At 41.4% G+C, this 72,089-nt stretch overlaps 3 protein-coding genes across 6 annotated transcripts; 1 reads left to right on the top strand and 2 right to left on the bottom strand.

The window, feature by feature from the left end:
* The first annotated feature begins 34,878 nt into the window (after window positions 1–34,878).
* f3a (coagulation factor III, tissue factor a) lies at window positions 34,879–45,970 on the top strand. Of its 3 annotated transcripts, none has more exons than XM_014157344.2 (6): window positions 34,879–35,265; window positions 35,527–35,659; window positions 36,290–36,483; window positions 36,747–36,931; window positions 38,288–38,462; window positions 44,615–45,970. In XM_014157344.2, exons 1-6 carry the CDS (start codon window positions 35,205–35,207, stop codon window positions 44,758–44,760), a joined length of 894 nt encoding a protein of 297 aa, XP_014012819.1. In that variant the 5' UTR covers window positions 34,879–35,204; the 3' UTR covers window positions 44,761–45,970. The 3 variants fall into 3 exon arrangements, with proteins under 3 accessions (XP_014012819.1, XP_014012820.1, XP_014012821.1); XM_014157345.2 differs by having other exon boundaries at window positions 34,881–35,265; window positions 35,551–35,659; XM_014157346.2 differs by having other exon boundaries at window positions 34,882–35,213; window positions 35,551–35,659.
* A 250-nt stretch (window positions 45,971–46,220) lies between these two features.
* Window positions 46,221–52,962, bottom strand: acp5b (acid phosphatase 5b, tartrate resistant). 2 transcript variants are annotated; one of them, XM_014157343.2, is made up of 6 exons: window positions 52,391–52,853; window positions 52,007–52,197; window positions 50,975–51,102; window positions 47,641–47,832; window positions 46,807–46,954; window positions 46,221–46,665 (listed from the first exon to the last, which is right to left on the bottom strand). In XM_014157343.2, exons 1-6 carry the CDS (start codon window positions 52,461–52,463, stop codon window positions 46,426–46,428), a joined length of 972 nt encoding a protein of 323 aa, XP_014012818.1. In that variant the 5' UTR covers window positions 52,464–52,853; the 3' UTR covers window positions 46,221–46,425. The 2 variants fall into 2 exon arrangements, with proteins under 2 accessions (XP_014012818.1, XP_045558066.1); XM_045702110.1 differs by lacking the exon at window positions 47,641–47,832 and having other exon boundaries at window positions 52,391–52,962.
* A 3,024-nt stretch (window positions 52,963–55,986) lies between these two features.
* LOC106578486 (ATP-binding cassette sub-family D member 3-like) lies at window positions 55,987–69,372 on the bottom strand. Its single transcript, XM_014157342.2, has 21 exons — window positions 69,123–69,372; window positions 68,301–68,551; window positions 66,842–66,878; window positions 66,640–66,741; window positions 65,828–65,916; window positions 64,822–64,891; window positions 64,159–64,256; window positions 63,920–64,043; window positions 63,651–63,707; window positions 63,416–63,558; window positions 63,192–63,261; window positions 62,977–63,046; window positions 62,585–62,774; window positions 62,201–62,365; window positions 61,983–62,046; window positions 61,584–61,661; window positions 61,328–61,393; window positions 60,965–61,174; window positions 60,681–60,785; window positions 60,397–60,453; window positions 55,987–57,553 (listed from the first exon to the last, which is right to left on the bottom strand). The coding sequence occupies exons 2-21, from the start codon at window positions 68,408–68,410 to the stop codon at window positions 57,476–57,478; spliced, it is 1,983 nt and encodes a 660-aa protein (XP_014012817.1). The 5' UTR covers window positions 68,411–68,551; window positions 69,123–69,372; the 3' UTR covers window positions 55,987–57,475.
* Window positions 69,373–72,089: the final 2,717 nt, after the last annotated feature.

Below are 72,089 nucleotides of genomic sequence, written 5' to 3'. Positions count from 1 at the left end.
TGTTGCAGGATACTCTGGACTGCACACTGTTGCCGGATACTCTGGACTGCACACTGTTGCCGGATACTCTGGACTGCACACTGTTGCCGGATACTCTGGACTGCACACTGTTGCCGGATACTCTGGACTGCACACTGTTGCCGGATACTCTGGACTGGACACTGTTGCCGGATACTCTGGACTGGACACTGTTGCCGGATACTCTGGACTGGACACTGTTGCCGGATACTCTGGACTGGACACTGTTGCCGGATACTCTGGACTGGGCACTGTTGCCGGATACTCTGGACTGGGCACTGTTGCCCGATACTCTGGACTGGGCACTGTTGCCGGATACTCTGGACTGGGCACTGTTGCCGGATACTCTGGACGGGGCACTGTTGCCGGATCCTCTGGACGGGGCACTGTTGTCGGATCCTCTGGACGGGGCACTGTTGTCGGATCCTCTGGACGGGGCACGTTGTCGGATCCTCTGGACGGGGCACTGTCTCCGAACTCTCGAGGCTGGACTGACGCACTGGAAGCCTGATGCGTGGGGCTGGTAGAGGAGATACCAGGCGGGAGACACGCACCCTAGGGCTAGTGCGGGAAGCAGGAACCGGCCGAGAGGAACTACTATTACGCACTGGAAGCCTGATGCGTGGTGCTGGTACTGGACGTGCCAGTTTGGGGACACGCACCTCAGGGCTAGTGCGGGAACAGGACGTACTGGACTAGGCTGACACACTGGAAGCTTGATGCGTGGTGCTGGCTTAGGATGTGCCAGATTGGAGACACGCACCTCAGGGCTAGTGCGTGGAGCGGGAAACACTGGACCGTAGAGGCTTACTGGCGGTCTCGAGCACAGAACTGGCATCGCCCTTACTGGCTGGATGCCCACTTCCCCCTGGCAAATGCGGGGCGCTGGTACTGCGCGTACCGGCCTGAAAATACCCGGCCTCGTCACAGCACCCATCACCCCGAAGCACGGGACCTGTCCAGTCACTGATTGTTTGGGAAAGGTACGGGGATTTGGCCTGGGGCTCAATCCTCGCCCAGCCAAACTACCCGTGTGCCCCCCCCCCAAAAAAAAATATTGGGGCTGCCTCTCAGGCTCCCTTAACTCCTCCATAGCCCTGGAAATTCTTATCCTCATCTCTGCCCATGTCTCCCGATATTCCACCTGTTGCCGCTCCTTCCTCCGCTGCTTGGTCCATGTTTGGTGGGAGATTCTGTCATACATGTCGTAAGGAGAGGACCAAAACGCAGCAGGGACATGTATACTCATCTTCTTTATTGACGGGAAAAGAAGGAAAAAATACAAACAAACACGTATACAAAAATAACAAAACGATGAACAACAAAATAACAGTCTTGAAGGCAACACAGCAATCCAAGAACAATCTCCCACAAACACTTAACCAAACACATACCCATATATAGGACTCTCAATCAGAGGCAACTAGAAAACACCTGCCTCCAATTGAGAGTCCAACCCCAATAAACTAGACATTGAAATACAAAAGACTAGAGACCACATAGAAATACAAACATAGAACATAACCCCAAAAACCCGGAACTAACTAAACCAACACCCTACTGAATAGATCACCACCCTGAACCACATAAACAAAATACCCTCTGCCACGTCCTGACCAAACTACAATAACAAATAACCCTTATACTGGTCAGGACGTGACATTACTCAAAATAATCTCCCACAAACCCAGGTGGAAAAAACAACTACTAAATATGATCCCCAATTAGAGACAACGATGACCAGCTGCCTCTAATTGGAGATAATACCCCCCCAAAAAACCATAGAAATACAGAAACTAGAACTACCCAACATAGAAAATATAAACTAGACAAAACCCCCTGTCACGCCCTGACCTACTCTACCATAGAAAATAAAAGCTTTCTATGGTCAGGACATGACAGGGAGAGTCATTGTGCCGTGATGTGTTGCTTTATATGCTTTTTTAAACCAGGTTTGCAGTAAGAGATGGAAGTGAGTTCCATGCAATAATGTCTCTATATAATACTGTACGCTTTCTTGAAATTGTTCTGTATTTGGGGACTGTGAAAAGACCTCTGGTGTCATGTCTGGTGGGGTAAGTGTGTGTGTCAGAGCTGTGTGTAAGTTGACTTTGCAAACAATTTGGAATTTTCAACACAAATAATTCAACAATTAATGTTTCTTATAAAAAGACAGACTGGCATTTATAGTATTTATATTAGCCCTCTGATTACAATGAAGAGCAAGATGTGCTGCTCTGTTCTGGACCAGCTGCAGCTTAACTAGGTCTTTCTTTGCAGCACTTGACCACATGACTGGGCAATAATCAAGATAAGACAAAAATAGAGTCTGCACACTGCAGTGTGGTGTCAAAATAGCAGAGCATCTCTTTATTATGGATAGAGCTCTCCCCATCTATACAACCCCATCTATCCTCTTCTATACAACCCCATCTATCCCCATCTATACAACCCCATCCATCCCCATCTATACAACCCCATCTATACAACCCTATCTATCCCCATCTATACAACCCCATCTATCCTCTTCTATACAACCCCATCTATCCCCATCTATACAACCCCATCTATCCCCATCTATACAACCCCATCTATACAACCCTATCTATCCCCATCTATACAACCCCATCTATCCTCTTCTATACAACCCCATCTATCCCCATCTATACAACCCCATCTATACAACCCCATCTATACAACCCCATCTATACAACCCTATCTATCCCCATCTATACAACCCCATCCATCCCCATCTATACAACCCCATCTATCCCCATCTATACAACCCCATCTATCCCCATCTATACAACCCTATCTATCCCCATCTATACAACCCCATCCATCCCCATCTATACAACCCCATCTATCCTCATCTACACAACCCCATCTATCCCCATCTATACAACCCCATATATCCTCATCTATACAACCCCATCTATCCCCATCTATACAACCCCATCTATCCCCATCTTTACAACCATTGAATCTATATGTTTGACCATGACCGTTTACAATCTAAGGTAAGACCAAGTCATTTATTCTCTTCAACTTGTTCAACAGCCACCATTCATTACCAGGTTACGCTGAGGTCTGGAGCTTGTGGAAGGATTTGTACCAAATACAATGCTTCTAGTTTTAAAGATGTTCAGAACCAGGTTATTATTGGCTACCCATTCCAAAACAGAATGCAACTCATTATTAAGGGTTTCAGTGACTTCATTAGCTATGGTACATGTATATGGTTGAATCATCAGCATAGATGGACACACAGGCTTTGTTTAATGCCAGTGGCAGATCATCGGTAAAAATAGAAAAGAGTGGAGGGCCTGGAAAGCTGCCTTGCGATACACCACACCCGACATGTTTGACATTAGAGAGCCTTCCATTGAAGAAGACCCTCTGAGTTATATTAGATAGATACAGTAGCTCTGAATCCATGATATGGCAAAGGTTGAAAAGCTATAAAACATATGTTTTCTCAACAACAGATTATGGTCAGTAATATCAAAGGCTGCACTGAAATCTAACAGTACAGCTCCCACAATCTTTGTATTATCAATTTCTTTCAACCAATCATCAGTAATTTGTGTCAGTGCAGTACATGTTGAGTGCCCTTTATGAGGAAAGACTGTATGCTGATAGACTGTTGTCAATTTGTTTGCAGAGAAATAGCAATGTATTTGGTCAAACACATTTTTTCCAACAGTTTGCTGTGAGCTGGCAACAAGCTGATAGGTCTGCTGTTAGAACCAGTGAAGGCCGCTTTACCACTCTTGGGTAGAGGAATGACTTTGGCTTCCCTCCAGGCCTGAGGACAAACCTTCCTCTAGACTCAGATTAAAGATATGACAGATAGGAGTGGCCATAGAATCAGCTCCCATCCTCAGTTGATTTCCATCTAAATGGGCAATTCCAGGAGGCTTGTCATTTTCCAGGAGGCTTGTCAGTAATTCTGTGTAGTGTATGGTAAATATGAACAGTAATGAAAACTATTTCAGTTAATACATTATTTAATCAATTCACCTTGCCTTGCCACTGTCAGTATAAAGAAAGAAAATAACACTAGTCATGCTCTGAGTGTATAAAAAACATTTATGTCAGTCTCAATGAAAGACCATACTATGTTTATAATGACACAGTGTTTTATGGAGTTGTTCATGGATCTATGACATCTCAACTAAGCTTGTGTATGTATTTCCATCATAGTTGTTTAGACATCTGGTGATATTAGTAACAAGAATATCAATTTAGGGAACATTTAAGGCTGGTTTCCCAGACACAGATTAAGCCTAGTCCTGGATTAAAAAGCATTCTCAATAGAGATTCTCCATTGAAAGCGCCTTTTAGTCGGGAGGAGGCTTGATTTGTGTCTGGGAAACCGCCCCTTAGATTCCTCATTTATATCTAGAAGATTATATATATTTTCCCTTCAGCTAAGTGAGGCACCTCACAGCTGGTTGCAGAACTCTCAACCTCTTGTCTTCCTAAGAGAGCTATAGATAATAATGCTGTGCTTCATTTAGCTAACCAACTATGGAGCATTTTTGATTTCCCAGATGAGCAAAGGGATGCATCAACAGAGTGGGCGTCCTTAGCTCTGAGGAATTGTGAAAAGTTTCCTTGGGGCTGTGTGTGAGACAGACAGTATCTCCTCATATAAGCCTGGTTGGATAATCTTGCTACAGTTTTATCTACATTTGCTTTCAGTGTTGTAATTTCTACATTTCTCTCCTTTTCTTTTTAAAACCAGAGGGTATCATATCTCGAAAGAGAAAGAAAATAAGAGTAGGTCGGTTGGGGTGACTGTTTGAAAAGTGGGCGTTTCTTTATGAAATATCTCACATGCTTGTGGTTAGATAACTGGTTTTATCATGTTTTAGATGTCATAAAGAGCAGACAGTCTGTGCAGAACTGAATAATATCATACGGTAGTCTGTCCTGTTCAGTTAATTGACACACTTTACATGGTGTTTATGACTCAGAACCACAGCCATCCTGCATAATCCCTAAACCATTAAACCTGAGCAATAGAACTGTACTAAAACTCATCTAGCAAAGATGATGTTGAAAGAAATCGATGAATCTCTTTCTAAAAATGTAGTTACTGTACCAAATTAATGCTGTTGATTATTATATGTGTTAATGCATTTCGGGCTCAAATATGCTACTGTTATAAAATCTTTCAATCAGCCTAGTATCTTAAATTAAAACCATTGTGTCCTTACTTTGCGTCTATGGACAGTTAACTAAACATCCTACTTCCCGGAGTATTGTGCTCTTGTGGTAGGAGAACATGATTTGTGGTTGTTTTCGTCCCCCGGTCTATGATGTAAAACATGCTGTTGTGAACCACAGACGCATTCAGAATAATTTACTGTGTGACTGTGGTCTTGTCACAATGCAGTAGGGGGTCAGCTAAGGTCAGCTAAGGACAATCAGACATCCCTTACGGAGTGTGTTTCTTTTACACAACATTACTGTTCACAAACACCCACACACACGTACCGTGGTTGGGGAAACTCCTAAACCTGATCAGATTGTACAGTAAGTGCAGCATGCCTAGATTATATCCTTTATTACCACCTCTGTACACACCTTTTCTATTTATATACTGTTCATACTGTCTGTACACACCATTATAATATATATTACACACCTCCTCCTCCATGCTTCATGGTGGGAACCACACATGCGGAAATAATCCGTTCACCTAGTCTGCGTCTCACGAAGACACTGTGGTTGGAACAAAAAATCTCTAATTTAGACTCATCAGACCAAAGGACAGATTTCCACCAATCTAATGTCAATTTTGTCACGTCTGCTACCGGATCATCACCCGGATCGTCAGTTCTTGTTCGCCCAGCCTGTCCAGGATTTTTTTTTTTTTTTTTTTTTATTGGTGACGTCGGGGTGGATTCCGCCGCCGATGGAACCGGGGGTGCCTAAGCCAGCTTGTCGGGCATTCAAGCCCTGGCTGGCTCGAGAGGTTTCCTTGCGTCAGTTGGCTCGGCGGCTTCCCATCCCACATCACACTTCACCGGATCTTCGGGCTCCCTCCCTGCAGCGGGATCGACAGGCGTCTTACCTCAGCCGGATCGTCGGTCTTCCATGCCTCAGCCGGCTCGCCAGCCTTTCACGCTCCTGCCGGTTCGTTGGGCTTCCACACCCCAACCGGCTTGCCCAGCGCCCATGACTCGGCCAGTTCGCCCAGGTGGGACGCCGGGTGGCGCCCCTAGAGGGGGGGTACTGTAAGGTCTGCTCCCGCTTTTCCCCCCCGGTGCTTGAGGGCGCCAGGCTGCCCTGCATCACACACTCCTATCATCCATCACGCACACCTGCCTTCCCTCGTCACGCGCATCAGCGATATTGGACTCACCTGGACTCACTCATCACCTGTTATTACCTCCATTATATTTGTCAGTTCCTCAGCTCTGTTACCTGCTTCTGCATTGATTGTCTTTTGTTTGTGTTATTAGTTTGCTGACGCTGTTCCTGTCTCGTTCCATGTCTGTTCTTTATTAAATGTTTTACACCCCGTACCTGCTTCGTCTCTTCAGCATCATCCCATGTGACACATTGGTCGTGTTTCTTGGCCCAAGCAAGTTTCTTCTTATTATTGGTGTCCTTTAGTAGTGGTTTCTTTGCAGCAATTCAACCATGAAGGCCTGATTCATGCAGTTTCTTCTGAATAGTTGATGTTGAGTGTGTCTGTTACTTGAACTCTGTGAAGCATTTATTTGGGCTGCAATTTCTGAGGCTGGTAACTCTAATGAACGTATCCTCTGCAGCAGAGGAAACTCTGGGTCTTCCTTTCCTGTGGCGATCCTCAGGAGAGCTAGTTTCATCATAGCGCTTGAAGAAACTTTCAAAGTTCTTGACATTTTCCGCATTGACTGACCTTCATGTCTTAAAGTAATGATAGATTGTTGTTGCTCTTTGCTTATCTGAGTTGTTCTTGCCATAATATGGACTTGGTCTTTCACCAAATACAGCTATCTTCTGTATACCACCCCTAACTTGTCACAACACAACTGATTGGCTCAAACGCATTAAGAAAGAAAGAAATTCCACAAATTAACTTTTAACAAGGCACACCTGTTAATTGAAAGGCATTCCAGGTGACTACCTCATGTAGCTGGCTGAGAGAATGCCAAGAGTATGCAAAGCTGTCATCAAGGCAAAGGGTGGCTACTTTGAAGAAATTCAAATATAAAATATATTTTGATTTGTTCAACACTTTTGGTTACTACATGATTACATATGTGTTATTTCATGATTTTGATGTCTTCACTATTATTCTACATCAAGGCGGTGACCCGATCCTGTAGGTTCATGCTCTACAACATTCACAGAGTACGACCCTGCCTCACACAGGAAGCGGCGCAGGTCCTAATCCAGGCACTTGTCATCTCCCGTCTGGATTACTGCAACTCGCTGTTGGCTGGGCTCCCTGCCTGTGCCATTAAACCCCTACAACTCATCCAGAACGCCGCAGCCCGTTTGGTGTTCAACCTTCCCAAGTTCTCTCACGTCACCCCGCTCCTCCGCTCTCTCCACTGGCTTCCAGTTGAAGCTCGCATCCGCTACAAGACCATGGTGCTTGCCTACGGAGCTGTGAGGGGAACGGCACCTCCGTACCTTCAGGCTCTGATCAGGCCCTACACCCAAACAAGGGCACTGCGTTCATCCACCTCTGGGCTGCTCGCCTTCCTACCTCTGAGGAAGCACAGTTCCCGCTCAGCCCAGTCAAAACTGTTCGCTGCTCTGGCACCCCAATGGTGGAACAAGCTCCCTCACGACGCCAGGACAGCGGAGTCAATCACCACCTTCCGGAGACACCTGAAACCCCACCTCTTTAAGGAATACCTAGGATAGGATAAAGTAATCCTTCTAACCCCCCCCTCACCCTTAAAATATTTAGATGCACTATTGTAAAGTGGTTGTTCCACTGGATATCATAAGGTGAATGCACCAATTTGTAAGTCGCTCTGGATAAGAGCGTCTGCTAAATGACTTAAATGTAAATGTAATGTAAATGGTGTCCAGCAATCTTTAAGTCATACCACAGATTCTCAATTGGAATGAGGTCTGGGCTTTGACTAGGCCATTCCAAGACATTTCAATGTTTTCCCTTAAACCACTCGAGTGGGGTCATTGTCCTGCTGGAAGGTGAACCTCTGTCCCAGTCTCAAATCTCTGGAAGACTGAAACAGATTTCCCTCAAGAATTTCCCTGTATTTAGCACCATCCACCATTCCCTCAATTCTGACCAGTTTCCCTGTCCTTGCCGATGAAAAACATCCCCACAGCATGATGCTGCCATGCTTCACTGTGGGGATGGTGTTCTCGAGTTGATGAGAGGTGTTGGGTTTGTGCTAGACATAGCGTTTTCCTTGATGGCCAAAAAGCTACATTTTAGTCTCATCTGACCAGAGTACCTTCTTCCATATTTTGGGGAGTCTCCCACATGCCAGTTGGCAAACACCAAACGTGTTTGCTTATTTTTTCTTTAAGCAATGACTTTTTTCTGGCCACTCTTCCGTAAAGCCCAGCTCTGTGGAGTGTACAGCTTAAAGTTGCCCTATGGACAGATACTCCAATCTCCGCTGTGGAGCTTTGCAGCTCCTTCAGGGTTATCTTTGGTCTCTTTGTTGCCTCTTTGATTAATGCCCTCCTTGCCTCGTCCGTGCGTTTTGGTGGGCGACCCTCTCTTGGCAGGTTTGTTGTAGTGCCATATTCTTTCCATTTTTTAATAATGGATTTAATGATGCTCCGTGGGATGTTCAAAGTTTCGAATATTTTCTTATAGCCCAACCCTGATCTGTACTTCTCGACAACTTTTTCCCTGACCTGTTTGGAGAGCTCTTTGTACTTAGTGGTGCCCCTTGCTTAGTGGTGTGGCAGACTCTTGGGCCTTTCAGAACAGGTGTATTTATACTGAGATCATGTGACAGATCATGTGACACTTAGATTGCACACAGGTGGACTTTATTTAATTAATTTTGTGACTTCTGATGGTAATTGGTTGCACCAGATCTTATTTATGGGCTTCATAGCAAAGGGGGTGAATACATATGCACGCATCACTTTTCCATTTAAAATTTTACTTCACCAATTTGGAATATTTTGTATATGTCCATTATATGAAATCGAAATAAAAATCCATAAAAATGACATGTTGTAATGCAACAAAATAGTAAATAATGCCAAGGGTGTGAATACTTTTGCAAGGCACTGTATATATACTACATGACCAAAAGTATGTGGACACCTGCTCGTTGACATCTCATTCCAGAATCATGGGTATTAACATAACATTGCTATTATAAAAGCCTCCACTCTTCTGGGAAGGCTTTTAGACTAGATGTTGGAACATTGCTGCCGGGACTTGCTTCCATTCAGCCACAAGAGCATTAGTAAGGTCGGACACTGATTTTGGGCAATTAGGCCTGGCTTGCTGTTGGCGTTCCAATTCATCCCAAAGGTGTTCGATGGGGTTGAGGTCAGGGCTCTGTGCAGGCCTGTCAAGTTCTTCCACACCGATCTTGACAAACCATTTCTGTATGGCTCTCGCTTTGTGCATGGGGGCATTGTCATGCTGAAACAGGAAATAGTCTTTACCAAACTGTTGCCATAAAGTTGGAAGCACAGAATCGTCTACAATGTCATTGTATGCTGTAGAGTTAAGATTTCCCTTCAATGAAACTAAGGGCCTAGCCCGAACCATGAAAAACGCACCAGACCATTACTCCTCCTCCACCAAACCGTACAGTTGGCACTATGCATTCGGTCAGGTAACGTTCTCCTGGCATCCGCCAAACCCAGATACGTCCATCGGACTGCCAGATGGTGAAGCGTGATTCAACACTCCAGAGAACGCGTTTCCACTGCTCCAGAGTCCAATGGCGGCGAGCTTTAAACCACTCCAGCCGGCGCTTGGCATTGTGCATGGTCATTTTAGGCTTGTGTGCAGATGCTCGGCCATAGAAACCCATTTCATGAAGCTCCCAATGAACAGTTCTTGTGCAGAAGTTGCTTACAGAGGCAGTTTGGAACTCGGTAGGGAGTGCTGCAACAGAGGACAGAAGATTTTTATGCGCTATGCGCTTCTCGTTTTGTAAGCTTGTGTGGCCTACCACTTCGAGGCTGAGCCATTGTAGCTCCTATATGTTTCCACTTCACAATAACAGCACTTACAGTTGACTGGGATATCTCTAGCAGGGCAGAAATTTGACGAACTGACTTGTTGGAAAGGTGGATCCTATGACGGTGCCACGTTGAAAATCACTGAGCTATTCGGTATCGGCCATTCTACTGTCAATGTTTGTCTATGGAGATTGCATGGCTGTGTGCTCGACTTTATACACCTGTCAGCAACGGGTGTGGCTGAAATAGCCGAATCCACTAATTTGAAAGGGTGTCCACATACTTTTGTATAAATATATTTTCCAGACTTCGACATTGATCGTTCTGATATTTCTTCATTTCTTTCTTATAACTTTTTGGATCACTATATATATATCACTATATATCACTATATATTATTACTGCACTGTTGGAGCTAGAAACATTAAGCTTAAGCAGGGGCGTGGCTGTCTCTGTGAATTCCCAATCGGTGAATATGATCGTTGAGACTATAGAGTAGGAGTGCATGTTTCCCCACACCCATTGACTCTTGTTTGACATTATTCATCGTTCTGGTGGTGGCATGCTTTTTATCACAACACTAGTTTTGCTCTGGAACAATGTTCTAAAAGTTGAGATGAGGCACAGTTTCCATGTGTTGTTGTCAGATGAAAGCTTAATAGCAGTATATTGTTTGCATCGTTTTTCTTCCATATCTGCATTTGTCACCTCTGAAATTACTCATTTGGCCATTCAGTTGTTGAAACAATTTCTCAATTTGAAATCATGTTCTTCATATCCTGTAGTAATCTAGTAAGCTACATCAAGATATCAGATGTCATTGTCTGGACAGCCACATGATTGCATAAAAAAACGTACCATTTTGTCTGCATTTAGACCAAACAGCATTCCACATCTCGTGTTCCCGCGTCCATTATTTCCCGGATAATCCAAGTCCATGGCAGGGAATAAGTAAATACAAACTCTAATGTTTATTTTTCCTGTTAAAGACATAAATTACACTCAAATAATGTAGGTCCTTAGGGAAAGACATGTAAGCCATTTGCAAATATTTGCACTCCAGTTGGATGATGTAAAGTCTGAAAGGAGAAGGCAGAGAAGGTAACAGCAAGACTCAGACAGCTTGCTTCATATATTTTCAGCCAAACTGTGGAACAACTTTTGGTCTATTAGCAAACCACATGTTCTTTTTTTTTAGAAAAACTCCTTTGCTGTTCCAGAAATGTTTATCCATCTGTAAAATAGGTGTTTTTCTAATGCTAGCCACTGTATGAATCACTTATGTTTGATTAGGAGTGGTTGATTTTACAGTGGGGCAGAGAATAAGTAGACTGTAACTTGTATATTAGCTTATAAAATAACCATTTACTCATTTACGGTAGGCCTACTACTGCTGTCTGACCATTTATGTTCATACAGTAATCCCCCATTGGAATCATATCATGTTCTTGCAATTATTCAGCTAAGATATTTAACTTAAAAAGGTCAATAAACATACACTAGACAGACTAAAGGGATCAGCTTTCCATTAAAAATGCACTCAGTATTTTCCTGCTCGCCATCACAGTTATTTGTGAGATGATATCTGTGCAGAAGCTGAAAGTACTTTAGCCAGTTAAATTACCATCAGTACCCTTGGTCTTGTAGTATCTGGGCAGCAGGCCACCTGGCAGATGTGGTGCATCCATCTGCTCTCCACTCGCGTACTCCCTTTAGGTAAAATACACAGTATGACTTCATAGTGAGATAGAATGGCTAAGAACCTCAGTCAGTGGTAAAATAGGTTTCCTATTTTACCACTGTAGGAGAGAGACGAAATCGGAAGGTTCTTCTTAGTCATGATCCACAGTGTGAAATTAAATCCACTTCTTTCCCATAGCATACACATCATGACTTCATAGTGAGTTAGATTGGCCAGAAACATCATACTGACCAGAAAGCCCCAGTCTGGAAATGGAATATCCTGCCACTGTACAGGGGAGACAGATGGAGAGAGTCAGTGGAATCAGAAGTGTCTTCTTAGTCATGAGATTTTATCTAGAACCTAAAACGGTTCTTCAGCTGTCCACACAGGAGAACCCTTAGAAGAACCCTTTTTGGTTCCAGGTAGAATCCTTTTGGCTTTCATGCAAAACTCTTTCCACAGAGGGTTCTACATGGAACCAAAAAGTGTTCTAGCTATAACCGAAAAGGGTTCTCCAATGGGGACAGCCGAAGAACTCTTTTGGAACCCTTTCTTCTAAGATTGTAGAATGAAATGACTGTTACAGTAGCTGCTATACCACAAACAGTGTTGTTCATGAGTCAGTAGGGTCAAAGTTAATCTATAGTATAATCTAATGTATCACTTCTTATTTTTGGCCAGACTTGTGATGAATGTAGCAGAATGTGGGAATATGATTTTTCATGGGTTTTTACATAATGCATGTACTTTAGTAGAGAGTTGGATTGTCTAATTGATGCAGAGGGATTACCCGGCATTGATTGAGGCCTATTCCAATGAAATGCTTTGGGGGAGTTGTTTATCAGACTGATACTGTTCTCCTCTCCCAGGCTGACTGCATCTGTATGAAATGAAGTGGGAATAATCTAGAACCACAAAGATCCCTGGGAACAGAATTTAGACGGATTCCCAGAATTCAAGGGTCTAGGACAGTATATCACACAGACAGGAAACAAACACTAAGAATTTGAATTCGAATGTTAGCTAAAGCCTCGTAGTGACTGCATCATGTCATACTAATACAGCAACGGTTACCTCATACTTTTTGGGAATCTACTCATTCCTGGGGGGGGGACAGTTGATTACAGTGTTCTTTCAGGACAAGACACACCACAAACATTAGCTGTGTGCATACATCAAACATCTGCTGTGTGCAGCGGGTGGCTGTCCTATCGCCTCTTAACACAGGACATGGGCCTTCATTTTCTTTCCATTTTCCGATGATTCCACATGATGAATCACCACCATTCATCGACACCCAGCAGGTGATCTACTGTGCACGGCCACGCACAGCCGACGTTCATTATGGTGTGTCCAGTCGTTTAGACGGCTTCTGATCTACTTTGTGACTCCTACAATCCACTATCACTCATTTTTAGCCACCATGAGGGCTACTGTACTGTCATGTCTACAGGAGTCTCAACTCCCTATCTGATTCCTCAATCACTCATCTGTTATTCTAGAGGGGAGCAGCCAGGAATCTGCAGCACTGACGAGCAGACAGCATGTCATAACACGCCTGTACAGGTGGGCCGCCGCAAACCCAACCCGTGTCCTTCCCATACCTCTATGGTGCCTCCGACTGCTATTTAATCTCCGCTAACCAACCAAGACTTCAAATTCCTAAGCAGGCAGGGGCGACACGCGGGGACCTGCAAAGAACCCGTGGAAAAATACTGTCTTTACCACACATAGGCATGCTTGAATTGTGTGAAAGAATTTGCATCTTTTGGTTAAACTGCTGTAACAAACTGGTGTAAAAGTTTGGGTTACTAAGTTTAAAACTGTACAGTGAAACAACAAAAATAAAGACTACATTTTGAAACCATATGGACACAGTATCAACACTGAAATTAGTACAAATTCAATCTCTCTGTGCCAAAGCCTTTTCTACACAGTCATCTGTTCCGATCCGCTGGGCTTTGAACTTCCATTTGGATGTTTGTTTTGTCCCTGAGTAGTAAAAGACCATTAGCTCCTCTGATTGCTGTTTCACAGCAACTTGATGGCAGGCAGGCCATTTAGTCTGCCTGGGGCTTTGTTTTTTCCAAGGCATATTCTCATGGCTAGAACGGTAAGGGGTGAAAAAGGACAACTCTAACTTTGCTGAACTTTGACAGATTTTTTGTGCAAAAACAAATGTGCTTATTAATTGATTAATACTTCCTATCACTTATTCAATGTATTGTTTGTTTACGGGCGGTGGGGATTAGTATTTTATATCAGACTTCCTGTGAAAACCTAATTAGCTTTTATCAACTTAATCCTTCCTATTGGCTTACTGTACTGTATTGTTCGGATACGGGCAGTAAGACTTAGATTAGTCTTTTAGTAACAAACAGCAGCATACAGAATTTTGCAGGATGCTGTTTTGACTGAATGGGCAGTGGGTCAGTGTTGTTGCTGGGAAACAATGTCTGTTCTGACAGCTCAGAATGCTGGAAATGCGGTAGGAATTGTTGGCACATCTCGATGTGGATATTGTTTGAACATTGCCATTGTGACACACTAATGTTTGTGCTGGTGTGGATGTATCACCTTTAGGCAAGAGAGAGCACAAATTAATTGGAGTGTTTAAGGTACTCTTTACTTTTCACATTGTGTTGTTACGTGTTAATAACATTTAGACTACGTTACCCAGCAGGCTATGCGGGGGGCAGGTGGTTGAAGAATGCCTTGCATGGCTAAACATGGAGTTTTCTAGCTGAAGTATATGTTCATTAAAAGTAGTTCAACCTACGCCCCGGTTTGTCATTATATAGGGAACAAACATAACATGGTGTCAGATTGGTAGTCGCTATGACGAGACAGAGAAAAGAAAGGAGTAACTCTGCAAAGTTACTCGACGAAAATTGAACATTCTACCACAAGTCAAGTGACGTGAGTAGTCGAAGATGCTAGCTTGCAAGAGCGAGGGCAACGAGCCGCAGCAGCGAGAGTGACAGCAGCTAGAGTGAGGCTGCATTGGAATCTGTTGACGAGCAAGTTGATGAGCAACATACTGAAGTAAGAGAAATGGACACTGTTCCTGTTCTCCGTCATGGATAGGTCCTCCTAAGTCCTCCTACTCCTATGCAGTTAACAGGCAATCTAGCTGACAATTGGAAACGTTTTAAGCAGAGATTCAATATCTACCTAGCAGCCAGTGGAGCAGGGGGAGATGATGACAAATTGAAAGCTTCCATTTTTCTGCATGTTATTGGAGAGGATGCATTGGGCATTTACAATAGCTTTCAGCAAGACGAGGCAAACTTGACATTGACTGTGCTAATGGCTAAATTTGAGGAGTACTTTGTACCAAGCCAGAACATCATGCTTGATAGATACAAGTTTTTCTCTCATGAACAGAAACAGGGAGTCCGTTTTGACCAGTATTTGGCTGAGCTGAACACACTGAGCAAAACGTGTGAATTTTGAAATCTGAAAGACTCACTAGTGAAAGACAGGATAGTCTGTGGCATACTTGATAATGGACTCAAGGAAAGATTGCTGCGTGAGCAAGATTTAACTTTAGATAAAGCAGTGAATATATGTAGAGCAGCTGAAACTACCAGAGTACAAGCTAAAGAGCTGCACAGGGATGAGACGTCAGTGTATGCAATAAAAAGAGAGGAGCACCACACACAACGCCTTACAAAACAAAAACAAGCAAAAGCAAGATATCAAAACACTACATGTGGAAAATGAGGATTTATCCACAAGCCAAAACATTGCCCTACATATGGAAAATCATGTAACAACTGTGGGAAAAATAATCATTTATAAAAATGCTGCAAAGCTGAGGCTACAAAGAAAAAGGTTCACACAGTCAAGGAGGAGATTGAAGAATTCTTTGTTGATTCTGTGGAAATATGCAATGCAGTAAATGCTGAGTGGATTGTGCCATTGACTGTGAATTAAACTATAATACCATTCAAGCTTGATACTGGAGCACAGGTAAACCTGTTGTCGCTGGATGACTACAAAACACTGAAGGTGAAGAGCAAAATACACCCGGTGAAAATTAAGGTTACTGGTTATACTGGGGAGAACGTACCAGTCAAAGGTAGCACAAAGGAAAACAGTTCAGAGCACAGCTGCTGATTGTGGAACAGAGTGTATAGCCTATTTTAGGAATCAATGCATGTGAAAAGCTCCATTTGTTGAAAAGAGTGTATGTAGTGACATCACAGACTGAAAATGACCAAGAATCACTACTGGCTGAGTATGAGGACGTGTTTGTGGGTCTTGGATGTTACCCAGGAGAACACAAAATATGTTCTGATGACAAAATTACTCCAGTTGTGCATGCATGCAGAAAAGTTTCATTTGCACTGAGGTCAAAGCTCAAGGAGGAACTCGGACGCATGGAAAAGATGGACGTCATTTAAAAAATGGATGAACCTACAGACTGGGTACGCTCACTGGTTATTGTCGTGAAAAAGAACGGTGATCTCAGGATATGTCTAGACTCGAGAGATCTCAACAAAGCAATCAAGAGAGAGCATTTCAAGTTGCCAACCAGAGAAGAAATAATGTTGCCGTTTGCTGGAGCAAAGTGGTTCAGTAAGCTTGGATGCCTCATCAGGATTCTGGCAAATGAAGCTAGATGATGCAAGCTCAAGGCTATGCACATTCAACACACCTGAGGGCAGGTACAGATTTCTTCGTCTACCATATGGGATTCTCTCAGCGCCAGAGGTCTACCACAAGACAATCCACATGATCTTCGAGCACATTACAGGAGTGGAGACTATGATGGATGACATGACCGTCTGGGGGTCCACAAAAGAAGAACACAACGCGAGAGTGAGACAAGTGCTGGACCTGACACGGAAAGTTAACCTAAAACTAAACAAGGACAAATGCGAGTTTGGTGTGAAAACACTTACCTTCGTGGGAGACGTACTTTCAGAGGATGGAGTCAAACCAGACCCGAGGAAAACATCAGCGCCCAAAGAACACATGGAGCGCCCAAAGAACAAGGACAATGTGAAACATTTCATGGGCATGATCACCTACCTTGCAAAGTTCATACCTCAACTGTCAGCACAGTCTGCTCCACTCAGATGTCTTCTGGAACAGAAAAATGAATGGGAATGGTCCCATGAATAGGAAAACTGCTTCAAAATCCTAAAGAAGACAATCACAGAAGAGCCAGTGCTCAGGTTCTATGATCCAGAGAAAAGTACAAGGATTTCTGCAGACGCATCACAGTTTGGCCTGGGAGCAGTTCTTCTGCAACAGCATGATGAAACATGGCAACCCGTCGCTTATACTTCCAGAGCCTTGACAGGCGCAGAGACAAGGTATGCACAAATAGAGAAAGAACTACTGGCGAGCACATACGCTTGCAAAAGGTTTCACCAATACGTCTACGGACGAGACTTCGAAGTAGAAACCGACCACAAACCATTGGTGTCAATCATGTCTAAGCCACTGAATGATTGTCCAATGAGAATCCAGAGAATGTTGATCAGACTGCAAAAGTATGACGTGAAGGTGATCTATACCCCGGGAAAGTTCATGTTCGCTGCCGACACTCTTTCTCGAGCAGTCGACAAGAAAGAGAGCTTCGACACAGAAAAACACTGAGATTCAGGCCTACGTCGACATGATCGTAGCATCACTTCCTGTGTCTTCTGAGAGAATGGAGCAGATCAAAAGAGAGACCGCAGCTGACCAAACAATGACAGATTTGAAAGAAACAACACCGATAGGATGGCCCGCAAACAACTGTCCAAGGAGAATACAGGATTACTGGATGTGCTCACTGTTGTGGATGACATAGTGTTCAAAGCCAACAAGATTGTCATTCCCATAACACTACGCAAAGAAATGCTACAGAAAATACACAAGGTCCACTTGGGTGAGGAAAAATGCAAACGACAAGCACGAGAAGTAATGTACTGGCCAAGAATGAACCAGGAAATCAGCCAGACCACTGCTTCATGTGAACTGTGTTTGACCTACAGGCCAAAGCAGCAAGCAGAGCTGCTAATGCCTCATCCAGTACCCAACAGACCCTACTACAAAGTTGGAGTTGACCTTTTTGACTGCAATGGCAAAAGTCACATTGTTGTTACCGGCTACTACTCAAACTACCCTGAAGTAGCAACACTGCCAACTACTTTTTTCCTAGGGAGTTTTTCCTAGCCACCGTGCTTCTTTCACATGCATTGCTTGCTGTTTGGGGTTTTAGGCTGGGTTTCTGTACAGCACTTTGAGATATCAGCTGATGTACGAAGGGCTATATAAATTAATTTGATTTGATTTGATTTGATACCTCCAGCAAAGCTGTAATCACCTACCTGAAATCAGTCTTTGCAAGACATGGGGTTGCGTCTGAACTGTACTCGGACAATGGCCCGCAGTTCTCAAGTTCCGAATTCCGATCGTTCGCTAACGACTGGGGATTCCGACACAACATCTCCAGCCCCAACTACCCAAGGTCCAACGGCTTAGCAGAGAGTTCAGTCAAAATTGTCAAAGGTCTGATGAAAAAGGCACACGATGGAAAGGAGGATTTCCTAAAAAATCTGATGATCTACCGCAGCGCACCGCTGCAGAACGGACTTTCACCTGCACAAATATTGATGGGACGTCGCATCAGAACCAACCTACCCATCCACGAGGACTTGCTAACACCCAGAGGTGCTCACAAAGTCAAACTCATGAAGAAAAAACAGAAAGACAAACAAAAACAGCGACACAACAAAAGTGCAAGACACTTACCTGACCTGAAACCTGGAGATCATGTACGACTCCGAGACATCACTACAGGAACTTGGATGCAGCAAGTGTGTGCAGAGAGAAGTTGCACCACGATCCTATGAGATCCAAACGGAGCATGGATCACAACTGAGACGAAACAGAGTGGATCTAAGGCTTCAGCCATTCACTCAAGGGACTGAGGATCATCAGGAGGATACTGCTGAAGCATCAAATGCCTTTAGAAATGGACAATTCAGTCAGAACACCCTTACTGACAACGAACGCTGTCCAACAGTTTCAGGAAGCATTTCAGCAGAACGACTAAAAAGGACTGTCAATAAGCCCCTGAAAGGCTTATTGAGAATTGCAACAAAAAAAAAGAAAGAGAAAAAAAAGGGGGAACCTGGACTGAATGTTTTGTTTATGTGAAAAGAAATAGAGCCACAATAGAGTATTGTTGGACAGATTATATTTAGTTGAAAAAATAATAATAATACATCAGAATATGTTTATTGCCTCAAGTGATGAGAGCAATGTAAAAAAAATTGGGGGGAAAGAAATGTGTGTTATTGAAAATTGCATGTTATGCAGGTTGAGTAAACAAATGTGATGTGACGTGTAGTTACATAGAAAAGTAGTTTTCTTTTAAAGGAAATAAGATATGTTGTTATGTGTTAATAACATTTAGACTACGTTACCCAGCAGGCTGTACGGGGGGCCAGGTGGTTGAAGAATGCCTTGCATGGCTAAACATGGAGTTTTCTAGCTGAAGTATATGTTCATTAAAAGTAGTTCAACCTACGCCCCGGTTTGTCATTATATAGGGAACAAACATAACACACATATTTTCCTTTAATTTTGTGTTTACCAGACCTATCAAGTAGCATTTCAATGTTTTTTTGTGTGTGTGTGTCTGTACTGCCTCAAATTTGTTAAAATAAGAAACTAATTCAATGTGAACTTGTGTGAACTTTGGGTTGGAGGAAAAGTGCACTTCTGTGTGTGGGCCTGCAGGAAACGTGATAACTATCTGTACAGAAACTGAAACTGGAAATGGGAAATCAGGTGCCTGGTAAGAAAATGGAAGAGAAGGTTCCACAGAAAATGTGATTCAACTGTCCCAGGAGGCCTCCCGAGTGGCGCAGCGGTCTATGGCAATGCATCGCAGTGCTAGAGGCATCACTACAGAAACGGGTTCGATCCCAGTTTGTGTCGCTGCCGGCCGCAACCGGGAGACCCATGAGGCAGTGCACAATTGGCCAAGTCTTGTCCGGGTTAGTGGAGGGTTTGGCTGGTCGGGATGTACTTGTCCCATCGCGCTCTAGCGACTCCTTGTGGCGGGCCGGGCTTATGTAAGCTGACTTTGGTCGCCAGCTGTACTGTGTTTCCTCCAACACATTGGTGCGGCTGGCTTCCAGGTTAAGCGAGCAGTGGTCAGGAAGCGGTGCGGCTTGGTGGCGTTGTGTTTTGGAGGACGCACGGCTTTCGACCTTCGCCTCTCCCAAGTCCGTATGGGAGTTGCAGCGATGAGACAAGACTGTAACTACCAATCGGATATCACAAAATTGAGGAGAAAAAGGGGTAAAAATAAATAAAAATAAAAATATTATCCCAAGGATGTTAATTATGCAATGGAAGCATGATATTTGCCCATGGGACTGCCACCATCACACCAAGTGTTCTTAGGAGTGGGGACAAAAGCCTCCTTTAGAGATGACTACACAATTCATTGCACAGCACACTCACAAAGACCTTCACCTTCAGTCTTGAATGACTACAGTTTGCACTTTCCAGGAGAAAACTGCTTTTAAATGTTCAGTAAATCAGATGTTTATGCATTCAACTTTGCTTCAGCTTTTTATGTTGATCAGACTACTGATCCTCTCCGTCAAAGTCCCAGAGAGAGGATTATGTTCTTTCAGATCTCACTTCAACACAGGATGGATGCAGAAACAGGGAGGGGAAGTTTGTACTAGAAACACTCAACAACAGCAATGCAACACTGTCATTAGTTATTTGAGAGAAAGGGTCAGTTTTGGGTCAGAAAACCCCAGGAATTTCATACAAACCCATAACCTTCCCAGAACACATTTTGTTATTACATTACCTGAAAACCTAATAGGAACCTTAGGGGAATGTTCTGTGTGGTGGTTGTTACAGATGTTGTGCACAACATTTTTGTGAATGTTAGGAGAACATTCCTAGGATATGTCATTTCAAACATTTTCTGAAAATATTATTTTCATGTTTTTAGGATGTTATCATCCTAATGTTAGATAAAATCATAACTAGAACTTAATGGGAATGGGAATGTTAACATCCCCCAAATGTTTAAATAGTCTCTCAATAATAAGTTAGTTGTTTAGCTGTGGTATAAAATGTCCAAATCAAACAAACAAGGAGAAGTCAGACAGCTACAGAGTATTGTTTTTAATCTACCACAGACTGAGTGAAAGGGGAGCAAAAACAAGACGAGGACATTTTATTCCAAATCGGAAAACAAATTAATCTTATCATGGGAAATGTACCACTGTACATCTGGATATCATGGACCTCCCGCAAAAAAACCCTAACCCCTTCACTGAGCCCTTCACAGCTACAGTATACCACTGTCCACACTCCCTTTCTTCCTCTCTCTCTGTCCCTGTATCTCTCCCCTTCTCTCTGTCTCACTCACTATCACTCTCTCTCCCCCTCTCTGTCTCTCTCTTTTTTCCCATTTTTATTTTCTTTCTCTCTCTCTCTTCACTCTCCCATTGTCTTTATCTATCATAATTATATAAATAAATACTTATTTCCCTCATTAAAATGCTAATCATTTTATAACATTTTTGACATGCGTTTTTCTGGATTCTTTTGTTGTTATTCAGTCTCTCACTGTTCAAATAAACCTACCATTAAAATTCTAGACTGATCATTTCTTTGTCAGTGGGCAAACGTACAAAATCAGCAGGGGATCAAATACTTTTTTCCCTCACTGTAGGAGACAGAACGTGTCTCCTTCCTGAGCGGTATGACAGCTGCGTGGTCCGATGATGTTTGTACTTGCGTACTACAGATGAACGTGGTACTTTCAGGCATTTGGAAATTGCTCCCAAGGATGAACCAGACTTGTGGAGGTCTACAATAAAACCAAACTGAGATCTTGGCTGATTTTGTTTTATTTTCCCATGATGTCAAGCAAAGAGGCGCTGAGTTTGAAGGTAGGCCTTGAAATACATCCACAGGTACACCTCCAATTGACTCAAATGATGTCAATTAGCCTATCAGAAGCTTCTAAAGCCGTGACATTTTTATTTATTTTTCCAAGCTGTTTAAAGGCAAAGTCAACTTAGTGTATGTACACTTCTGACCCACTGGAATTGTGATACAGTGAATTATAAGTGAAATAATCTGTCTGTAAACAATTGATGGAAAAATTACTTGTGTCATGCGCAAAGTAGATGCCCTAACAAACTTGCCAAAACTTGAGTTTGTTGACAAGAAATTTGTGGAGTGGTTGAAAAACAAGTTTTAATGACTCCAACCTAAGTGTAAGTACACCGACTTCAACTGTAAATCTGAAAACCAGGTTTCAGCAATATTGTCATTTGAGTTTCACAGTCAGCGTAGAACTTGTAACTACTGTATACAGTGTAATTCATGGAGACATTTATGGGAGATGGAACAGCTTGTTCCTGAGAAACAGATGTGAAATTACAATTAACCATTTGACACTATCTGACTTATTCTTTACCTAGACTAGTGAGATTTTTGTCCTTTAGCACTTTTCCCAGCCAAACAATTAATCATCCGATATGTTTCCACCCTAGTTTACGGGATGAGATATAAGGTTAAATTCCATCGAATACAACCCGCATTGCAGTAGTCACCCAGTATCTGATGGTTAGAAGGAAACCACAGAATGATGATGAATAATGTTTACGATAGAAATAGTGACAAATTGAGCTGTGTGTGAAAGAAGAACTTTATCTTTGGCATTAAATCATTTGCCACTCCTGTGAACTGAGCTACCTTTTGTTCATCTCTAATTCCCCATGACTATACAAAACCTTCAGAGCAGTCTCTCTATGAAACAACAAATTCCTCTCCTCTGGCTAAGGCCTAATCTGCAGTACTGTGCCCCTATTCAACCCCTGAACGGCTTCCTTTAAAGTGTGGCAGTATACCCGGTCCCTTAAATAAAAAACATCTGGCAGGGTAGGAATGTAAACTAAATGTTATCAGTCACCTGTGCTGGCTTGATGATAAACGAATCATGTCAATTGAGTCCTTTGTGACCTCTTATTGACTCTACAAACCACCAAACAAACATGCCAACTCTGGCCCTGCTCACATCAGAGCTCATAGGATCCTGATCAAGAGGGGTAATTGTGATAATTAGGAATAGGAATGTACTGCATGCAAATCTGTGGGTGTTTAGTGTAATCATTGAAAGTGTTTGTTTGTTTTTTTGTTGCGTGTTTAACTTGCTTGTTCACTTAACTCTGAACGTTTTGTGGTTGATCATTAATAAATATAAATGTTGAAAATCAACTTACAGTGTCATACTTAATATGATAGATACAGTGCCTTCCGAAAGTATTCACACCCCTTAACTTTTTCCACATTTTGTTGTGTTACAGCCTGAATTTAAAATGTCTTGAATTTAGATTTTCTGTCACTGGCCTACACACAATACCCCATCATGTCAAAGTGGAATTCTGCTTTTAGATTTTTTAAATTCTAATTAATGCAAAATGAAAAGCTGAAATTTCTTGAGTCAATAAGTATTCAACCCCTTTGTTATGGCAAGCCTAAATAAGTTCAGGTATCAACATTTGCTTAACAAGTCAGATATTAACCTGCATGGACTCACTCTGTGTGCAATAATAGTTTTTAACATGATTTTTGAATGACTACCTCATCTCTATACCCCACACACAATTATCTGTAACATCCCTCAGTCAAGAAGTGAATTTCAAACACAGATTCAACCACAAAGACCAGGAGGTTTTCTAATGCCTTGCAAAGAAGGGTACCAATTGGTAGATTATTACTTTTTAAAGCAGACATTGAATATCCCTTTGAGCATGGTGAAGTTATTAATTACACTTTGGATGGTGTATCAATATACCCAGTCACTACAAAGATACAGGCATCCTTCCTAACTCAGTTGCCAGAGAGGAAGGAAACCACTCAGGGACTTCACCATGAGGGCAACGGTGACTTTAAAACAGTTACCAAGTTTAAAACATGCATCCTGTTTGCAATAAGGCACTAATGTAAAACTGCAAAAAATTTGGCAAATTAACTTCATGTCCTGAATACAAAGAGTTATATTTGGGGCAAATCCCACACAACACATCACTGAGTACCACTGGAGTTGCTGAACAAGACGACATTGAATGCACAATGCAGGTGAGAAAAGCTCTTAGAGACTTACCCAGAAAGACTCACAGCTGTAAACGCTGCCCAAGGTGAGTTTAACATCAGTGGCGGTCGGTGCCGTTTAAGGTAAGGGAGGACCATTCATTTTTCATGAGCATGGCCTTATTTCTATTACAGCATATTGGATGACTGTCATTCATATTCCATTCACCCAGCTCAATGTAGCATCGATAAGTTTAGGCTACTACATGATATTAAAATGTTTCCTATACATATCATGAGGTTGCTACAACCTAGCCTACGAATGAAAGTTTACCATGTAAGTGCACAGGTCGAGAGAAAATTGGAGTAATCAGGTGGCAGACCGTGACACAATTAATACCGCCTTGCACACTCTTACCTGTGTCTAGCTGATCTACGGTGTCATCATTAGTCCCACAGTTGCAAATGAGAGCTTCTATTGGACAAATTCAGGTAAGTTTATACCGGTTTCGTTCCGTTTGCTTCCGTGTAAGAAATGTTTTTCAACAGAACCAGCAGAATGAATACACCCCTGATCACCCGCAAACACAGTTCACTTTCATAGCAGTCGCATACAAACAGCATTATCACTTTGCTCATTGTATAATTCCTTCTCGCATCTACGCACTCTTGTGGACTTCAGTGCACAACACAACAGCTGTCTGTGACCAGGTGAAAAAACCTTTCCAAACCAAACCTTCATACCATAGCTAACCGCTACACACAGCCTACATCATTGTCACCATATTAGCTAACGTCATAGTCAACATGGCTACTAGAACTAACATGTTAGTAATTCTGCTACAATCATGCAGTACAGTGTAGTCAGCAAGCAGTTTAGCAGTTAAACCGGCGAGCACCAGTGTCAATAAATTAATAAAGCCAAAAGCTTACCTTGACTTGGAAGAGGTCCAGTGTTGGAAAGCCATAGCCTGCTAGCTAACATCGCATCCCTCTCTGTTTGAGCCGGGTGTTTGAGTAGGCTAAACTATCTAGCTGCATTCTCTAGCTAAGTAAGTGAAAGTGAAGAAAATTCTACAAAATATAGCTATCTGTCTCTCTCTCTCGTTTCTCCTTCATTTTTTAAGAAATTAATTTGCTCAAAACTGTTCAACTATTGTCTTTCTCTCGTTTTGAGTCAACTACTCACCACATTTTATGCACTGTAGTGCTAGCTAGCTGTAGGTTATGCTTTCAGTACTAGATTCATTCTCTGATCGTTTGATTGGGTGTACAACATGTCTGTTCATGCTTCAAGATTGCTGTGTAAGTCTATGGAAGGGGATGAGAACCATGAGCCTCCTAGGTTTTGTATTGAAGTCAATGTACCCAGAGGAGGATGGAAACTAGCTGTCCTCCAGCTACACTGTGGTACTACCCCAGAGAGGGCTGTTGATGCTACTTTAGACCTTCATTGCAATACAATGTGTTTTAATCAATTATTTGGTGATGTGAATATATTTAGTATCTAAAAAGGAAAACTTTTTTTTTGTTTCACCATTTATTTTTAAATGAATTCACTGAGGAGAATGGTCCTCCCCTTCCTCCTTCGAGGAGCCTCCACTGTAACGTCTTGACTCATGGGTACTTAGGTAAATTAGTTATTTCTGTACATTTGGAAACATTTCTAAAAACACATTTTCACTTTCTCATTATGGGGTGTTGTGTGTAGTTGGGTGCAAATTTTTTTTGTTGATCCATTTTGTATTCAGGCTGTAACACAACCAAATGTGGAATAAGTCAAGGGGTATGCATACTTTCTGAAGCCGCTGTATGTGAAACATAGAATAATTAACTCTAAGACTTGAACTCTTCACAATTTCATTCAGTTTGGTCATTTTTCCTGGAATTTTTATTAATATATAGGGAGGTGTATGGTATGCCGTAGGTGGCTATCAGTGGAGGTTGCAGATGGGAGAACGGCTCATAATAATGTCTGGAACGGAGCTAATGGATTGGCATCAAACACCTGGAAACCATGTGTTTGATGTATTTGATACCATTCCTCCTATTCCGCACCAGTCATTACCATGAGCCCATCCTCCCCAATTAATGTGCCACCAACCTCCTGTGGTGGTTACATCAAACGTCTTCTTGACCAAGTCAAATCTGTACATCGAATTTCACAATTTACAGTGGTTTTGAAACCCACACAATACTATTGGGATTGCTCAGTCTAGGCCTATGTCTTCATCTTAATTCTGTCTGGGACTTTTTTGTGTTGATTCAAACAGGTTCAAACTCGCCTCATTGGCCTCCTAGTCCCTCAGTGAATCAAGCAAACTCATCTTGTTACATAACTACTGATGTACTGTTCTGTAACAGGATATAGTTTGCGTGACATTGCATTGCATTAAATACACAATCCACTGAAATAATGACTATGCCATCCAATCATTATGGTGTACTAAAGTAAACAGTCTTGTATACTTCCACAGCTCACTGTGCAAAAGACCTGAAGGCTCTAGATAAATACTACAACACAAACACGGTAGAAAAACAGGATGCATCTCTGTTAATACCCTGCCCAACCTACCGGGTCATCAGTGCTGAAGACATCCCAAAAGAAAAGGAGGAAATGTAGGATTTCCTTGGACACCAAAGAAAAACATGGAATGTGAGGGTCAGATTTAAAGACCAAACAAATTTAGCAGAGGGAGAACCCCCTAGTTGTGTCACAAAATGAAAGTTATATTTATAGAGAGAGAGAGAGGTCCATCTTCCATCTAGTGTGGTTTTCATCCATTCCGAATGCAAAGGTCCCTATAAGCTTGCTTAGTCCTTGATATAAATTCAGATTTGGATCAAGCATGGTTAAAGTTGAGGGTGCAGAAGAAGAGCAACAATTGTTTTGGCAGCTACCAGGGAAGGTTATAACCGCCTTGTTAGGATGGGGCTTTACCAGGGTAGAAGGAAAGCAAAATATAGTTGGGTAAATTGCTAATGAGAATGCTGAAATCAGCACACAATTTTCTCATGGATGGAGCCTTCTCAAGATACAAGTGAATCCCAGCAAGCAGCTACAGTGGCTTGCAAAGTATTCACCCCCCATTGCATTTTTTTTCCTATTTTGTTGCCTTACAACCTGGAATGAAAATATTTTTTTTGTGGGTTTGTATCATTTGATTTACACAACATGCCTACCACTTTGAAGATGCAAAATATTTTTTATTGTGAAACAAACAAGAATTAAGACAAAAAACTGAAAACTTGAGCGTGCACAACTATTCACCCCCCCAAAGTCAATACTTTGTAGAGCCACCTTTTGCAGCAATTACAGCTGCAAGTCTCTTGGGGTATGTCTCTATAAGCTTCGCACATCTAGCCCTTGGGATTTTTGCCCATTCTTCAAGGCAAAACTGCTCCAGCTCCTTCAAGTTGGATGGGTTCCGCTTGTGTACAGCAATCTTTAAGTCATGCCACAGATTCTCAATTGGATTGAGGTCTGGGCTTTGACTAGGCCATTCCAAGACATTTCAATGTTTTCCCTTAAACCACTCAATGTTGCTTTAGAAGTATGCTTAGGGTCATTGTCCTGCTGGAAGGTGAACCTCTGTCCCAGTCTCAAATCTCTGGAAGACTGAAACAGGTTTCTTTCCCTGTATTTAGCACCATCCATTATTCCTTCAGTTCTGACCAGTTTCCCTGCCCCTGCAGATGAAAAACATCCCCACAGCATGATGCTGCCACCACCATGCTTCCCTATAGGGATGGTGTTCTCGGGGTGTTGGGTTTGCGCCAGACATAGTGTTTTCCTTGATGGCCAAAAAGCTCAATTTTAGTCTCATTTGACCAGAGTACCTTCTTCCATATGTTTGGGGAGTCTCCCACATGCATTTTGGCAAACACCAAGCACGTTTGCTTATTTTTTTCTGGCCACTCTTCCTTAAAGCCCAGCTCTAAGCCGTACACTCTGTGGAGTGTACGGCTTAAAGTGGTCCTATGGACAGATACTGGTCCTATGGACAGATACTCCAATCTCCGCTGTGGATCTTTGCAGCTCCTTCAGGGTTATCTTTGGTCTCTTTGTTGCCTCTAATGCCCTCCTTGCCTCGTCCGTGAGTTTTGTTGGGGGTCTTCTCTTGGCAGATTTGTTGTCGTGCCATATTCTTTCCATTTTTTAATAATGGATTTAATGGTGCTCTGTGGGATATTCAAAGTTTCGGATATTTTTTTATAGCCCAACCCTGATCTGTACTTCTCCACAACTTTGTCCCTGACCTGTTTGGAGAGTTCCTTTGTCTTCATAGTGCCGCTTGCTTGGTGGTGCCCCTTGCTTACTGGTATTGCAGACTCTGGGGCCTTTCAGAACAGGTGTATATATACTGAGATCATGTGACAGATCATGTGACACTTACATTGCACACAGGTGGACTGTATTTAACTAATTATGTCACTTCTGAAGGTAATTGGTTGCACCAGATCTTATTTAGAGGCTTCATAGCAAAGGGGGTGAATACATAGGCATGCACCACTTTTCTGTTTTTTATTAGTATTTGAAACAAGAAAATGTTTTCATTTCACTTCACTAATTTGGACTATTTTGTGTATGTCCATTACATGAAATCCAAATAAAAATCTATTTAAATTACAGGTTGTAATGCAACAAAATAGGAAAAATGCCAAGGGGGGTGAATACTTTTGCAAGGCACTGTACAGAGTATAAGCCAAACTAAACAACTACTTGGTAATTTGGCATATGAACTCATTTCAAGGCATGCCAGTTTTCCAGAAAGTAGTGAAATTTCGTAAAGTGAGATGTACACTCAGTGGCTAGTTTATTAGGTACACCCATCTAGTACTGGGTCAGACCACCGTTTGCATCCAAAACAGCCTAAATACTTTGGGGCATGGAAACATTGCTCAATTAGTATCAAGGGACCTAACGTGTGCCAGGTAAAAATTCCCCACACCATTACACCGCAACGAGCCTGTAACGTTGATCCCAGGAAAGATGAGGCCATGGACTCATGCTGCTTACACCAAATCCTGACTCTGCCATCAGCATGATGCAACAGGAACCGGGATTCGTCAAACCAGGGGATGTTTTTCCACTCCTCAATTGTCCAGTGTTGGCAATCACGTGCCCACTGGAACCGCTTCTTCTTGTTTTCAGCTGATAGGAGTGGAACCTGGTGTGGTCGTCTGCTGCAATAGCCTATCAATAGCCTATCTGTAACAAGGGCCGACGAGTTGTGCGTTCCGAGATGCAGTTCTGCACACCACTGTTGTCATATGCCGTTATTTGATTGTTTGTGGCCCGCCTGTTAACTTGCTAGATTCTTGCCATTCTCCTTCAACCTCTCATCAACGAGCTATTTTCACCCACAGGACTGCCTCTGACTGGATGTTTTTTTGTGTGCATTTTCGGGAAAACCCTAGACACGTTCTTGCCTGAAAAGCCCAGGAGGCCTTCCGTTTCTGAGATACTGGACCCGGCACGCCTTGCACTAACTATCATACCACACTCAAAATCGCTTAGGTCACTCGTTTTGCCCATTCAAACGTTCAATCGAACAGTAACTGAATACCTCAATACCTGTCTACCTGCTTTAGCAAGCCATGGACACGTGACTCACTGTCTGTAGGAGTGAACCATTTTCGTGAACGGGTGTGGTTTACTTATTAAAATTGTAAGTTTTGCTGAGAAGAATAACACTAGAAAATATCAAATTCCTGTAAAAACACATCATGGAACTTCCCCTTGAACTGAATCTAATTTTATGCTTTTCAATTTATCATCCCTTATCATCCCTCATATATTTAACTAAGGTTCAATAAATGGAATTCCAGAGACATCTGGAAATACGTTTTCTCTTCATGCGGCTCACAACTTTTCTCTGAACATGTCCCAAACGTGACATTTAGAAAATGACTCTCAGCCATCACCATGACAAGAACAGTAGCTTGTACTGAAAGACAATATTAAGTTGTTCCATTCCCCTATATGGCAGAGATTCTCCTTTGACAATTAATCAGTCAACTAAACCTCTAAGCCTGCAAGTTGTTCACCACATTTACTGACTCACTCCCAATCCGCCATATGTTTTCCCTCCAACTTGGAATGAAAGGATGTAAATAAATGAATACAACAAGCTGAATAGAATTTTGGGATAGCCGACCGTTCTAAATGTGGACCATTCACTTACTCATCAGTAGCTACCTCATTGAGCTGACTGAGTCTAATTCATGTTACTCATTCTATGAGTGTACTATTGGCAAACTGTGAGAGGGGAAGATCATGAAATGAAGTAGTTTCATAGAAACAAGCCATGCTCGCAGTCAGACTTTCAATATAATTTCTTCTCATTTCCCAATGGACGTGACTGGTAAATATTTAGACAATGGAGCTCAGAGGAGGCCTATGATGTCATTTCCACCTGCATTCTTCAGCCTAATTGTCCATAAAGGAAAACAGTAGATCAGCGTCCAGCAGTAATGTATTATGAATGGCTATGCTTACTGTGCTTGCTGGTGTCTGAAGTGGGACTCGTCCTTTATATTGTTGATAATGAATGAATTGAGAGAGTCAGACAGCACTGTTAGCCTTAGATTTGGCTGTTTGAGTGATGCTAGTTTGGTATTATTCAATGACTTATAACCACATAAATAAACAGAACATGTGAATATGTATGTATTTGGTATTATTATTTAAAAAAATGTTGAGTGAATCACACAGCATAAATGTGGAATCAGCTGTTTTAGTGATGCTTTGTAAATTATAATTTCCTCAGAAATATTCTTCCATTTTGTCATCATGCTTTTAATTCCCTGAGGCTTTGTACGGTTAGCCTGGGGATAAGAGATTGTGTATTTTAAGTGTATTCAACCTTTTTCTAAAGAAAATAAAACGTAATATTCCCCTGTGAGACACAAGTCCAGAGAATGTGGGTGCTTTTCATTCCAACCTGTCCTCTCTGTCAATCAGCAACTCCTAACTGTATTGGATATGGAAACCGTGCGAACACTTTTCTTTTCTCTCGTTCTTTCCTTTCTAAAGGCATTCAGATTTGTATCATTAGTCATAGCTAGACCATAGTCAGTAGTCTAGTAACGGTGGTCACACATAATCTTCTAATGAGCCCGGTCTGCCTGTCCCTGGCCTGCTTTCTGTGCCTCGTTCAATGGAAGGCATTTTGCTGCTCCTGTAATGGCATTCAGACTCTCCAGTAAGTGTTTTTACATTCAAAGCCACAGGCGATTGTGTGAGGCACCATCCAGACCCTGATTAGCATAAGCTTATTGGGGGAAAGCCTCCCCTGGCAGCGGTTCTGGAGTGAATGAGTGCCACTGCCAGTGAGCCAACCACATTGGTATTCTACCACACTGGTAGCTAAAAACTAAAGAAGATAGGAGTCATTCTTTCTCTAGTAGGCCCACCAAAGATGATCACACCATTACTAAAATGTATGCAACCAACGTTGTTGTCATGGCAATCCATAAAAACTCAGACATGTTATACACAACATGTGCTTATGTGGGGAAAGTTTGTATGACATTTCATTTCTCCTTTGTTGTGGACCGTCTGACAATATATTTTATGGATCGTATTTTCATGCCTCCAAGAAATAAATCTGTATTTTCAATACTAGAACATGTACTCTAAAAGTTACTATTAGTGTATAAATGAATTTCTTCATCGTATTGCTACCATTGAGAGGTCTGCAATACTGAGTCATATGAGGTTTGGCCTTGATATGTGAAAGAGAGCAAACCCGCTCTACGTGTTTCCTCGTCTGTGTCCCACTGCCACTGCCCCCGGTTAGAGGGGAATAAGACAGCCCAGGAGTTAACACACTTTAATTCAGCATGACATCATGCAGTGGTAAAAGTGTTCCTGGCTGAGAGTGAGTTGTACATACCACCAGTGTCACGTCCTGGCCAGTATAAGGGTGAATTGTCATTGTAGTTTGGTCAGGAAGTGGCAGAGAGTATTCGTTTTATGTGGTTCAGGGTGGTGTGTTTGTTGAAGGGGCATTTGATTTAAGTATTCCGGGGGGTTTTGGGCACTGTTTGATTTTCATGTATTCTATGTTTAGTCTAGTGTGTCTATTTCTATGTTTGGTTAATTGGGGTTGGGACTCTCAGTTGAAGGCAGGTGTTGTCTATTTGCCTTTGATTGAGAGTCCCATATATTAGGGTGTGTTTGTCATTTGTTGGGAGATTGTTCTGTGTTTAGCCTTGTGCCTTGCCAGACTGTTTTTGTTGATCTTTTGTTATTTTGGTGTTCATTTTGAATTTATTAAAACGTCAAGATGAGCATAGACATACCTGCTTCGTTTTGGTCTCTTCACTACGACAACCAGTGGTGGAACAGGTACCCAATTTTCATACTTGAATAAACGTTAAGATACCTTAATAGAAAATGACTCAAATAAAAGTATCATACTACTTGAGTAAAAGTCTAAAAGTATTTGGTTTTAAATAAACATATAAATATAATTATCAAAAGTAAATGTAATTGCTAAAATATACATAACTATCAAAAGTAGAAGTAAAAGTATAAATCATTTCAAATTCCTTAGATTAATTAAGCAAACCATACAGCACCATTTTCTTGTTTTTAATTACGGATAGACAGGGGCACACTCCAACACTATTAGATCATTTACAAATTAAGCATGTGTCCGTCAGATCAGAGGCAGTACTTTTGGGTGCCATGGAAAATGTACGGAGTAAAAAGTGCATAATTTTCTTTAGGAATGTAGTGAAGTAAAAGTAAAATTTGTCAAAAATATAAATAGTAAAGTACAGATACCCCAAAAAACTACTTAAGTAGTACTTTAAAGTATTTTTACTTAAGTGCTTTATACCACTGCATACCACAGGGACAAAATCACTGAAAGGTAGTCCCTCAGACGACAGTATTATGTATTTTCTAAGCTGCACAGCCGATATATCCTCTTGAACGGGCTGTTTTTTTTTAAGACTAGACACTTTACCCTAATGGACAATAAAGCTTTTGAACTTGACATTTAATTTGACATGAATCCATTGAAAGCATGACTGACTCCATTAAAGAACAACTAAAAATAAGATGCCTGTCTGAACACTCAATGAGGTGACTCATATGGCTTTGTCTTAGTATGCAGACGCCACCTTCAATATATTTTACTAATAATATTGCTCAACATTTTTTAATGACAACACCCTTTAGATGTCCTCTTGTTGAATACCTGAGGTGGGCATCATGCCATGCCGTTTGAAGGATACCCCTGGCTTCCCCTCTTACCCCATGGCCTCACCTTGACTCTGCCTCCACCAACAGGTAAATTAATCTCTCTGGAACAAGTGTGCTCAGGCCCAGTCCTGGCCGTTCTGCCGCCCTAGGCGAGACACACAAAATAATCCGCCCTCCTCCCCAGCAAAACCAGTTACCCCAGTACTTGGGTAAAACACCCCTTTTCTTAAAACAACAAATAACAAAACATTTGTATACTGTAGCCACTTATTCCCCTTCATAGTTTGTTTGCCTAAGCATGACCATCATCCACATACCAAATGTATATCAAACTTTGCTTTGTCAGCAATTGGCCATTGTTTTTAGGGGTGGCTAGTTACCCGATGTTACCCTACAAACCTGAAATCACTGATTATCACTACAATTTATCCCACGGGGGAAACTCCTGGACAGCAGTTGTGAGTAGCTGATTTTCCAAAAATGCATGATGACATTGTCATAAATGTGATCTCCACAGTTTATACCGTAGGCTATTATATTACACTGAACATAAATATAAACGCAACATAAAGTGTTGGTCCCATGTTTCATGAGCTGAAAAAAGCTTATTTCTCAAAAATGTGTTTACATCCCTGTTAGTGAGCGTTTCTCCAAGATAATACATTCACCTGACAGGTGTGGTATATCAAGAAGCTGATTAAACAGCATGATCATTACACAGGTGCACCTTGTGTTGGGGACAATAAAAGGCCACTCTAAAATGTGCAGTTTAGTCATACAACACAATCCCACAGATGTCTCAAGTTTTGAGGGAGCATGCAATTGCATGCTGACTGCGGGAATGTCCACCAAAGCTGTTGCCAGATCATTTAATGTTAATTTCTCTACCATAAGCCACCTCCAATTTCGCAGTATGTCCAACTGGCCTCAACCGCAGAGAGGTTTGCTGATGTTAAAGTTGTGAACAGAGTGGCCCATTGTGGAGGTGGGGTTATGGTATGGGCAGGCATAAGCTACAGACAACCAACACAATTGTATTTTATAGATGGCTATTTGAATGCACAGAGATACGGTGACAAGATCCTGAGGCCCATTGTCGAGACATTCATCCGCCACCATAACCTCATGTTTCAACATGATAATGCACAGCCCCATGTTGCAAGGATCTGTACACAATTCCTGGAAGCTGAAAATATCCCAGTTCTTCCATGGCCTGCATACTCACCATACATGCCACCCATTGCGCATGTTTGGGATGCTCTGGATCGATGTGTATGACAGCAGGTTCCAGTTCCCGCCAATATCCAGCAACTTTGCACAGCCATTGAAGAAGAGTGGGACAATATTTAACAGCCTGATCAACTCTATGCTAAGGAAATGTGTCCTGCTGCATGAAGCAAATGGTGGTGACACCAGATACTGACTGGATTTCTGATCCATGCCCCTTATCTTTTTCTTAAGGTATATGTGACCAACAGATGCATATCAGCTTTTCCACTCATGTGAAATCCATGAATTCATTTCAATTTACAGATGTCCTTGTATGAACTGTAACACAGTACATTTTTTTAAATTGTTTCAGTTTCAGTGTCGATACTTTTTTGACTGAACATTGGTGGAGCGACACAGCAGCTGCTGTTTGAAATACAGGCTACGATCATTTTCTCATCACATAAAGTTCAGCAAGTTGCATTACACAACACTCTCATAAGCCCATCCCATCAGGCAAGAAACCACAAACCTGACAATCCTTATTTGGTCGACACACGCGTCTTTATATCGCTAGACAGTACGTTTGACAGATATAGCTGGCTGGGACAAGAAGACTGAATTATCAGAGGTGAATCGTCGCCGACCACACCATTCTAATCTCGCCAGCATTTATTTATCCGTGACGCGCGCCTGTTCAAAGGGATTTTTCTTTAAACAAAGAGAGTTATATTACTTTTGAGACCACCGCTGCTATGTGCATCTAAATTCCGCATTCACCTAACTCTACCTCGACGGGATTACTGTTTTTACACTGACCTGTTGGAATATACAGTGTTGAAAATGGAAAGGGTAATTTTTACCACATTGTGTTCTGCATTCTTTTTTACAAACTGTGTTTCAGGTGAGTCAGAAACATCATGAACAATTAAAATATAGCCTACAATCCTAAACGCTGTACACTAGAACGATAGTATATGGATTAATCAAATGATGTTGATACTGCATTTAAAAGACATTACGTCCTAATTATTCGTTGGCAATTTCTTGGAACCAGCCTGGTTTACAGTACAGGCAATGCACCCTGTGACCCTGTCATGAAAAGGCACACTGTAGCTAATTATTTTAAGTTTCACTCATTGTCAATGTCTAACAATACATGTAGTTGCTCTTTTTGCTCTTTTTCTAGGGGACTATCCCAAGGCACAGAACGTTTCTTGGTTGTCTATCAACTTCAAAACACTGCTTATGTGGGATCCTAAACCTTCAAACTATTCATACACCGTTGAATATTCTGTGTAAGTAAAGCATTTACATACTGATATTACTGGTTTTTGCATTTGCAGGAAGACGGAACAACACACACACACACAGAGAGACACACACACTAGCCTATGTCTCCATTAAATATTAAAAAGACAGTGCCTATATAACATTATCATGGTAAGTATGCACTAACCTATTCCCCGACTCGGTCTCTGACCTTGAAGAGTCAGGGTGATGTGTTGGAGAGCAGGAAAAATGTGAGGACTGATGTGATCAGACTACACTTTAGATCCGCTAAAAGGTTTTTCAGCAATTGAACCATCTTAACCTGGTGAATAGTTCAAGAAAAAAAAATAAGGAATACAAAATGTTGTATTTATTTAAGTACAATTTGTGTGATATGTGGTGCAATGAGATAAATATTATAATGCAAGTCAAAGATTAAAATAGAATGTGGTACTTTTCTTATTGTTGAACTAAGATATCAACCCAGACCCAATGAATGACCTAAATGCAACAAAAACATTTTTTGAAGATAATGATAATCCTTTGACTGAAACCTACCATTACGTCTATTTCAGTATTGGCCAGAACAGAGAGAGGAACGCTAACAGTATCAGAACGATGCTGTGACTGTATCATAAATATCTCCTTTATTTCAGAATCGGTCAGAACAGAAAGAAGAACCAACACTGTATTAGGACTATGGAGACAGAGTGTGACCTGTCCAACTCTCTGGTGGACCTGAAGGCCATATACTCCGCTGATGTCCTCTCAGAACCTTTACGTGGTGTGAACTCTGACCGCATAGAGTTCCCCCACACAAGCTCGGAGAGGTTCACCCCCTACGAAGATAGTAAGTATTGCATCGCAGCCACCTACACTACATGTCATACCATTTATACTATTTTGTCCCTACGAAGACACTAAGTAACCCAACTACCACCTGTCTACAGTCATATCAATGCACATTTTCCACATTTACCCAGACAAGCACCCCATTCTTATAGAAACCTTTGGTTGCGCTGCCATACCAGTGCAAACTACATTTTCCACATGCGAAGTGGCTCCAATTGTGACAAGCAAGCATGTCAGTCTCTCGTGTTATTTCCCTTCCAGCTCTTATAGGCAGACCTGAGTTCAAGATCGAGGTGAGCAAAGACAAGAGGAAGATCATCCTGTATGTAGAAGACCCTCTCACAGCCCTGTTCAACGAGCAGAACCAACAGAGAACCATCCGGGATGTCTTCGCTGATGAACTGCAGTACAAAGTCACCTTTGGGAAAGCAACAAGCACGGGCAAGGTAAGCTCAAAGGGGAGGGTAATAACAATGACAGCCCTACACTAGATATTTACAGTTCCTCAAAGAACTCGAGCCTGAGGCCGAACCAAGTGAGATAGAGGACATTCGTCAATCGTGTAAGCTCCTTAAAGGAGCAAGTCAAGGAATATAATTAAATGAAATGCAGTTGTAACAGTGTAGGTTCCGTCCCTCTCTTCGCCCCAACCTGGGCTCGAACCAGGGACCCTTGCACACATCAACAACTGACACCCACGAAGCATCGTTACCCATCGTGCCACAAAAGCCGCGGCCCTTGCAACGCAAGGGGAAACCCTACTTCAAGTCTCAGAGCGAGTGACGTCACCGATTGAAACGCTATTAGCGCGCACCACCGCTAAACATTTAAGTTAAAGAATAAGACTAAATAAAATCTAACTTCATTTAAAGTTTGATTTGATTTAGTCAATTTTTTTTTACTTAGATTTTGGTTTGAGATGACAACCAAACACAATTCAATATTACTTTTGAAATACAATATCTAGCTTATTAGCTTGTGGACAAGTTAACAAATTATATGTTGGGTTCACATCTCCAACTCAATCAAAAATATAAGTTTAAGAATGGGATTTAGCCAGTGGCTCAGATGGAAATATCCAAGCAGTAGAGACTTTAAATGTTAATATTTGGTTGCATGGTCAACCAAACACAATTTAATATGACTTTTGTAATACAGTAAATAGCCCAAAGTTAAGGGTTCTCTTACAAACTAATGTAACATTCAACCGTAAAATGAGTAACACATCCATGGCCACATTTTGATGCTACCGTAACTATACATGTCTTATGTAATCATATAAAGCATGCATGTTGAAGATAGCATGCATAGGTCATCGTAGGTCTGTGGAGATCTTCACATTTACTGTAATAATCTGCGCAGAATCAAATGGCATTGATTAATTGCACCATGTACTTTTAATGTAATCTCAACTGCAATCCAGGTCATTTGGTTCTGACCAAGCAAAGTGATAACACGTTCATCTGTTGTATAAATAAAAAAAATATTTGATATTGTATTCCCGTTTGAACTTTGCTGTGCTTTTAAATGGTTGAAAGCGTTGTGATAGACTTTTGGGTGACAATTAAACCAAAAATCAGACATTGTTTTTCTATTGGAATTTGGTTGTGCTTTTAGATGGTTGAAAGCATAGTGATAACACATTAGAAATTCAACTAACTTTTGGCTGTCTTTTTGAGTGGGTGAATATAGGTTTGAATGTCATTGATCAACGTCTCAACCAAATATTTTTATGAATGTGTAATGAATATTTGATAGTTTTATGACAATACAAGCTCTTCTTTATGTAATTCTCCCTCTAGAAAACAAAGATCTCTGCAAGCAGTGAGATAGAGTTAGACACGAGGGATGTAGATCCTGGGGTGAGTTACTGCTTCAACGTGCAGGCCTACATCCCCTCCCGCAGGACAGACAAACAGCTGGGAGAGCTCAGTCAAAGACAGTGCTCACCGGGCGACGATAAGTCCGTCTTTGAAGGTAAGGATACTAACAATGCCAAGGTTGTGGGTTCAAGTCCCACAGGGATCACATACACAACACTGTGCTGCTAGTGGCTTTGGATTAAAGCATCTGCTAAGTGGTATACAGTGCCTTGCAAAAGTATTTAGCCCCCTTGGCATTTTTCCTATTTTGTTGTATTACAACCTGTAATTTAAATGGTTGTATTTGTATTTAATGTAATGGACATAAATAAAATAATACAAATTGGTGAAGTGAAATGAAAAAAAAAATTACTTGTTTCAAATAATTCAAAAAAAAAAAAAATGTTAAAGTGTTGCGTGCATATGTTTTCACCCCCTTTGCTATGAAGCCCCTACATTTATTTATTTATTTTATTTCACCTTTATTTAACCAGGTAGGCAAGTTGAGAACAAGTTCTCATTTACAATTGCGACCTGGCCAAGATAAAGCAAGCAGTTTGACACATACAACAACACAGAGTTACACATGGAGTAAAACAAACATACAGTCGATAATATAGTAGAAAAATAAGTCTATATACAAAGTGAGCAAATGAGGTGAGATAAGGAAGGTAAAAGCAAAAAAGGCCATGGTGGTGAAGTAAATACAATATAGCAAGTGACCAGAGAGATATACCTGCCGGAGCGCGTGCTACAGGTGGGTGCTGCTATGGTGACCTGCGAGCTGAGATAAGGGGGAACTTTACCTAGCAGGGTCTAGTAGATGACCTGGAGCCAGTGGGTTTGGCGATGAGTATGAAGCGAGGGCCAGCCAACAAGAGCCTACAGGTCACAGTGGTGGGTAGTATATGGAGCTTTGGTGACAAAATGGATGGCACTGTGATAGACTGCATCCAATTTATTGAGTAGGGTATTGGAGGCTATTTTGTAAATGACATCGCCGAAGTCGAGGATCGGTAGGATGATCAGTTATACGAGGGTATGTTTGGCATCATGAGTGAAAGATGCTTTGTTGCGAAATAGGAAGCCAATTCTAGATTTAACTTTGGATTGGAGATGTTTGATGTCAGTCTGGAAGGAGAGTTTACAGTCTAACCAGACACCTAGGTATTTGTAGTTGTCCACATATTCTAAGTCAGAACCGTCCAGAGTAGTGATGCTGGACGGGCGGGCAGGTGCAGGCAGCGATCGGTTGAAAAGCATGCATTTAGTTTTACTTGTATTTAAGAGCAGTTGGAGGCCACGGAAGGAGAGTTGTATGGCATTGAAGCTCGTCTGGAGGGTAGTTAACACAGTGTCCAAAGAAGGGCCAGAAGTATACAGAATGGTGTCGTCTGCGTAGAGGTGGATCAGAGACTCACCAGCAACAAGAGCGACATCATTGATGTATACAGAGAAAAGAGTCGGCCCAAGAATTGAACCCTGTGGCACCCCCATAGAGACTGCCAGAGGCCCAGACAACATGCCCTCCGATTTGACACACTGAACTCTATCAGAGAAGTAGTTGGTGAACCAGGCAAGGCAATCATTTGAGAAACCAAGGCTGTTGAGTCTGCCGATGAGGATGTGGTGATTGACATGAGTCGAAAGCCTTGGCCAGGTCAATGAATACGGCTGCACAGTATTGTTTCTTATTGATGGCGGTTAAGATATCGTTTAGGACCTTGAGCGTGGCTGAGGTGCACCCATGACCAGCTCTGAAACCAGATTACATAGCGGAGAAGGTGCGGTGGGATTCGAAATGGTCTGTAATCTGTTTGTTGACTTGGCTTTTGAAGACTTTAGAAAGGCAGGGTAGGATAGATATAGGTCTGTAACAGTTTGGGTCAAGGGTATCCCCCCCTTTGAAGAGGGGGATGACCGCTGCTGCTTTCCAATCTTTGGGAATCTCAGACGACACGAGAGGTTGAACAGGCTAGTAATAAGGGTTGCAACAATTTAGGCAGATAATTATAGAAAGAAAGGGTCCAGATTGTCTAGCCCGGCTGATTTGTAGGGGTCCAGATTTTGCAGGTCTTTCAGAGCATCAGCTGACTGGATTTGGGAGAAGGAGAAATGAGGAAGGCTTGGGCGAGTTGCTGTGGGGGGTGCAGTGCTGTTGACCGGGGTAGGGGTAGCCAGGTGGAAAGCATGGCTAGCCGTAGAAAAATGCTTATTGAAATTCTCAGTTATAGTGGATTTATCAGTGGTGACAGAGTTTCCTATCCTCAGTGCAGTGGGCAGCTGGGAGGAGGTGCTCTTATTCTCCAAGGACTTTACAGTGTCCCAGAACTTTTTTGAGTTTGTGTTGCAGGAAGCAAATTTCTGCTTGAAAAAGCTAGCCTTGGCTTTTCTAAATGCCTGTGTATATTGGTTTCTAACTTCCCTGAAAAGTTGCATATCACGGGGGCTGTTCGATGCTAATGCAGAACGCCACAGGATGTTTTTGTGTTGGTTAAGGGCAGTCAGGTCTGGAGAGAACCAAGGGCTATATCTGTTCCTGGTTCTAAATTTCTTGAATGGGGCATGCTTATTTAAGATGGTGAGGATAGCATTTAAAAAAATAACCAGGCATCCTCTACTGAAGGGATGAGGTCAATATCCTTCCAGGATACCCGGGCCAGGTCGATTAGAAAGGCCTGCTCGCTGAAGTGTTTCAGGGAGCGTTTGACAGTGATAAGTGGAGGTCGTTTGACCGCTGACCCATTACGGGTGCAGGCAATGAGGCAGTGATCGCTGAGATCTTGGTAGAAGTAGAAGTTCAAATTGTTTGGGTACAGACCTGGATAGTAGGACAGAAATATGCAGGCTTTCTCTGCAGTAGATTGCAACACCGCCCCCTTTGGCCGTTCTATCTAGGACATCCGGGTTGGCAGAGTGTGCTAAAGCAGTGAATAAAACATAGGGAGGAGGATTCTAATGTCAACATGCATGAAACCAAGGTTATTACGGTTACAGAAGTCATCAAAAGAGAGCGCCTGGGGAATAGGAGTGGAGCTAGGCACTGCAGGGCCTGGATTCACCTCTACATCGCCAGAGGAACAGAGGAGGAGTAGGATAAGGGTACGGCTAAAATCTATGAGAATTGGTCGTCTAGGACGTCCGGAACAGAGAGTAAAAGGAGCAGGTTTCTGGGGGTGATAAAATAGCTTCAAGGTATAATGTACAGACAAAGGTATGGTAGGATGTGAATACAGTGGAAGTAAACCTAGGCATTGAATGATGATGAGAGAGATATTGTCTCTAGAAACATCATTGAAACCAGGTGATGTCATCGCATGTGTGGGTGGTGGAACTGAGAGGTTGGATAAGATATAATGAGCAGGGCTAGAGGCTCTACAGTGAAATAAGCCAATAAACACTAACCAGAACAGCAATGGACAAGGCATATTAACATTAAGGAGAGGCATGCTTAGCCAAGTGATCAAAATGGTCCAGTGAGTAGTGAGGTCAGTTGCGGTCACGGTGATTCAGACAGCTAGCCGGTCCATGGGTAGCAAGTTGGCAGAAGATGGTCTGTTTTTAGCCACCTCGTGCGTTTCCGTCGGTAGATTAGTGGGGTTCCGTGTGGTAGAGGGGACCAATCCAATTGGCAAAATAGTTATATTTATAGTGGCCCAAGAAAATTGGCCGATAGACCTATTCAGATAGCAGCCGATAAGACAGCGTTCAATAATTTGTTAGCTCTGGGACCGACGTTAGCCAATAGTCACTCGGATAGCAGCTAGCTTGCTGCAAGATCCAGGTGTAAATGTCCAGAGCTTGCGGTAGAAATCCGGGGCTATGGAGAGAAAATGGGTCCAGTATGCTCTGGTCTGAGTCGCGTTGTACAAAACTGGCGATAGCTTTTCGAGCTAAGGGATAGCTGATGACCGCCAACCATGGTTAGCTGAATTCTAACGTTAGCTAGTGAACTGGCTAACTTCTGGCTAGCTTCTGTTGTGGATTTCAGATTTGAGGTAAATAATACTTTTTTTTTAATTGGTGAGGCGGGTTGCAGGAGAGTGTTTTGAAGTTGAGTTTTTAGAAAAAAAATATAAAAAGATATGAGAAGAAAATATGTAAATATACACAGGACACGACAAGACGAGGACGTCTGACTGCTGCCATCTTGGATTGATAAAATAAGATCTGGTGCAACCAATTACCTTCAGAAGTCACATAATTAGTTAAATAAAGACCACATGTGTGCAATCTAAGTGTCACATGATCTCAGTATTTATACACCTGTTCTTAAAGGCCCCAGAGTCTACAACACCACTAAACAAGGGGCACCACCTAGCAAGCGGCACTATGAAGACCAAGGAGCTCTCCAAACAGGTCAGGGACAAAGTTGTGAAGTACAGATCAGGGTTGGGTTATAAAAAAATATCAGAAACTTTGAATATCCCATGGCGCACCATTAAATCCATTATTTAAAAAATGGAAAGAATATGGCACCACAACAAACCTGCAAAGAAAGGGCCCCCCACCAAAACTCACAGACGAGGCAAGGAGGGCATTAATCAGAGAGGCATTAAAGAGACCAAAGATAACCCTGAAGGAGCTGCAAAGATCCACAGCGGAGATAGGGGTATCTGTCCATAGGACCAATTTAAGTCATACACTAGACAGAGCTGGCTTTACGGAAGAGTGGCCAGAAAAAAATAAGCAAACTTGCTTGGTGTTCGCCAAAATGCATGTGGGAGACTCCCCAAACATATGTAAGACGGTACTCTGGTCAGATGAGACTAAAATTTAGCTTTTTGGCCATCAAGGAAAACGCTATGTCTGGCACAAACCCAACACCTCTCATCACCCCGAGAATACCATCCCTACAGTGAAGCATGGTGGTGGCAGCATCATGCTGCGGGGATGTTTTTCATCGACAGGGACTGGGAAACTGGTCAGAATTGAAGGAATGATGGATGGTGCTAAATACAGGGAAATTCTTGAGGGAAACCTGTTTGTCTTCCAGAGATTTGAGACTGGGATGGAGGTTCACCTTCCAGCAGGACAATGACCCTAAGCATACTGCTAAAGCAACATTCGAGTGGGTTAAGGGGAAACATTGAAATGTCTTGGAATGGTCTAGTCAAAGCCCAGACCTCAATCCAATTGAGAATCTGTGGCATGACTTAAAGATTGCTGTACACAAGCGGAACCCATCCAACTTGAAGGAGCTGGAGCAGTTTTGCTTTGAAGAATGGGCAAAAATCCCAGTGGCTAGATATGCGAAGCTTATAGAGACATACCCCAAGAGACTTGCAGCTGTAATTGCTGCAATAGGTGGCTCTACAAAGTATTGACTTTGGGGGGGTGAATAGTTATGCACGCTCAAGTTCTGTTTTTTTTGTCAAATTCTTGTTTGTTTCACAAAAATATTTAGCATCTTCAAAGTGGTAGGCATGTTGTGTAAATCAAATGATACAAATCCCCAAAAATGTATTTTAATTCCAGGTTGTAAGGCAACAAAGTAGGAAAAATGCAATGGGAGGTGAATACTTTCACAAGCCACTGTACGTATATATTATTGTGATAAGTAGTACTACTGAGGTTTACTGTAGCAGGGTTGGTGTCTTTTATTCTCCCGAGTGGCACAGCAGTCGAAGGCACTGCATCTCAGGTCCTACCGTGTCACTACAGACACCCTGGTTCGATTCCAGGCTGTATCACAACCGGCCGTGATTGGGAGTCCCATAGGGCGGCAAATAATTGGCCCAGCGTCGTCCGGGTTTGGCCGGTGTAGGCCGTCATTGTAAATAAGAATTTGTTCTTAACTGACTTGCCTAGTTAAATAAAGGTTTCATAAAAAAATGGATATAATTCTATATAATTAAAGAACATTTCTGGCTCATGGGTCAGCCTTGATCTTTTTGACAAGATGTGTTCATTAAAGGAATTTGGCCCCGTTTTAATATATTCTGCAACTCGATAATTCATGTTGGCCATTATATTTTTAAGGGAGTTCAGATATGCATCTGTGGTACTGAGGATATCAAATCCTTACCCACTCAGCTAATGCCAAGTCCTAGTATTATAAATGTAGAATCATTCATGATGAGAAGAGGGTTATAGGTGCTGATCATATCTCCTAGTGGGCCAATCGGGATGGGAATGCGAAGGATTAAATAAGCAAATGAATTACTAATGTTTAGACTGAATGTGGATTCCCTGTGTGTGTGTTTGTGTGTGCATGTGAATCACCGTCTAGCCCAATAATGGTTCGCAACCCTATTTCCTCTCCAGAGTATGGGATCGGTGTGATCGCTACGTTCATCCTACTTATCATTATAATCATAGTAGTGGCTATCGGAGTCACAGTGGTGTGCTACAGACGCAGAAGGAATGCCAACAGAAGTGGAAAAGAGGGAGTGCCACTAAGAAGTGTGTAAAAAGGGAGTGCATCATTGACACGCTTGGGAATACAAGGTACAACTTAACTGGATTTACACTTTGAAAGGGAGTCTGCAGGGGCAGCCCCAGTTCAACATTCCACTGTCAAACACTGGAGTTCACCATTTTGTTTCTGTGAAACTGCCCAGTGAATATGGTACACGTACTGTAGTGTATATTTTGTTTCCATACAATGCTGCAAATATCCTCCTTTTTGATTTTGTGACTGGTACTTCTACTTCTGTGAATATTAGCTTTTAGAAACACTACCAACTCTTATTTTATTGTGTTTTATATAGTTTTTAACTTGATGTAATCTTTGGTAAAATATAACTTTATTTTGGGAGACTGCTGAATACTAAATCATATGGGAAATTAAGATTAGTAGGATCATATATCATTTTTTATTACGATGCTTAATTTATTATGTGTAGCCATTCTGAAAGTAATCTTTGTATTTTAGGTTATCAGTAGATACAGTAGCCTATATGTTGAAACTAAATTATTTTGCGTAAGTTTTGCCTTATAAATATTTAATATATTTACACTGAGTGTACAAAACATTAGGAACAGCTGCTCTTTCCATAATATAGACTTTCCAGGTGAAAGCTATGAACCCTTATTCATGTCACCTGTTAAATCCACTTCAATCAGTGAAGATGAAGGGGAGGAGACAAGTTAAATAATAGTTTTTAAACCTTGAGACAGTTGAGATATGGATTGTGTATGTGTGCTATTCAGAAGGTGAATGGGCAAGACAAAAGGTTTACTGTAAGTGCCTTTAAACGGGGTATGTTAGTAGTTGCCCTGTGCACCGGTTTGAGTGCGTCAATAACTGCAATGCTGCTGGGTTTCTCACGCTCAACAGTTTCTCGTGTGTATCAAGAATGGTCCACCACTCAAAGGACATCCAGCCAACTTGACATAACTGTGGGAAGTAGTGGAGTCAACATGGGCCGGCATCCCTAAGGAACGCTCAACACCTTGTAGAGTCCATACCCCAAAGAATTGAGGCTGTTCTGAGGGCAAAAGTGTTGCAACTCAATATTAGGAAGGTGTTTTTAATATTTTGTACACTCAGTGTATGATAAAACATGATGTAAAATAATCAAAGCAAAATTAAACACTTATATAACTGTGGAATCTGGTACTAATATGGTACTCTTGTTTGATTTTATTGGCATTTTCATAATAAAGTCTTATCATTAATTTGTGGTAATGTGTTTATCTTTGATATGAGACATTGTTGAAAAGTGGGGGAATGTTATGTTAATGTTAATGTGACTGTCTGGTGAGAAAGATTACGTAACTTGAGCGTTATCACAGCACACATCAGTCTTGTGTAGTTCCTGCAAAAAAGGTCTACCCAGCACCATCTACAGGTCATTCAACTGACAAATATTTCACAATGTTTTGGGGTGGGTATTTTGAAGAAAAATAGAATGCATTCAAAACAGAATTACAATTCAGAGAATCATTTAATTTTTTTACAGTCCAAGACAATTATTAATCAAAAGAAAACAGAGTTAAAAGATTCATTGAACTAGAATGAGATGTTTTCAGTTTTGTAAACTGCTTAAAGATACAGTATGCCCTTAGAAACAGTCAGCATATTAGGCCTGCAGTAGTTCATTGTTGACTATCTCGTGATGCCGTTGCCTGTGTCAGACTTTGCGTTTTGCCAGTCCTGTTTGGTAAACACATTTCCCATCAGTCTGGATGTAGCTGACAGTCATATTGTTCTCTGTGACTTCAAAGTAAGCGAACCCACCGGATGTATGGTTGACAGCGTTGGAGAACCGTTGCCATGAAGACGGGAAGCTGTTGATATTATGAATGGAAATTTCTGTAAAGGCCCCGCTCCCGCTGACCACATAAGAACTCCCATCATCCTCTCTGATAAACTGGTAGGAGTATGAAAAGGCAGGTCAACATCAGTTGTTCAAATAAGTGACTGAGATGGCAACATTTGTCTATTCAAACTGTAACATTGAACCCATGTTATTGTATGTACGTATATGGTCATAACATGCATGATAACCCACCTGTATACTGTGGTCATGACCACTTAGGTAGACTGTGACATCATACTTCTTCAGCAGTGGCCGTAGTCTATCCACAAGACACTTAGTGGGGCCGTGATCCCCAATGGACCACACAGGATAGTGACCAGCTACCACAATGAACTCTGACCTGGGAGAAATAGACACAAGACCGTGTTAGCCGGCTGAGCTAAAGCATGGGCATTCGCTTTGGGGAGCTAAAACAATTCTTTGTCTCAGGCAAGGTGACTCATAATGTAAGTCTGGCTTACTGAACCTTTTCTGTTACAGGAGTATCTAGTCCTCATACGGTAACAGCTTGAGAAATGTATGTGTAGCGGTGGGAAGTGAAGGTCTCTTGATTAAAAGAGTGATGAGAGTGGAGGAGTGGAGTTTTGAGAGTGGAGGAGGCTAGTCAGTCGGATCTCTACAAACATGCTCTGAAATCTTCACATTCTTTTCCCGAGACTCAAACAACAACTTGTCAGATCGGAGACTTTTCTTTCCTCTGAACCGTGAAAAACATTGAATCCATCCACGTGTTATTTAAGTGTTAAGTTGTCTGCTGTTCCACCTCAGTGGTTTGACAGATGTAATTGAACATGTACTTAAGAGGCTGTGTTTGACCTGTTGTGTTTTAGGGCCAGTTTCTCAAATCTAGATTAAGCCTAGTCCTGGACTGAGAGCAGGGTCAAATCTCCATTCGGCTTTTCAGTCCAGGACTATGCTTAATCTAGATTCGAGAAACTGGCACTGAAACACAACAGTTCAAACACAGGATCTTAAGTACACACTATGCTTAATCTAGGTCCAGGAAACTGGACCATATGGATTTACTTGCTGTTTGCCAGTCTGGAGTTGATCCAGTCTAACTGCTTGGCAGCAGCCTCCGGGTCCTCTTCTCCTTTGGGCTGGGTCCCCTCATAGGTGTTCCCACATAGCACTACGGTGTCAACCATCAGGACGGTCACTGACACGTTACTCTGGGGAACCTTGAACTGGAGCTCGTAGTACAACTCAGGGAACCTCCTGAGGTAACGAGGAGAGAACACAGCCGTTATGGTTCTGTGTAGCTCAGTTGGTAAGCAACAAAAAGGTTGTGGGCAATTCCCACAGGGATCACATACTAAAAGTGTATGTACAATTTGGATAAAAGCATCTGATAAGTTGAATATGAATATTGGGTCCCACTTTAAACTAATAAAGGCTATATACACAGTATACAAAACATTAAGAACACCTGCTCTTTCAGTGACAGACTGACCAGTTGAATCCAGGTGAAAGCTATGATCCCTTATGTCACTTCAATCAGTGTAGATGAAGGAGAGGAGACCGGTTAAATAATGATTTTCAAGCCTGGTGACAATTGAGAAATGGATTGTGTGTGCCATTCAGAAGGTGAATGGGCAAGACAAAAGATTTAAAGCCCCTAGAGTCGATTAAATCCACATCAAAACTCATCAGTTTAAGCTAGAGATATCCGTTTTTTTGCATTGGATGCGTCTCAATCGCACTTCCACATCAGCAGTGAAGTAGCAGAGCTAGAGCGGTGTTTGTCCTACCATTAGACATCCCAAAAATCGGTCTTCTCACGAAATTGTCTGTAGCGTCCGAACAGCCTACAAACTATTATGACCACTCTATGGAAAGGCGAGACTCTCACTTACGAACACGATGGTGTTCTCCGTTTTGCTCTATGACCCCCACAAGTGTCATAGGACTCATCTGAAGTCGGTACCATTGATGTGCCAACTTGTTTGAAGCGACCAAACCGTTTCGGCTACAAACTAATTTGACCCCACTGTGGAAACGGGACATTGTCACGAATATGATGGTGTTCACTGTGTTTCTCTAACACCTCCACTAGTGTCATGGGACTTGTCTGAAGGTAACCGGTAGAAAGAATTATGGTGTATGGAGGTAGTTTGTGCCTACCCCCATAAAAGGGGTTAAATATGTGTTAAAAAAAATATAACAATAATAATTGTAGTAAAGGCCAAATTCAATATTTTATCTTGAAAAAATGTAAACACAGTATGAGTCAAAACTTTGGATACACCTACTCATTCCAGGGTTTTCTTTATTTTTATTATTTTCAACATTGTAGAGTGTTAAACAAATCAATATATGTTTATTTGAGAATCTTCAATGTAGCCACCCTTTGCCGTGATGACAGCTTTGCACACTCTTGGCATTCTCTCAACCAGCTTCATGAGGAAGTCACCTGGAATGCATTTCAAATAACAGGCGTGCCTTGTTTGTGGAATTTCTTTCCTTAATGCAGGTGTGTTGTGACAAGTTAGGGGTGTTATACAGAAGATAGCCCTATTTGGTCCATATTATGGCAAGAACAGCTCAAATAAGCAAAGAGAAACGACAGTCCATCATTACTTTAAGACATGAAGGTCAGTCAGTGCGGAACATTTCAAGAACTTTGAACGTTTGTTCAAGTGCAGTCGCAAAAACCATCGAGCTATGATGAAACTGGCTCTCATGAGGACCGCCACAGGAAAGGAAGACCCAGAGTTACCACTGCTGCAGAGGATAAGTTCATTAGAGTTAACTACACCTTAGATTGCAGCCCAAATAAATGCTTCAGAGTTCAAGTAACAGACACATCTCAACATCAACTGTTCAGAGGAGACTGCGTGAATCAGGCATTAATGGTCAAATTGCTGCAAAGAATCCACTACTAAAGGACACCAATGAGAAGAAGAGACTTGCTTTGGCCAAGAAACATGAGCAATAGACATTAGACCGGTGGAAATCTGTCCTTTGGTCTGATGAGTCCAAATTTTAGATTTTGGCTTCCAACCGCCATGCCTTTGTGAGATGCAGAGTAGGTGAACAGATGATCTCTGCATGTGTGGTTCCCACCATGAAGCATGGAGGGGTGATGGTGTGGAGGTGCTTTGCTGGTGACACTGTCTTTGATTTATTTATAATTCAAGGCACACTTAACCAGCATTGGTACCACAGCATTCTGCAGCAATACCCCATCCCACCTGTTTTGCACCTAGTGGGACTATCATTTGTTTTTCAACATGACAATGACCCAAAATACACCTCTAGGCTGTGTAAGGACTATTTGACCAAGGAGAGTGATGGAGTGCTGCATCAGATGACCTGGCCAATTGAAATGGTTTGGGATGAGTAGGACCAGAGTGAAGGAAAAGCAGCCAACAACTGCTCAGCATATGTTGGAACTCCTTCAAGACTGTTGGAAAAGCATTCCAGGTGAAGTTGGTTGAGAGAATGCCAAGAGTGTGCAAAGCTGTTATCAAGGCAAAGGGTGGCTAATTTGAAGAATCTAAAATCTAAAATATATGTTGATTTGTTTAACACTTTTTATGTTACCAAATGATTCCATATGTGTTATTTCATAGTTTTGATGTCTTCACTATTATTCTACTATGTCGAAAATAGTAAAAATAAAGAAAAATCCTTGAATGAGTAGGTGTGTCCAAACGTTTGTCCAATCAAATAGCTAAATGATCCATAGTATGACCATCTTAAAACAATTCCACACATCAGTCTAGAAGCCCCTCCCAAAGTGCCTTTGAATGGGGTATGGTGATAGGTGCCAGGCGCACTGGTTTGAATGTGTCAAGTTCAAGAACTGCAACGCTGCTGGGTTTTTCATGCTCAACAGTTTCCCGTGTGTATCAAAAAAGGTCCACCACCCAAAGGACATCCAGTCAACTTGACACAACTGTGGGAAGCATTAGAGTCAACATGGGCCAGCATCTCTGTGGAATGCTTTTGACACCCTGTAGAGTCCATGCACCAACAAATTGAGGCTGTTCTGAGGGCAAAAGGGCATGCAACTCAATATTAGGAAGGTGTTCCTAATGTTTTGTACGCTCAGTGTACAGTATATAGCATACAGAAATAATTCTTAAGCACTGCATAAAGGCTTCACAAATCCTCTGTAAGCTTATGTCTTAAATATTCACAGTGTGAATTTGGCAATTCACCCTATAGTGGGATTGTTTATTTCACCCTTTATATACCATGAAATTCTCTTATAGGGGATATGTGAAACCTTTATGTATGCTATATAAAGCCTTTATAAGTTGTACTTTTAAAGTGGGACCAAACATTGCATTCAGGATGTGGTGAAAACAATCAAAACACACAGTTTATCTAGTGCACTGTTAAAGATGCTCACCATCTCTCCGATCTGTTGGAGTAAGCAATCTGAGCAGACACATTTTTTAGATGGTCGTGGTTTCCCGCCACAAGGTACCATGGGACGTCAACGAGTGATGGTTGAGAGAAGACACGCTCAAAGGTGTGCTGCAGGAAGAAAAATTATATTATCACCCAGGAAAATGACTGATGCAAATTCACAAGAAAAAAATAATTGAAATACTCGTTTTTTTGTTCCTATTTTCTATTATCCATTTTAACATAATTATGTTACATATCATGTGTGCTGCAAAACTACTAATATCCCACTGCTCTGTAGAACTAGTTCGTGTACAATATGCTACCACAAGAGGGCAGGCATTTGCTTCACTTCTTTATTTGTTTTTTCACAAGAAGATAATCACATCCATCGGCACACACTGGTTGAATCAACGTTGTTTCCAATTGGCGTCTGTGCCCAGTGGGATGGCTCTAGAAGAGTTCGTTGAGCGAAAGTGCCCTCTCCACTATCAACTTAATACAGCTCAATCTGTCAATCTGTGTTATGTCACTGTGTACTCAACAAACCACATTCCCTCTGTCACAAAGCTGGGTGGCTAGAAACACGGAACCACTGAATAGCTCATCGTAATATACCTACTACTGTACATACCATTTTATCTTCCTAATTATATTGTCTGTACACACCACATATTTATATTCTCACTAATATATCTACCTTGATCGTTATTTCTTTATTTCTTGTTTAGATTTTTATATTATTCTGTATTTGTATTGTATTTGCGAGACATTCTACTGAACTGACCGAACACAAGCATTTCCCTGCACCTGACATAACACCTGCAAATCTGTGTACGAGACCAATAAACTTTGATTTGATATTGTACACAACACCAATGTACACAAGACCTATCTAAACACAGAATGGATCATAATATATTTACCCTGCCCTTTGTAGTTAAAGTGTTGTACGTTTTACAATATAACATTACCACTGTGTTTTGAGTGTATTGAAGTGTGAACTATGAACTGTGTTTTTGTGTGAACTGACCTTGAAGCGTGGGTCATCCACGTCCTTCACTCCGTCATAGTAGAAGTGGTCTCCCAGACTGAGGACAAAGTCCAGTCCCAGGGTCTGGGCCGCCCAGGACATCTCCTCAGCGATGGCCTCCTCATGAGGGGTGTAGTAAGGGAAGAGCGGGAGTCCTCCCCAGTCCCCCAGCCCAACGAACCGCAGCGATGCTAAAGGACAGGTATAACCAACACAGCAGACCAATCACACATCATTCTTCTGCTACTTTTTATTTCAGACTATCTCATGTGCTTGAACCAAAAACAGATGAGTCTTTGGTACAATTACATTACAGTCTGATTTGAAATTGATAATATAAAACAGCCACACTTACAGATAACAGGGATAGATAGAAAACTGTACCTTGATCCAGTGGTTGGCAGTGAGGCCAGAATGAATGTAAGCACACCAGTAGCAGCAGATATAACCTATCCATTATGCCAGGGTGGAGAGGAATAGACTTACTAACAAAGAAAACTAACAGTTGAGCAGTTGGTCAGTGTGTCACAATGCTGTAACAGAAAGAAGATTTCTATTTGTTCTCTTTAGAACTGTTCATATAGAGGAAGCAGTATTGTTGTTTCAGAATAACTTCCTGTATTGAGCCAATTCAGAAGACAAGATTGAACAACGGATAGGCTAGCCGCTAGACAATGAATTTAAGTGATCAAATTAGCATATAATAGTATATTTGGAATGTAAATAAATTTGCTACATATGAAAATTACAATTAGATGAAAACCTAACATTTATTAAAAATGTATATAGACAATTTCACCTAAACTTATCTGGACATATTTACAGTCTAACTATAAAACTTCCCTTAGTCTGTCTCGATTTAATGATTAACATGGAAAGAAAGGTCAGGTCAAGTCACGTGTGTACTTGAGTTCTGTACTCTGTACCAGTGGATGTCAATGACCTTTCACCTATTACGCCGGAGATGTACAAAGACAGGGCGTGTTCAATGTAAAGCTCAGGTACCTTTTTTTATGACTCTGCTGTCTGTGCCAAGGTTAAAATGGGAAAGTCATTGCTACATTACGTGCCTTTACGAAACGCATCTATGAGCAACTCAAGTATCCTTATAAAACAAAGACATAGTGTAAAAATCGCAGCACTTATCAAACTTAACTCTATGAAATAAAATATACAACAACTTACTACTCTGTATGTGGAGTTAATTGAGAGGACGACAGAACACACTTATTTTCTGACGGTATGTTTGAACTCTGACCAAGGTAACCTTTCACTCACATTCTCCAGAGAGGTATCAGCTTCTATCAGGGTTGACACGTTTCTGTCTCCTCCCATCAGGCGACCCCAGCGCAGGCTTCAATCATACTACCTACCAAAGAGAATGCATTAAGGTTGAACAACTCTGTCTACCTGCCCTTCCCATTCCTCCTATTTACAGTCTAGATCCTCTATGGGCTTTGTAGGACATAAACCATAAGCCAACTAAACACCTGTCCCCCCATGTAACCCTGTGATAATATGACAGTCTAGTCCAGTCACGGTCTCTTTTTAATGAAAATGTTATGTTGATACAGATATTGCAGGTCCATGCTCTTTTTAGTGTCAAGCCACAGTATTATAATCTCTCTCCCATATGAAACCATGAGTTCTGCAGAGGCTGTTAATTTACAGTTCAGTAAAAACATGAACTTCGTTACAGTATATTTCACTGAAAAACAGAGGCAACTGTTGGGTAGTGGTCCCTGCAGCGGTGAGGGGCCAAGAAATAAGGCTGATACATCCTGATACAAGGAAGAGGGCAACACATTTCATACAATGTCACATTTCATACAATTCCTCATAAATCAATAGTCAGTCATCAAGTGCCAAGCCTACATACTGCTACACGCAGCCTGAGAATTACTGTAGTAATGGAAGTAGTGCCTCAGAGACAGACGTCGTGCTCGAAAGGGATCGCCTGAGCGCTGCACAGATATTGACCACATAGTGAGTACTTATTTGGGATGAAAGATTTGTAATTCTGTCCAAAGCCTTACTCATCTGCTCCTCTGGAACGCTTTGGTTGCATCCCAAATGGCACTGGTCCACTAGATGGCACTGGACAAAAGTAGTGCACTATATATGGAAAAGGGAGCCATTTGGGACGAAGTCATTGAGAGGAAGGGAGTCTCGAGCTTCATGTCCTCTTTACTCTACAGTAGATCAGGGTTTCTCTCCTCCATAAGGAATAGCCTGGTCCTTGACAGTACCAACGGATCAGGAACTAGGCTAGGAAATCACATGGAACGACTTCACCCCTATAGGGGCAAGCAGCAGCTTCATCTGTATATTATACAGTTGAAGTCGGAAGTTTACATACACTTAGGTTGGAGTCATTAAAACTTGTTTTCAAACACTCCACACATTTCTTGTTAACAAACTATAGTTTTGGCAAGTCGGTTAGGACATCTACTTTGTGCATGACAAGTAATTTTTCCATCAATTGTTTACAGACAGATTATTTCACTTATAATTCACTGTATCACAATTCCAGTGGGTCGGAAGTTTACATACATTAAGTTGACTGTGCCTTTAAACAGCTTGGAAAATTACAGAAAATGATGTCTTGGCTTTAGAAGCTTCTGTCAAATGATGTCAATTAGCCAGAGCCAATTAGAGGTGTACCTGTGGATGTATTTTAAGGCCTACCTTCAAACTCAGTGCCTCTTTGCTTGACATCATGGGAAAATCAAAAGAAATATGCAGAGACCTCAGAAAAATAATTGTAGACCTCCACAAGTCTGGTTCATCCTTGGGAGCAATTTCCAAACGCCTGAAGGTACCACGTTGATCTGTACAAGCAATAGTACTCAAGTATAAACACCATGGGACCACGAAGTCATCATACCGCTCAAGAAGGAGATGCGTTGTGTCTCCTAGAGATGAACGTACTTTGGTGGGAAAATAAACTCCCAGAACAACAGCAAAGGACCTTGTGAAGATGGAGGAAACAAAGTATCTATATCCTCAGTAAAACGAGTCCTATATCGACATAACCTGAAAGGCCACTCAGCAAGAAAGAAGCCACTACTCCAAAACCGCCATAAAAAAAAGCCAGAGTACAGTCTGCAACTGCACATGGGGACAAAGATCATACTTTTTGGAGAAATTTCCTCTGGTCTGATGAAAAAAAAAAAAATTGAACTGTTTGGCCATAATGACCATCATTATGTTTGGAGGAAAAAGGGGGTCAAGTTAAGGTATTGGAGTGGCCATCACAAAGCCCTGACCTCAATCCAATAGAATATGTGGGCAGAACTGAAAAAGCTTGTGCGAGCAAGGAGGCCTACAAACCTGACTCAGTTACACCAGCTCTGTCAGGAGGAATGGGCCAAAATTCACCCAACTTATTGTGGGAAGCTTGTGGAAGGCTACCTGAAGCGTTTGACCCAAGTTAAACAATTTAAAGGCAATGCTACAAAATACAAATTGAGTGTATGTAAACTTCTGACCAACTGGGAATGTGATGAAAGAAATAAAAGCTGAAATAAATCACTCTCCACTATTATTCTGATATTTCACATTCTTAAAATAAAGTGGTAATCCTAATTGACCTAAGACAGGGAATTTTTACTAGGATTAATGTCAGGAATTGTGAAAAACTGAGTCTAATGTATTTGGCTAAGGTATATGTAAACGTCTGACTTCAATTGTACATATACCTTTGTAGGTATTGCTCTTAGCAAAAGACAAGATATTGATTATACTGTTGCATTCCCTCAGTTACTTGCCTACAGGATTACTAAACCCATCACCTAGGAAGTACAGTTATCTGTATGAGCTAACTCATTAATTATTATGAAACATGATTCAGTTTGCAGGCTTATAATGCAAACATAATTCATCTAGGCCAACTTGGACCATAACTTACAAGTCATATTGTTTATATTTAACCTTTATTTAACTAGGCAAAATCAGTTAAGAACAAATTCTTATTTACAATGACGGCCTACCAAAAGGCCTCCTGCGGGAACGGGGATTAAAAATAATTAAAAAAAATAAAAATATAGGACAAAACACATATCACAACACGTGAGACAACACTACATAAAAGAGAGACCTAAGACAACATAGCATGGCAGCAACACATGGAAACACAGCATTGTGGAAACACAGCATTGTAGCAACACAACATAGCAGCAGCACAAAACATGGTGCAAACATTCTTGGGAAAGGGGAATACCTAGTCAGTTGTACAACTGAATGCCTTCAACTGAAATGGGTCTTCTGCATTTAACCCAACCCCTCGGAATCAGAGAGGTGCGGGGGGATGCCTTAATCGACATCCATGTCTTTGATGATTGGGGAACAGTGGGTTAACTGCCTTGCTTAGAAGCATGACAACGTTTACCTTGTCACCTCTGGGATTCGATCCAGCAACCTTTCAGTTACTGGCCCAACACTAACCACTAGGCTACCTGCCGCCCCTATTGGGCACATACAACAATATGTCACGCGAAGCAGCCACATCTGTCAATAAGAGTGTCCATGATTGAGTCTTTGAATGAAGAGATGGAGATAAAATGGTCCAATTTGAGTGTTTTTTGCAGCTCGTTCCAGTCGCTAGCTGCAGCAAACTAGAAAGAGGAGCGACCCAGGGATGTGTGTGCTTTGGGGACCTTTAACAGAATGTGACTGGCAGAATGGGTGTTGTGTGTGGAGGATGAGGGCTGCAGTAGGTATCTCAGATAGGGGGGAGTGAGGCCTAAGAGAGTTTTATAAACAAGCATCAACCAGTGGATCTTGCAACAGGTATAGAGAGATGGCCAGTTTACAGAGTAGTATAGCGTGCAGTGATGTGTCCTATAAGGGGCATTGGTGGCAAATCTGATGGCCGAATGGTAAAGAACATCTAGCCGCTCGAGAGCACCCTTACCTGCCGATCTATAAATTACGTCTCCATAGTCTAGCATGGTCTTCTGAATCAGGATTAGTTTGGCAGCTGGGGTAAAAGAGGGGCGTTTACAATAGAGGAAATCAAGTCTAGATTTAACCTTAGCCTGCAGCTTTGATATGTGCTGAGAAAAAGGACAGTGTACCGTCTAGCCATGCTCCTAAGTACTTGTATGAGGTGACTACCTCAAGCTCTAAACCCTCAGAGGTAGTAATCACACCGGTGGGGAGAGGGGCATTCTTCTTACCAAACCACATGACCTTTGTTTTGGAGGTGTTCAGAACAAGGTTAAGGTTTGAGAAAGCTTGTTGGACACTAAGAAAGCTTTGTTGTAGAGCGTTTAACACAAACACATACAATCACCGTTGACAAATGCTTACTTAACCAGACTAACATATCTGATCATTTAAATATATCTTGTCAAAAGAAAACAAGAGGTTACAATGTTAAAAACAGTAGTCTAGGTTTGTTTTAAGTGCAGAATTAGGGGGCGCCTTTCTCCAGGCCGGAGGATGGTGTGTGTCGTTGACGCTCCTCTAGGAGCCGAACTCTATGGTCTCCTCGGTGATAGGTTTGAAGTCGTAGTTCCCTCTTCCGTCCATGTGAAGGTAGTACTGGATGAAGTTACAAAACAAAAATTCAAAGGGTATTTCTGTCAGTAAAATGTTTTCAAAGTGTGGTTCCATAACCAGGCAGCCACACCAGGGCACATTTATGTGCCCTCCTATTTATGATATAATTTACAAAGATTACTTTTCTTTTTTTAATTGTATTGAAAAATAATGTTTTTTTTTAATCAGTTAGTATATTTGAGTTAAACCACAATATTTATGGTATTATTTATTCTGTCTTTTCTGGTGAATTAAACTGAAATTGCAACCAACTTTCTATGGCTTCTTTTTAAAAAAGTTATATTTGCTAGGTATAAGCAAATAGGTAAACTGAAATATGACTAAAGAGTTAATCAGGGTGATTTTTCCACAAATAGTCAGGTATTTTCCTTTCCATGGTAGCAAGATTTTATCTATTTTTGGTAACTTTCTATAAAATGTATTGGAGTGAGTTTTTTTTCAGGATATGTATACCGAGTATGTCCACATCACCGTCAGACCATTTTATTGGTAAACTACACGGTAATGTAAAAGTTGTATTTTTTGCGATCCAATACGTAATTTAGTACACATAATTTGGTTGTAATCCAGAGAGGTTAGAAAAAGTATCAAGAGCCTCTATGAGGCTGTGGAGGGATCCAAATGGTGGATTTAAAAGAAAACAAGAGTCATCAGCGTACAATGGTTTTCAAACCCCTTGATATTATTGCCGGTTCTGATTTTAACAGCTAACATTTCAATGGCAAAAATAAATAGATATGCCAATAGTGGATAACCTTGTTTTACTCCTCTTGACAGTTTAAAACTTTGAGAAGTAGCCATTATTTACTATTTTACACCTAGGGTTACCATACATAACTTTAACCAAAGAGATTCTCCACAATTGAAATATTCCAGGCATTTATATATAAACTCCAGTCGCACTCTATCAAAAACCTCAGCAATGAATACCAGGCCTGGGTTCCCAGATTTTTCATAGTGTTCTATTGTTTCCAGTACTTGTCTTATATTATCTCCAATGTATTGTCCATGTAAAAAAAAAATATATATAAAAAAAAAGTCTGATTAGGATTAATAATATCCGACAATACCTTTTTAATTCTATCCACTATGCATTTTCCTCAAATTTTTGCATCACAACACTGAAGTGTAAGAGGCCTCCAATTGTTTTAATAGACTGGATCTTTATATTTACCACTTGGATCCGGTTTCAGTAATAATGACATCAGACCTTCTTGTTGAGTGTCTGATAATCTATAATTTATTTAGGAGTGGTTAAAACCTGCTAATAATGGTCCTCTGAGTATATCAAAAAGGTTTGGTATAACTCCACTGGTATGCTATCCAGCCCTGGACATTTCCTGGACTTAAAGGCTTTAATTGCATCAAGATGTTCCTCCTCTGTAATTTGGCCTTCACATGAGTCTCTGTACAGATGTTAATTTTACATTATTAATAGAAAAAAATCCATACAATTTGATTCGGTTAGTGGAGATAGAGGAGACCGAAATGAAAACATATGCTTAAAGTACTTTACTTCCGCTTTCAATTTTTTTTTATGAATAATGGTTGACTGTCATTTGTAACAAGTTTCAGGGAATTCTTTTTGTGCCTTAGTCCCCATATTCCATCCAGTTTGCTTTATTTTTCATAATATATTACCCTGGATCTTTCTTGAATAAGTTCCTTCATTTTATTTTGTTTTTGCTCTCACTTATTCTGAGCCTCTATGGCACAGTTTTTATTGGTATCTATCTGTACTGTTAGTCCTTCCATTTCCTTTGTTAGTATGGACTTTGACCTACATTGCTTTTGTTTAAGAGATGAGTACTGAATTGCATGGCCTCTAAAGACACATTTAAAAGTGTCCCATACAATAAGGGGATCTGATGTACCTATGTTGGAAAAAGTCAGTTATAACTTGTTTTTAACTAGGACAGAATAATTTATCATCCAATAGGCTTTGATTAAATTTCCAATATCCTCATCCACATGAAAATTTGATGGTCCGACTGCATTCTGTCCCCTATCAACACTTTGTTAACTTTTGGTGCCAGAGAGAATGACATAAGAAAGTAGTCAGGACGACTAGCTTGATTGAGCCTCCGCCGTGTATGTCTCACTAGGTCAGGATATTTAAGCCTCCATATATCCACTAATTCCAATATATCCATGACATTGGTGATTTCCTTAAGTTCATGAGGGTGATAGTTTGTAGTGTGATTTCCTTTTCGGTCCATAGAGGTATTTAAAACCTTATTATAACCTCCCATCATGGTCCAAAACATATTTAAAATCATCCATCTACCTTGAGGATCTGTTTGGACAATTTGCACATTCGGATCAAAATGACTGTTAATGAATATCACCCCTTTTGAATTTAATTGCCCATGGGAGAAATATATTTTGCCCCTCCAGTCCTTTTCCCACACAATTTCATCTAAAAGTGTAAAAAGGACCAAACTACAAATTATTGAGTATATAGAGATGACTATTATTACAATGTTTAATTATTTATATAAAATTGAATGAGTTTCCTGTAAGCAATAGATATTAAATTCCTTCTCTTTTAGCCAGGTAAATACTGATATTCTTTTCTTATTATCTGCTAAGCCATTTCAATTATAACTGGCTATACTTATTGCACTGTTTACCATAATGAGATACAAGTTTCAAATATATTTATCATACTTTATGTTTGTAAACTCACCATTAAAAAGCACTACCAGGGAGTGTCCCACTAAAAACTCCCAGATGTATCACACCAAAACAACATGCTGTACACTGACGCATCAGAAGCCACAAAGACCCACGTAACGGTGTTTCCAGAAAGGTTGTCATCTTACCTCATGGTGTTTCCACAAAGACTTTCTGTGAGAGACCGTGAACAGACTGATGCCAACCTGTGGATGAAGTAACAAACCAATCATAAGATAACACTTCTGAGACCAAATAATTCCATGAGGAACTATATGAACTATGCTGCAGACATAACGTGTATGTAAGGTGTATTGTTATTTATTAAACTGAAGTTGTATAAAGATGGATGTAAGCACTCAGACATATCACAGTACATGCTTAGAGTCAAGGTTAAAGGCTGGAGGGGGTTAGGGGTTGGGGCTATCCGTACCGTTCTGCAGTGACTGTAGATGAAGTCTTCCACATCTACACTCACAGCACTGGTGCACTCATCCAAGATGGCAAACTGAGGTTTGTGGTAGAACAACCTTGCCATCTACAGACAGACAAACATCACACATACAAAACAAAGTCAATCCCCTTATGATACCCAATTCTGTAATAAACTGAATTAGAATGTGATGATGTAAGCTTGAGAAAGCTTCGATTAAAAACTGAAGAAAGAATCAAAAGAAAACGGTCATTTTCAGGTAGAACTCCGCTCTTTCGTCCTACCGCCATCCTCTGCTTCTCTCCTCCACTGAGGACATCCATCCAGTCCTGCACGGTGTCCCAAGTCCCCTCTCTGTCCAGGATGTGACCTAACTGGACATTGCCCAGGTACTCCTTCAGCACCTGGTCAGAGATGCCTTTCCTCTTTTGCTCCTCATAGGTGTCAGGGTAGATTACCTGATCCCTCAGCGTGCCAATGGTCATGTAGGGTCTCTACAATACGATGGAAGAGGTCAGGGGTCATGTACGGTCTCTACAATAACATGGAACAGCCTTCCAGTAGAGCCAATATGGCTGCCAATTTACCAAAACATGGAATAGAATATAACATTGGTAATATAAGACTCAAAGTGTCCATTTAGTTACCTGAGGAACGTAGAAGAGCTTCCCTCGCTCAGGCTTGGTCAGCTGCCCTCCGAACAGAGGCCAGAGCTATAGAGTCAACAACACACCTAATGTTACCTCCATTGGCCTACTGTGCTCTTAAGTTACTTGAACCGAAATGTTTGACTTTGTTGCAGTACTTCCATTATTACCAGATCTTCCATTGCCACATCTTACATAGACACAGTCATGTCAGTATGAATAAATAGAACAAGATCATAAACAGACAATTCTTCACCTCTCCCAGTACTCTGAAGAGTGAGCTCTTGCCACAGCCATTGGGCCCACACACTAACACGTTGGTACCAGACCGCACCTGGAGAAAGAGAGTGAAAGCGAGAGAGCGTCAGGGAGAGGAAATAACCTCATTGTAACATCCAGCGTGGCCCTCCAAACTTTGAATGTCAACACTACTTCAACATCACCCATTAAAGTCTAAGTTGTTTGAGTGTACTTAGGTTCAACTGAATGACTAGACAAGAGGCACACATTCATTGGCGAGGGACTCCAAAGTCATGGTAGCTTTACCATCTCATAACATCTATTTTGCAAGAGACCTGTGAGTTCTCAGTGAGACTAACCATGCCAAAATAAAAAGGTTAAATAAAATATACAAAGGAAAGAAAGAGATGCCCACTTCAAAGGTCAGGTCCTTGATCAGGACATCTCCATTGGGTGTTGCTAGTGGTGTGTGTTCAAACCTGCAACACAGTCAGACACTGTTCTTAGTGACGAATCATGCTCAGAAAACAGCTTCGGTTTGAACAACTTCAGTGAGGTAAAAGTAAAAATATTAAAGTGATTTTATGCAGCCAATATTATGTACAGAAATGCACTGAGGATTGTCACACATACTTGATGATGTGGTCTACGTTGATGATCTGTCCGCTGCCCGGGACCAGTGTGATTCTTTCTACACCTAATGATTCTTTGTCCTGATGGGAGACCATGGTACGCTCGTATTTCCCAGAGTTCAGATCTTTCAGGACCTTCCTGAGCTCAGTGATACGCATGGTGAACCTGTAGGGAAGGAGAGACAGACCTATATCAGAAGACCACCTACACAGCACTTGGGAGTGAAAGCATGAAGAGCCGTGATGGAAGAGTAGAGTGAAGGCATGGAAAGACGGGAGTGATGTCCGTTATGTGGTCTCTGGCTGGAGAAGCCTTCGAATTAAATGTCACCAATTCAATGGAATAGGCGATGGGATCAGTGTTTTGGGAAGAGTGAAGTCTCACCCAGAAAGCCTGGTCATATCTCTGCCAGCCAGTACAATCCTTCCCAGAGCCTGGGCCAGACTCAGCAGCATCCTGCCACTCTGGTAATAGTCTTCCATCAGCTCAGCTTGGGTGCTGTTCATGTGGCGGGGGTCGGACAGGTTGAGGAAGGGCCGACTCACCACCAGATAGCCCACCACGGTGGCCATGTCTGCAGGGGGGAAGAGACCCAAGAGGTGACTCATAGCTCTGGTGGAAAACCAATTCTGTATTGAACAATGTTATTTTGTTGCCAAGCAAAGCGATAATAATTTGGTGTCTGGACAATGGCAAGTTGACTGAGAGCCATATATCTCTGGCTATGTAACGGAGGACATCATCATAAGCTGTAGGGTTAAAACATCAGATCTTACACTTGGCGATCATGCTGTCTACAAAGCCCATAGAGAAGCGGAAGAAGATGAACTTGTGCAAATGGTCGACCTGAGAAGATAGAAGACAAAGGTATCACAACATTAGACACTGTAGAGACAGTTCCAATCACAATCAGCAGTTTGCCCGTTGAGATGGAAGTGAACAAAGAAATCTTTAATATCCCTCTTACTAACAAAGGACTAATGGTACTTACCAGTTTCTTAAATGTTGAATGAATCGTCTGTTTCTCTCTCATGTTGCCGTTGTAGAAGGCAATCTCCTCACTGTGGCAAAACAGTACATATTTAACATAACTTAGTTCTCTTTTTTTAAAGAACTCGCTCCATGACTGAGGATTTATTTAACAGGTTTTTACTTTAATCAGAAAACACTGTATTGCCAACCCATGATAAAGTCATTGTAGATCCAGGTCTTTACCTGTTGGTGATGAGTCGTGAGTTGACGTATCGGTACTCTCCCTCGTAGCGCTGCTCAATGACAGTCATTTTACCGATAGGCTTCCGCAGTCTGGTCAGGAACAGGCCTGAGATCAGCAGGTAGGCCATCATACTGGATGGGCCCTGAGGGAAACAATGACATCACATCCTGTTAAAACCTGAATGGAATCTATTGGATGCTTCTTGAGTATATATATATATATATATATATTCACCTGGGCTCCGATGGAAGACGTCAGCTTGAAGATGTACAGTCCAATGTCCAAGAGAGGCTAAAAGGAGAGATGCAGTAAGTGTACATTTTACACAATGTAGCTTTCTTGATGGCTTGTTTTCAGCAATATTATGATTTACACAAGAAGTTAACGATTGACTAAGATGTTCTACAAATACTATACAAATTCGCACCAGACACCTTGGAACCACACACAGACAAGAAGGTAAACAGTAGTAAAAATGATGGTTTAGGTCAACTCTACTGTACCTTGCTGAGATTGGAGTAGAGGTCAACCACACTGTTACAAAACTTCTCTACATCTTGAGTCAGCAGCTGGTCAGCGTTGGCGATGCGGTTATCCAGGTTGCCCATTTTGTAGTATGTGTATCCTCTGGGGATGGTACATGTTGAGTGAGTTCATTTGTTATTTATATGTAGCCCTATTGGAATGTACGTGAAAAAGCCAGACGTCAAAGTTCTGAGATGAGGCAGGAGACAATCCTTACTTGAGGTACTCGTCGTAGAGATGTTTGGTCAGCCTCTCTCTGAACTTCAGCTTCAGCTCGTTCAGACCCAGCTTCAAGAGGTTATTCACCAAGGCAAACTGGAAATGGACAGTCACAAAACATACACTTTATTACTAGCAGAGCTTAATTCAAATACAACCTATTGCAGTGTCTGTTCTCCAAACACAGTATGCATGTGATGAAATCTGGATTTGTTTGTTAAATGGGCAGAGGGACTGTTTAATACAAGGCATGCAGAGCAAATTACATACCAAGTGTCATGCAGATAAGATACACATAAGTTTGACATTCTGTTCAAATGTACACAAACATTATCCAGTATTCTAATTAAATATATGGTTATTGATACATTAGTATTGGTAAGTGATGATTTTCCGTAGAGAGAGGTTAATAATTGATATTCAGTGTATATTACCATGTTAATATCAGACCTCAGAGAATTTACACCAAAAGAACAATTATAACACTAAAGAAGTACTGTAGGGCTACTGTAGCACATTCAGAGGTCTGGTATTTGTAAACTATTCGTTATACATCTAACTTACTACTGCAAGATGAGATTTAAATCAGACTCAAGTATATCAATTAACATCTAGACTTATGTAACTTTTGGATGCGATGAAATACCAAAAACACACTTACAATTGGCATAGCTTTGCAACACTTGAACAAGTAGTTCTTGAAATCTGCGTTGTTGCGAACGATAATTGCACTGCAAACCACAACATGCACAAGAATGAGCAAACATGAGACAGATAGATATTGTCAGATTGATTCATTTCAACATTAGTGGCAGTAACCAGCCTCTGGCCTCCTTCAGATCTGTTTATGCTTTATCCAACTCCTCTGCCGTGATGGTCATAGTAATTGGCAAGGAAAAGTGGCATTAGCTCAAGCACATACTGTACATATCCGGTGACCGAGCTAGAAGTCATGGAGAGCAGAGAAAAAGTAACAACCAAACAAATTTAGAAAACTGATTTAGGATAATTCACATATAAGGCCTAGCTAGTGTTTTGCTGCATTGGCTGTGAGATGTATGGAAGCAGAGGAGCTCTGAAATGAAGGATTATTTGTTATACAAATAGATTCATTGGCATTGGAATAGCCAATGGCAATTAGTCATATTGAGTTTACAAATGTTATGGCCTGAAAAGCTTAACTTGGTTAAGTACACATACTAGGCAACAAACAAAAAAAAACAGGTTATTGGTTTTGTAGGTTTGGGTTCTATGAAAACCATCACGTGGAGGAGAGTTACACAAGGTATGACAGCAATGTAGGAATAACAGATTGCGATCTCTGCTAATGATACCTCTGTGGGAGATTGAAAGACAGCAATCAATTCCTGAGCAGGAAAATAAATACTGTATGATATGGGGCTAGTTTCCCAGACCCAGATTAAGCCTAGTCATGGAGTAAAGAGCACTACACTGATTATCTCCATTGAACATGCGTCTTAGTCCAGTACTAAGCTGAATCTGTGCATGTAATATTTTAACCCTTTCAACACTTCCACCACCAAACTCATTGGCTATCATGATCTGGTTAACAGTCATAGTGAAGCATCCTAACAAGTCACATGGAAAGTCAGTGTTCTAACCGTAGAACTCGTATTAGAACACTATTATAGCTCTATGGTTCTAACCTTTCAATCATGGTTCCGTTCTGGATCATCCATACATCACAGTATGTCCGGGTCACCAGCATAGCAGCAATGAAGAGAAGGTATCCAGTCTGGGGTGATAACAATGGAGGGAATAGAGAAGTGGTGCAGGACAGGTGGGGAACAGACAACACCAGATGAGCAAATCCCTCAGATTAAACAATACAATGGACAGTTCTTAAACAAGTCAATCTCATGTTGTATTGTAAATAATGTGTGCAAACTAATTAAAAAAATATGAATGAGTAAAACATGGCAGTTCAAATGTAGAATGGGCCTGTCCTTAACTAACAGCATGACCAGCATTTCCGTCATATTAGAGCTCATTCAGTTCAGAGGATCAACTCTGATCCACCCAACAGATTTCATGTCATCGCAACCTTGGCTTATCAAACAAACTGATCATTATATAAGGTCAATGTCTAGGCTCCATGGTTTTGTAGAACACACACGTTTAGACAATATTGTAGAACATGTTGAGACACGCACGCATAGAGAAAGAGATCATTTGTGGGGTAAAAGTGATGCAATGAAGGAACACATATCCACCTTTACAAGGCAAGGGTATCGCCTGTTCCCACATATATTGATTACTTCAAGGTTCAACGCTTATCATGATGTGACGCAACAGAACAAAGACATTGACAAAGACATCCACTTAATATTACTATTCAGATTACATAATAATGGACTTATCATAAGCCATTGGGAAATACTAAGATCTTGTTTTTGCTCAATATGTGCAATTGTTGACCATATTTTCTGTAACGCAACAACCCAACCACAAGGCTCACCTCTTTGCAGAACCACCGAGGCACCATGATCCGGAGGATCTTGCTGATTCTGAGGAAGAAGACATAGTCCACCGCAGCCCGGTCTTTCTTAGCTGCTTTGTCCTGCACAAATAATAGAACCAAAGCAGTTGTTAGGGGACAAATGTGACAATGACATGTTGTTGGACATTTTATACATTTGTTGATGCGCTTACATACTTACTTCATTGCTCAACACCAGTTCTGAACCCCCTTTTTTACTGTAAAAGACATAGGGCACATAGTCATATACAATGTTTCAACAGACATGTGGGACATCAGGATAGCAACACAGTACCAAGGTAACATTAGTTTCATCTTGACCATCATAAACCAAGTGTATGGTGTGTAGGCTAAACTAAGGTCACAAGGAATCTTGACACAGCATTTAACCTGAAATGAATTAGCAATTTGTAACTGTCCAATGAACTTTCAAATTCCACTGACAGGCAGCATGCTGGTAATAAGCAACATTGTATCTTGCGGGAAAACTGACAGTGATGTCTTTGTTACTTTGTTGCCCCAATTATCCTGCTAACCCAGGCTATAAAGACCTTTGTTTGCAAATGAGAATGGAGACTTACATCAACAGAGATATAATAACACATAATTACTGCAACACATATGATTTGCGTCAACCCTTGTCTCTTATGGATAACTGCAATATATCACTGACTTTCAGATTTAAGCCATTACGTCTGTCAAATTGGACATTCAAGAATTCTGTCTAACTTGGATTGCTGGCCACAAGTTCTGTGATACAAGAACACACCAAGGTAAAATTATTTTTATATTGGATATTCGGACTTCAATAGGTCAAAGCGTGCCATGATTATAAAAAGTATATATTCTGAACAGGGGAGGATGGAGAACAATTCCCATAATTTTTTGGGTTTGAAATGTTGATATTTTTTCAAAAATAACTGTAACTGCTTTTGGGATTGTCTCTTTCTCTTAAAGAGGCAGGTTGTTGGGGTGGGATGAGGAGAGTGATTAATGAACGGACCCATTCACTCTGGCTGCAACACCACATGCAGTGATTAGGTCAACCTGAAAATCAGCATTTTGAAGCAGAGTGCTTTTGAATATTGAAAGCCACCCTAAAAATATAAATAATCCACCCCAAAAAAATCAATCCCTCCCCTCAATTTTTTTTTTTTACATTTCAACTACTACAACAAAAAAAAACTGGTATTTTTCTCCATCCTCCCTTTCATTCGGAATATGTCATCTTCATAGTCATGGCACGTTTTTGTAAGAACTATTGAAGATTGAAAGTGGCAAAAAATTATAATAATTACAAATTAACTGGATTTTTGTCCATCCTCCCCTGATTCAGAACATAACCATTTTCATAATCATGACACGCTGTGTAAGATCTATTGAAGATTGAAATCTGGAATCTTATTTTTTTTTTTATAACAACAACAAAAAGTTGAGTGGATTGTTCTCCATCCACCCCTGATTCAGAATATACAATTTTCATAGTCATGGCATAATTAGTTCAATATAGAGAAAAGCAAATATCCACTGAATATCCAATATAAAACTACTTTTACCTCAGTCAAGAACCGATGGCATGGGCGCTCTAAGCAACGCACAATTAAAGTACAACCGAGATTATAATTTATTCAGCAACATACCCGCTTGATTTGCCTCTTCTTCTTCTTTGCGTCAGGATGCATAAAGCGAGTAGGACTCCCCCAGCTATCGAGGAGTTTTTAGCTGTCAGGTATTTACTGACGGCTGCCATGTTTCCTAGAGTACCAACTGAGCCGCAGTGTTGCCAACTATATTTCAAGGAAAGTAGCTGTTGGTTGCTCCATTTGTAGCCTCTCTGCCAAGTCCCCAACAACCGGATGTTCCGGTTTTCAGGGGAAAATGGAAAGAGAGCCTGTGAAGTGAATTCCGCTTTTGAATATTAACAAGGTGACACCAAAGACAGTACAGTACGAAGATAGGCTACAACTGCTTCTCTAATAGATATCCCAGATCACACTTATAGGCTCAAGTAGAAACACATAACCGGGTCTAACACTCATCTCGCGCCAAACTGCTCATATGCAGGCCTTCAAATCAAAGGCACTCGTTCGATATAAATCTGTTTTTGACAAAAATGAAAACGTGTCAGTTTGTCACTTTCACTAGGTTATAGTAATAACATCTTCAACTACTTAGAGATGCACTATGCAGAATTCTCTCCACTATTTCCTGGTTTCTAAAATTCTAATAGTTTGCCTATTTCAGTTTATGTGACAAAACAAACAAGTATAGTGTAGATAATCATTGTACCATCTAAACCGCTGTGAAATATCGTTTCCATAACCAAAAATATTGTATTTTCAGCTGTTTGAAGCAGGTGTATAAAACTGAAAGCAAAAGATACAAAAACAAAACTTAAAAACAGAAAAGAAATGCACACATAGAAAAGCACACAGAACAGACATACTGCTTCTTAGACTTACTTTCAATGCGAATCACAGATCTATAACTCACATTTCTATGTGAATTTTGTCAGTTCACCCAAAAAGTTACATATTGCAGCTTTAAGACATATGCTAGAATCTAGGTTATGCCTTTAGATTTTGAGAAAATTAACAACCATGGAAGGCATTTTCACTTCTCTCATTGACTTCTCAAATTCCAAACCCCTTGCCTAGTCTGTTTGGTCTGTTTCACAAGCGTTGATGGAAGTCTCACGATGTTGCGCCTCTAGGTTTAGAAACTCTATGGTAACACTCCATCTTAACTCCTCCTCCACATTTACTGGATTGGTTGAACAGTGCAGAAGAGAACCTCCCCAGACAGATTTTTTTCTTCTTGTCAAGACCAGTATGTAGGGCAGTGGTCACCAACCGTTTCTGAGTCAAAATGCAAGCCGAGATCTACAGCTCAGATTTCTTTTAAAATATGACTTAAAAAACGTAAGCCTATGCAACATTAACCACTTAAAAACAGTTCTGCAGCAATGAGGTTTGTGTTATCTGATCACACTGGTAATAGATCATTTGTATTACTTGTGAGGAACAGCTGGACTGATGGCCTTTTTTACCAGATTGATGGAGGGAGCACCGTGCCTCACCCGACTCACCGTCTCTCCACTCTCCCTCCCTCCGCTGAGAATAGGGGACACCGTCAAAGAGTTTCTAAACCCAGAGACGCAACATCGCAAGACTTCCGGGAAGACTTGCGAAGCAGACCAAGCAGACCAAGCAGACCAGGACGGGGTTTGGGGTTAGAGAAGCATTCCGTTCTGCAACCTCAGGTGTCTTGGGAGGGCAGCTCCTGCTCAGCCCAGTCCGAGCTCTTCTCTGTCCTGGCACCCCAATGGTGGAACCAGCTTCCCCCTGAAGCTCAGACAGCAGAGTCCCAAAAACATCTGAAACCCTACCTCTTCAAACAGGCTCTTTTTTTTTATAAAGAAATAAACAAAGATTATAAAGAAATAAACACTTAACCAGCATTTGCAGTTTCTGCCCTTCTTCATACTGTACTGTCTTTGGCACAGTCTTCCAGTTGATGCTGAAACTCAAGTTGGACTGCATTATTTCTGACTCATGCACCAATTCATGTTGTTACTCCTATGACCAGAGAAAGTGAAATATTCCTTGATATAAAAAAAAGACACAAGCCACTAATAATAACAACACAACACTTTGCATATTTACATATTCATTGCAGCTGCAGTGCTGGTTGTTGCATGAGTGGAAGTAAGAGGAAACCGTGCAGACACGGTGATCTAAGCTGTCTGATTGGCCAGCGGTAGGCCTGTAAGTGCACTTCATTCTACCTTCAGACACATGAAATGGTTCAAAATGGGAACACTTTGCCTTCCTGGCGCTAGGGCTGCTGAATCAAGTGCACCTACCACCAACAGCACTAGGGCTGCTGAATCAAGTGCCCCTACCACCAACAGCACTAGGGCTGCAGAATCAAGTGCCCCTACCACCAACAGCAATAGGGCTGCTGAATCAAGTGCACCTACCACCAACAGCACTAGGGCTGCTGAATCAAGTGCACCTACCACCAACAGCACTAGGGCTGCTGAATCAAGTGCACCTACCACCAACAGCACTAGGGCTGCAGAATCAAGTGCACCTACCACCAACAGCACTAGGGCTGCTGAATCAAGTGCACCTACCACCAACAGCACTAGGGCTGCTGAATCAAGTGCACCTACCACCAACAGCACTAGGGCTGCTGAATCAAGTGCACCTACCACCAACAGCACTAGGGCTGCTGAATCAAGTGCACCTACCACCAACAGCACTAGGGCTGCTGAATCAAGTGCACCTACCACCAACAGCACTAGGGCTGCTGAATCAAGTGCACCTACCACCAACAGCACTAGGGCTGCTGAATCAAGTTCACCTACCACCAACAGCACTAGGGCTGCTGAATCAAGTGCACCTACAACCAACAGCACTAGGGCTGCTGAATCAAGTGCACCTACGACCAACAACGAGAAACAAATACAAAAAATAGGAACGCAAGGCTTTATTGTTGGGTTTTTTACAGAAATGTTTGGTGATCGACTATGTTTGGTGATCGGTTGGTTACTACTGATGTAGAGGGTCTAGTTTCAGGCATTTCTTTCACGCCTGCTTCATTAGGTTACTCCGTTTGTCAATAGAAGTCGCTAGATGAGGTCATGATTTAATAACGTATATTTGCGCAAGCACATAAAAAATATATAATATACACCACCGTTCAAAAGTTTGGGGTCACTAAGAAATGTCCTTGTTTTTTAAAGAAAAGCACATTTTTTGTCCATTAGAATAACATCAAATTGATCAGAAATACAGTGTAGACATTGCTAATGTTGTAAATGACTATTGAAACTGGAAACAGCAGATTTTTTATGGAATATCTACATATGCGTACAGTGGCCCATTATCAACAATCATCACTCCTGTGTGCCAATGGCACGTTGTGTTAGCTAGTTTATCATTTTAAAAGGCTAATTGATCATTAGAAAACCCTCTTGCAATTATGTTAGCACAGCTAAAAATTGTTGTCCTGATTAAAGAAGCAATTAGACTAGTTTGTGGGTTCGATTAAAGGCTCATAATGGCCAGAAACAAAGACCTTTCTTCTGAAACTCGTCAGTCTATTCTTGTTCTGAGAAATGAAGGCTATTCCATGCAAGAAATTGCCAAGAAACTGAAGATCACGTACAACGCAGTGTACTACTCCCTTCACAGAACAGCGCAAACTGTCTCTAACCAGAATAGAAAGAGGAGTGGGAGGCCCCGGTGCACAACTGAGCAAGAGGACAAGTACATTAGAGTGTCTAATTTGAGAAACAGACGCCTCACAAGTCATCAACTGGCAGCTTCATTAAATAGTACCCGCAAAACACCAGTCTCAACGTCAACAGTGAAGAGGCGACTCCGGGATGCTGGCCTTCTAGGCAGATTTGCTTAGAAAAA

The sequence above is a fragment of the Salmo salar genome, chromosome ssa19, assembly GCF_905237065.1.
Source record: "Salmo salar chromosome ssa19, Ssal_v3.1, whole genome shotgun sequence".
Lineage (NCBI taxonomy): Eukaryota > Metazoa > Chordata > Actinopteri > Salmoniformes > Salmonidae > Salmo > Salmo salar.
The sequence above is the reverse complement of the archived record's forward strand: the minus strand, read 5'-3'. Positions and strand labels throughout refer to the sequence as shown.

Bases quoted from the DNA above. Each gene is read 5' to 3' on its own strand.
- f3a (XM_014157344.2), top strand. From the start codon at position 35,205: ATGGAAAGGGTAATTTTTACCACATTGTGTTCTGCATTCTTTTTTACA. The intron at 35,266-35,526 runs GTGAGTCAGAAA...CAATACATGTAG, and splicing joins TTTTACAAACTGTGTTTCAG to TTGCTCTTTTTGCTCTTTTT. The intron at 38,463-44,614 runs GTAAGGATACTA...TTTCCTCTCCAG, and splicing joins CGATAAGTCCGTCTTTGAAG to AGTATGGGATCGGTGTGATC.
- acp5b (XM_014157343.2), bottom strand. From the start codon at position 52,463: ATGGATAGGTTATATCTGCTGCTACTGGTGTGCTTACATTCATTCTGG. The intron at 52,198-52,390 runs GTACAGTTTTCT...CCTGTCCTTTAG, and splicing joins CTGCCAACCACTGGATCAAG to CATCGCTGCGGTTCGTTGGG. The intron at 47,833-50,974 runs GTGAGCATCTTT...TCGTTACCTCAG, and splicing joins TCCAACAGATCGGAGAGATG to GAGGTTCCCTGAGTTGTACT.
- LOC106578486 (XM_014157342.2), bottom strand. From the start codon at position 68,410: ATGGCAGCCGTCAGTAAATACCTGACAGCTAAAAACTCCTCGATAGCT. The intron at 63,708-63,919 runs GTACAGTAGAGT...CTCTCCTTTTAG, and splicing joins TCTACTCCAATCTCAGCAAG to CCTCTCTTGGACATTGGACT. The intron at 63,047-63,191 runs GTAAGTACCATT...CTATCTTCTCAG, and splicing joins ATTCAACATTTAAGAAACTG to GTCGACCATTTGCACAAGTT.